This window comes from Pelophylax lessonae (assembly GCF_965119305.1).
Source record: "Pelophylax lessonae genome assembly, chromosome: 1".
Classification (NCBI taxonomy): Eukaryota; Metazoa; Chordata; class Amphibia; order Anura; family Ranidae; genus Pelophylax; species Pelophylax lessonae.
Window position 1 is genome coordinate 849,021,455 of NC_138768.1, and position 72,089 is coordinate 849,093,543.

Here is a 72,089-nt window from a genome sequence, read left to right on the forward strand (position 1 = left end):
GGTTTAAGTGGATCTTTACCCTTTTTGGAGAGTAACTTTATAATAGCCTGGTTCCCAGTGGGTAGGTATGAGCCCCCCTCCCAAATGGAATTGTACACACTGAGGAGTGTAGGGTCCAGCATTTCTCAAATTGTCTTGAAAAATTCCTGAGTGAAGCCATCTGGGCCTGGAGCCTTAACAGGTCTCAGTTGGCAGATAGAGAACGAGGTTTCTAGGGTGGCTATAGGGGTGTTTAATGCTTCAAGCTGGACAGGGTTAATGGTTTGTAGTTGGAGTTTGTCTAGAAATGTTTGGCCCGCATTCGTGTCTACAGGGTCAAGAGCGTAAAGAGATGTGTAAAAATTGAGCATGACTTTATGTCCTGTGGAGAAGTGTGGATGTTCCCTGCTGAGTCACATAGAGCAGTGATTTGTTTTGGAGTGTGATGGCCTTTGCATAATCTTGCCAGGAGCTTGGGTGCTTTATTTCCATACTTATAAAGGACCGCATCAGCAATTGAGCGCTTGGTTAGTTCCAATGCATTGGCCCAAGAGTCGAAGTCATGTTTCGCTTTGTGCCAATTTTCCCTGTTGAAGGGGGAATCGTTAGAGGATATGGTGCGTTGGGCAAGTTTTAGGTTTGTACTGGCTTCTTTGTATTTAGAGAGAGTGTCTTTCTTATAAGAGGCTGAATATGAAATGATCTGTTCCCTTAAATATGCCTTTGCTGTTTCCCAAAAGAGTTTAGGGTTGGCTATGTGTGCAGCGTTAGTGCTAGTGAAATCTGACCAAGCTTGTGTCATGTAAGACCTGAAATCAGTGTTTTGTGATAAATAAGATGGGAAGCTCCTAAAATGAGGGTGAGGGTTAGAGACACCGAGTTCAAGGGAGGTTGATATGGTCAGATATGTCTATCTCATGGATGCAACAGTTGGAGATCGTAGGGAGAATATTATCAGTACAGAAAATATAGTCTATCCTTGTGAATACCTTGTGAGGTGGAGAGTAGAAAGAAAATTCCCTGTCTATTGGGTGGGATAGTGCAAGGCTCCCATGGTGGCTGCTAGGGGGGTCTGGGCCGAGTTGTTTGATTTAGGGGTCGTGCATGTAGGAATTGTTTGTTTAGGGGTAGATCTATCCTCTTGGGAATGCATGATAGAGTTAAAATCATCCCCCCCCCCCAACTATGTGATGGAGGAGAGGCTGGTCTAAGAGTTTGGTGGTTAGTTCCCTGAATAATTTTTGCCCCGGGTTATAAGGTGCATAGACATTTGAGACCAGGAGGTCTTTACCATGCAGGCGGAGATGAACAGAGACAAAACGACCCTGGGAATCAGTATCAGTAGAAACAATTTCACAGGGAAGTCTTTTATGGATAAGGCTTAGGGTTCCTCCCTTACAGTTTACCGCCCCTGAACCTAGGTTGTTACCTACCCAGAGCTTTTTCATACGGAAAAAGTCATGTGATGACAGATGGGATTCTTGTAAGAGAGCAATATCTGCTCCTAGTCTCCTAGGATGGCGAAGGATTTTTAGTCGCTTAATAGGGGATTTACGAGCCTTTACATTCCAGGAAACGATTTTCATACTGGAGTTGGTAGGGGTGGGAGATGAATGTCTGAGGTTAAACTAGATACAAATGCCATGAGGATAATAACTACGAAGAGCAAAGACATGTAAAGATTCGCCTTATGGGAAAGTGATAGTATGTGGAGAGGGAGCCATAGGAGAGAGGATGAAAGGAATGTGAGGGAGGGGGGAAAGGAAAAATAAGTAAAAACCTATAAAAGAAAACAACAAAATGAGTGAGAACACAACGAAGAGACTTCGTTTTTTTCCGCATGGGCATACCCAGCTCCCAGGTCAGCTCCCAGTACCAACCTTCCTAATGAGCACTGTTATAGAAACCCATTTGGTCCTGAGGTGGAGTTAGTTAGTTAGGGAAAGTGTATTCAACCTAACTATACTTGACGAAGGCGTAGCTGGTAGAATACCAGACCTGCAATTGTGATGGTTGTGAGAGCGAATCCCTTGGCCAGCGGGTGATTTATAAGTGGAATTTTATAGTTAATAATACATTGCTAGCAGGGAGAGAAAAGTTTGCTTTTTAGTTTGTTGAGATCAGATAGTGCAGTGTATACCACAAAGTTATTTATATGTGTGTGTATATATATATATATATATATGTGTGTGTGTGTGTGTGTGTGTGTGTGTGTGTGTGTGTGTGAGTGTATATAGGCACTTCAGTTTATATCAGTTTATGTCAGTATTGCTGAAAAAAACGGTGTGGGGTTCCGCCTACAATCCATACCGGACCCTTATCCGAGCATACAGCCTGGCTGTCCAGGATAGGGGTGGGGGTGAGCGAGCACCCCCCTCCTGAACCACATCAGGCCACATGCCCTCAACATGGGGGGGGGGTGCTTTGGGGCAGGGGGGGGACTCTGCCCCCTCACCCCAAAGCACCTTGCCCCCATGTTGATGGGGACATGGGTCTCTCCCCCACAACCCTGGGTGGTGGTTGTGGGGGTCTGTGGGGTGAGGCTTAGCATAATCTGGAAGCCCCCTTTAACAAGAGGACCCCCAGATCCTGCCCCCCATGTGAATGGATATTGGGTACATGGTACCCCTACCTATTCACCAAAAAAGTGTACAAAAAAATAATGACAAAAGCCAGTTTTGGAAAAAAAAATATTAAAAAATAAACAAAATACTGTCCCCTGATGATCAGTCGCCCGTCCGCCCGAAAAATAGAAAAAAAAAAGAAGAAGAGGCTCCTGCTTCTCCGGACGCTTCAGTGGAATGAGCTGTTTTGGTTTTGACAGCTCTTATATAGTGACCTGACGTCACAAGCTGTCCCACAATGCACTGCTCAGGTCCAGTGAATAAATTATTGACGTCAGTAGTTTATTCACTGCACCTAAGCAATGGATTATGGGCGACGTCAGAGCCCTATAAAAGAGCTGTCAAACCCAGATAGAAGTTAGTTAGCCAGAGAGAGCCCAAGGATAATCAGCTGGCTTGGTGGCTTAGCTGGTAGAATAAAAGGCTTGCAAACGAAAGACTGTGAGTTTGAATCCCGAGGCCTGCTGGTGATTAATATTAATTATGGATTTTAATTAAAACCTATTAATTGTCCCTCCCCTTCTGAAGTGATGTCAGTAATTTATTCACTGCAACTGAGCAGTGGATTATGGAGCGCTGGTGATGTCAGAGCCCTATAAAAGAGCTGTCAAACTCAGATAGAGAATTGTTAGGCAGAGAGAGTCTTAGGTCACTCAGCTGCCTTGGTGGTGTAGCAGTTAGAATAGCAAGTGAGAAGCTGTGGGTTCTAATCCCTGGCCAGCGGGTGATTAATAGTCACTTACATTTAAGCCTTAAAATGAGGACTTGTGATTTTTCATGTTCGCTAGAACATTTCCCCTGTTTGAGATGTTTTGGGAATAAAAGCGCATTTTGCTGGATTACGCTATGTTGCTTTATTATTCTACATGCAAACTGTCCATATGTTGGTGAGGCGATTATCGTTCTGATACCGTAAGGTGCTCCAATTGAGGTGCTGACCAAATTGCGGGTGTCTGGAGGAGACTATGGTGATCCCACTGACTGTTATGTTTGGCGCATATACAGAACATATCTGGTAAGTGTTTCCACTTAAGGGTGCACACAGCGGTGTGGTGGAGGTCTTTTCTGGTTTCCTGCAAGGATTCACCATCTCCAGCATCTGGTTACATTTGGGACTTTATGCATGGATTTTCCCTAAACATTCAATATATAGGTTCATTCTATGTGGACTTTAGCGCTGCTAGTGTGCGAAGGATTTTGAGCCATTGGTTCTGTGTATCTTGTTTCATACACCTATTTTTTGATTTATCATGTATTATAGCAGCAGCTGTATTTAGTTTTAGAGTTTTATGAGCGCCGGGTGAGCAAGGTTATATTGCTAGTCTCTCTTGTTCCTCACTTTGCTCCCTTTTATATAGAAATATAACATTGGTGTTACCAAACTGAAGAGCAGCGGGGGCCTTATTTGGAATGGTTACTATTAGGTTGAGAGTTTCTTGATGAGTAGTCAGCGTGGGTTAGAGCGATTGATGGAGCATGAGAATTTCAAACATTTAGGAGAGTCTGCGCTGAGGCTGCATTGGTCCAGAGGTTATGTTGAGTGAGTGAAGGAAACTTTCCGCCTCTGAGGTGTCGCCATTGGGGGCCTTGAGCCAGAGTGTCGCGGGAAAGGCCAGCGTAAATTTTAGCTGTTTGCGATGCAGCCCTGAGCAGATGTGCTGGAACGCCTTTAGTTTTTTGGAAACTTCCATTGAATAGTCCGCAAAGATCAAGATCTCAGTGCAATCTATATGTAATGGGCCTGTCTGTCTGTATTTCTGAAGAATCATGGCCTTGAAAGCATAGTTAAGGTATTTTGCGATTATTGGGCCCGGGGTTGAGCGCTCCGTGGAGAGAGGGCCTAGGCGGTGGGCTCGTTCTACTGTGTATGGACCAGTCAGGCCTAAGGCTGCTGGGATACGATTGGCACAGAGGTCCACCACTGCCGTGGATTGCAGGGATTCAGGAACCCCTACGAAGCCGAGGTTACTGCACCTAGATCTATATTCTAGGTCTTATAGTTTCTGAAGGATATATTAATTTGTTTTTTCTTGTTTCTGTTCTGTAGCCTGAGACTGATAGAGCTCGTCTTCTATGCTGGATATCCTATTTTCTGCCTCATTTAGTCTGAAAGCATGTTCACCCAACACTTTTTTAAGTATTAAAATGCCTGCTGCCACTGCTTTTTCCACCGATGCGGTTATAGTGGGGGCAATAATTGAGGCTACTGCCTGTGCTATGTGCTAGGTATTGATGTTGAAATCTCCCTGAGGATAAGGGTTGGAGGAGGGAGAGTCACTCACCTCCATGGCAGGCGGATCCGCCATTGTTGGAGACAAGGCTGCATTCTCGGCCTCGATTTGCATCTGGGCCGGGCACGATTTTGTGCTGTTTTTTTTCTTCAGGAAGCGGTCCATGTTGTTGGCTGGATATGTCCCCAAGCGATCTGGGGCAGAATCTACCTCCTTGGCTGATTTTTTAGGCAGATTCGGGGTCGGGAGCTTCAGAGACTGGTAGCTACTCCATGTGGTGCCGAAACTGGAAGTGGGTCATGAGGTCTTGATTAGCAGTCTTACTGGATGACTGTAGTACACTGTGGTTGTAGATATCCAGTAGATGCTGTAGTAAGAAAGAAACAAAATTCCACAAAAGAAAAAGTGCAGTGAACAATTAACAGCTAAAAAGATGAGAAAGAAAACAGAATGTTAAAGCACTTAAGAATCAACAATCCTGTATCCAGGTCTTAGGAGTGCAAATAAAAAGATGAAAGGTTTTCAAACATAAGTAGCACTCTAGGGGCCCATCGGAGCCCTATGGTTGTGTAGCGGTCAGAGGAGTAGGGGATCGCAATGCAGAATTCAAGTACGGTACAGCAGACAGAGAGGCTGAAGCAGATACCGGCTTTATTAACCAACAGAGTATAATGGCCGGAGTATGATGTTAACAGTAATAACAGATTACATAGGTTTACAGAAAAGTTAACTGCAACGTGATACTTAAAATGGCGCTCCCGCCAACGCACACACAGAAATACAGGCTACTCTGTCATATGATCCTATCTGATTCCCGCTAACCAGGACACATTGCTGCAACGCTCTGTCTACAGAAACCTGCTCTATTCCCTGCCACAGGTTAGCACCGGTGTACACTCACAGTTCTGTAGGTGCAGCTGCTTTATCTCAGTCTCTGTGATGGTGGATGTAGTCAGGTCTCTGGATCTGTCCCTTGCTGTCTGTAGCTGCAGTCTCTTATGCACTGGTCTGGGTTTCTTTGCAAGTAGTTTATCTTGTTCTGTCACTTGGAGGTCACTGCAGTCTGGCCCCTTGCTCTGTAACTGGCTTGAGGTGCTCTGGGATGTTCTCTCCTCTCTTCCTCGGGTTCTCAGCTGCTGTCCGTAGTATCACAGTTCAGTTCTGTCTCCTCTGGCAAGATCCTGTTGCTCTGTCCCAGGATTATACAGTCTATATGCCCTCTCAAGGCCACAGCATGCAGTACCTTTCCTCAGCTCAGCACAGCCATAGAGAGACGAACACCACACCCTTCCTGGAACTTCCTGCTTCCTCCCTTCACCTAAAGCAACAACAGTGACATCTTGTGGCTGAAAGATGCATGACAGTCTGTGGGAATTTCTCAATAGAACTACAGTGTAATGGAGTTAGTCATTCAAGGGGCTGACCCCCTACAGTTGCAAAGTAGAAGTTGAATGCAGCTTGGACTCGTGTAGTCAGAAGGTCTTGATGGTCAGGATGATCCAGAGCTGGTAGGGGTGACGCATCAGGGGTTGATATATCGGACTCCAGAATTTGTCACTTTTTTAAAAGGTTAATGCCATCGGGAAAAGACTTAATGATGAAGGTACGATTGTCCTTGGTAATAAGGAGCTTTTCCGGATTTCTCCATTGATAAGGTATGCGATGGCCATGCAACAGTTTGGTAATGGTAGCAAGCTTCCTCCTTTGTTTCATCATGTATGCCGACAAGTCGAGGAAAATGGAAAGATCCTGAAGACACTCTAGCTGCCTACTTGAATTTCTGGCGGCTGCCACAAATTGTTCCTTGATATTAAAATAATGAATGTGGGCAATCCTGTCTCTGGGAAGATGTGCCGGATTGTGTTCTGGCTTTGGTAGCCTGTAGATGCGAGCTATAGTGAGCTGTTTTAGAGGCACGTCAGGCAAGGTTTCTCATAGGAGATTAGTTAGATATGCTTTCAACTTGAGTGGCTTGACTGATTTGGGTATGCCTCTGATATTGATATTGTTTCTTCTGGATCTATCTTCTAGATCTGCCAATTTTCGTTTGATCCAGGCCAAGTCATTTTCCCTCTCATTGTGTGAGTTTACTAGCTCGTTGAAATTTGATGCAAATTCCTCCATCTTTTCTTCAATGTGTGTGACTCTGTCCCCCACCTCTCTTAGGTCAGACTTAAATTGTCCTGCCAAAGTCAAAATGTCTGAGTTGATTGTACTAACGTCCTTTAGAGTGGTATTCAGGGTGGGTTGATCACAAGTGGGGAATTCCAATATTGAATCATTCAAATCTCTGCTGTCATTAAGGGTCATATCCTTCTCACCCACTGCAGTTGCAGGCTGAGTCGCTGGCTACGTCCTGACTTTATTTTTCACAGGGCTGGAGACTGTGGAGAAAGCTTGGGATGTTGTGCCCTTTTGGTGGTATATGGGGTTATAATCCACATGTTGGAGTTTTAGAGTCCCCTCCTGGCAAACTGTGTGGCCATGCGACGAGTGAGGAGATCCAGAGCAGCTGCCGACACCATCTTGGGAAGCCTGCCTATCAGGCTGGGTGAAGAAAACTGTCATCCTCCCCAGCAGGTATAGATCTTTTTGCTTTTAGGACATACAGCCCAGGTGTGTCTAACCCTCTGGAGCCCTGAATCGATGTTATGAGCTTCCGGGGTGCCGCGGCTGCAGAGACAATCAGGCGATAATCATCCCTCCTGGCCATGCCCCCTCCGCTGTGCTGCTTAATGCTAATTAATGTGAGTTGTATTTTTTTGTTTATCACGTATCGTATTCAATTCACAGTGAATAGATCCCACAGTCCGTACTAGAACTACATTTGTGTGTGTGTGTCAGCACACTGTTTAGCTGTGTTGTCCTTTTTTTTTTTTTGAGAGGGGGGGGGGGAGTTTATTATGTTTCATTTTTTTTATTTATTAAAAAAACAATACAAAAAAAATGTTTTTCTCCTAATTGCAAACAGCAAGCCTGACCCCAACAGTCCAGTATATACTTTAGCAAATAATCCAAGGCTGTCACACTTCCCATTTCAATCTTTATAGTCTTTATTTCATAGAAGTGTCCATCTTATATAATGATAACACTGTAAGTTTCCTTTCAAACAGGCAACCTGACCAGGCCATCTCCTTAGGGTTGCAATTGTCTGAGTGGAAGCAGAGTGAGACCTTTACAAAACAGTTCTGAACGGTGGCGTATCATCCAAGTGTGCGGTACACACGGGACCCACTCTGCCCAGACACACACAGCACACATGGCCAATAACATTTCCTTGGGCACTATGATTTTAATCTAAAACAGACCTCTCCAAAAGTTGATTAATAAACCCTCTTATCATAAGGTTTGATTAATGTCAAGTGTTTTACATGCTCCAAAATGTGTAATAACCAATTCCAGTATATTCTCTCCGTGTGACTAACCTGACATCAACTCATTATGGTGGACTTGCTCTCTCATTGTGATGTAAGAGGGAGGGCAAGTTAACATTTCAATAGAACCCTGTGTATTAATTTGTGGAAGTATTACAGCATCTAATCTGACCTAATCTACTGTACTGTATATTTAAAGCCCATTTACAAGCAACTAAAAAATAGTCCCTTGCAATGGGTCTGTGCTCATATTTGTAGAGAGGAACATCTAAAAGATTTACTTACACAATCCTCTGCTCATCCCTGCAGCTGATCCCCACAGCTTTCTCTCCCCAATAGGTCAATAGGTCTAGTGTCCTGGTGTAAAGTTTGGTGTGGAAAGTGGGGTCCCCAAAGGATCTGTCCTGGGACCAATTCTGTTTAATTTATTCATAAACGATCTAGAGGATGGGATAAACAGTGCAATCTCAGTGTTTGTGGATGATACTAAGTTAAGTAGGGCAATAACTTCTACGCAGAATGTGGAAACCTTACAAGAAGATCTGAACAAATTAATGGGGTGGGCAACTACGTGGCAAATGAGGTTTAATGTTGGGAAATGTTAGGCAATGCATTTGGGTGCCAAAAATACGAATGCAAGTTACTCCCTAGGGGGAGAATCTCTGGTGCAATCTAGGATGGAAAAGGACCTGGGGCTCCTAGTATATGACAAGCTCAGCAATGGCATACAATGCCAAGATGCTGCAAGCAAAGCCAACAGAATACTGTCATGTATTAAAAATGTGATTAATGCCATAGATAATACAATAAGTCTCCCACTCTACAAGACTCTGGTCTGGCTGTATCTTGAGTATGCTGTCCAGTTCTGGGCACCGGTCCTCAGGGAGGATGTGCTGGAACTGGAGAGAGTCCAGAGAAGGGCAACAAAGCTAATAAAGGGACTGGAGGACTTCAGCTTTTAAGAAAGACTTCATGCATTGAACTTATGATATCAAATGTTAAAATAAAAGGTCTCCAAAGCTGCATGATCAGATTCCTAAGCCTCGTATGAACCCGACTGCCTTCACTGTCCTTGTCCCTCCCTATAGACCTCTGATTTTAACATTTGTTGGACACAGTTTTGTGCACTGGAAGCACCTTAAATATGTGAACACTCAATTTATAGTATTAATAAAGGCAGTTTTAAAAATGGTATATGAACTATTTGGAGCCCTTTCATTTCATGTGTCATCACATCTGACCGAGAGATCAGCATATGTCTGAGCAGAGCATCTGTGAGATTTACATCATACTAATTGAACCCAGGGTGGTTCACAGGCGCAATCTGACCTAGCCTAATTGTGGGATCCCATCTTATGAAGTGAGCCTTCAATCATGATGGTAGAGCATGAGTGAGGGAGCAGATCACTTTTTGCTATTGGAGCACTTTTTGGAGCACCTAAATGGATTAAGGACATTGATCACGATTATTTTGAAATAATCACTGCATATGGAAATTTATGAACTATGGACTACACTATACCTATATTGCATGTTTGAAACATTTTACATTAGACCTGTACACAATATATTTTGTTTAATTTTTTTGTTATTTATGTCTACACATTAATGGGAATGAAGCGCAACACTTTTACGTTTTTGAACAGGGGTATACAATGTACTAATGACATAATTTCCTTTAAGCATTTGCCTATGCTTACTCAATATACTTACTTGAAATTCTCAATAAAAACTTAAAATGTTAAAAAAAAAAATGAGGTCAGGTTATTTTGTTAAATGAGTAGGGGTCAAGTGTATCTACAGTAAATCTAAGAGTTATCAATCATACAATTTTCGTTTACCCTCCACTGTTTTTAGTCTTTATTTTCTTGTTTCCTTAGGTCCCTTTCACACGGGCTTTCCCGATCAATTCATAAGCAAAATATATATGTATTAGTATCGCAGAGTAGCAATCCTGACTTGTTTCACCAAGACGGTTTCCTCAGGGGACAATTTCTGAGCTACTTCAATGAGGAGATCAATAGGGATTCACTTTCAATATAGTGCCATACATTAAGTTGGTTATAAAACGGATCAAAGGGTGCACACATAAGGTTAATAGGTCAACTAATTTATGCCTGAATATCCCTTGATATAATATTGCAGAAGGAATGCAGGGATAACATATCCAAAATACCAGGACAGGCGATTTGGGTAGGTATGAAGGGGTTTATTCCCCAAGTGTTAGGCACAACTTGGTACACCATATAAATAGTTAAAGCATAGGGAGCTGCAGCAGGGATGTCAGTGTACGGCGGCACCTTCTAGGATTTTCTATCGAGGGATATTCAGGCATAAATGAGTTGACCTATTAACCCTATGTGTGCACCCCTTGATCCGTTTTATACTAACTCAATGTATGGCACTATATTGAAGTGAATCCCTATTGGTCTCATTATTGAAGTAGCTCAGAAATTGTCCCCTGAGGAAACCGTCTTGGTGAAACATGTCAGGATTGCTACTCTGTGATACTAATACATATATATTTTGCTTATGAATTGAGTGTATATGCAGCTCATAAATTGATTTTAATATTGTATGTTTACTATATGTCTTTTAACATCTGTGTTTTTCTTATTTTAAATATAACAATAAAATTTGTATATTTTAAAATCTTTATTTGTTTATTGGCACCTTAAAAATCCCCAACCCAATTTTCTCTTCCTCCCAATAAGTATGGGTGGTTGAGTTTTCCTATCTGTATGTATAGGTCAGGACTGTGTCAAATATTCTATATTCTGCCCTTGGGTTTTTACGCCCCAGGTGCATTATCTTGCACTTATCCACATTAAATTTCAATTGCCAGAGTTCTGACCATTCTTCTAGTTTTCCTAAATCCTTTTCCATTTGGCGTTTCCCTCCAGGAACATCAACCCTGTTACATATCTTTGTGGCATCAGCAAAAAGACAAACCTTACCATCGAGGCCTTTTGCAATATCATTTGTGAAGATATTAAACAAAATTGGTCCCAGTACAGATCCCTGAGGTACTCCACTGGTAACATGACCTTGTTCTGAATGTTCTCCATTGACTACAACCCTTTGTTGTCTGTCACTCAGCCACTGCTTAATCCACTCAACAATATGGGAGTCCATGCTCAATGACTGCAGTTTATTGATAAGTCTTCTATGTGGGACAGTGTCAAAAGCCTTACTAAAATCTAGATATGCAATGTCTACTGCACCTCCACCGTCTATTATTTTAGTCACCCAGTCAAAAAAATCTATAAGATTTGTTTGACATGATCTCCCTAAAGTAAACCCATGTGGTTTTTCATCTTGCAATCCATGGGATTGAAGATGTTCCACAATCCTATCCTTTAATAGGGTTTCCATTAATTTGCCTACTATTGATGTCAGACTCACTGGTCTATAGTTGCTCGATTCCTCCCTACTACCCTTCTTGTGAATGGGCACGACATTTGCCAATTTCCAATCTTCCGGGACGACTCCTGTTACTAATGATTGGTTAAATAAATCTGTTAATGGTTTTGCCAGCTCACCACTAAGCTCTTTTAATAATTTTGGGTGTATATCATCAGGACCCTGTGACTTATTTGTCTTCACTCTAGACAGCAATCTTAGAACGTCTTCCTCTGTAAAGACACATGCATCAAACGATTCATTAGTCATCCTTTCAAGTGGAGGTCCTTCTCCTTCTTTTTCTTCTGTAAAAACTGAACAGAAGTATTCATTAAGGCAGTCGGCTAGACCTTTATTCTCTTCTACATACCTTCCGTCCTTTGTTTTTAATTTAGATATTCCTTGTTTTAATTCCCTTTTTTCATTTATATATCTGAAGAATGTCTTATCCCCCTTTTTCATAGACTGAGCTAGTTTTTCTTTTGCCTGCGCTTTAGAAGTTCTTATAACTTGCTTGGCCTCTTTCTGCCTAATCTTGTAGATTTCCTTATCTTCATTGCTCTGGGTTTTTTTTATAATTACAAAATGCTAGCTTTTTCTTTTTAATGATTGATGTTTTTAATGAACTACGGATGCTGACAAGGGCAAAAGGAAGCTATATGCGGTATGTGGTATACAAAGGACTGGAGACCGGTCGTGAGAGATGCTGAGTATTGAGTGAGCTAATAGGGGCAAGCATGTCTACACTGGGGACCCATGGAGACGAGGATCAGAAGATGAGCAGAGGAAGAGAGAAGGATGAGAATGGGGAGTAAAAGAAACTGAGGATGAAGATGGGAATAGGGGGTGAAATTGGAAATAGAATTGGAATAAATAAAAATGGAATAAATAAAAATTAGAAATAAGAATAAAAAATAAATAAATAATAAAGAAGAGAATGAAAAAATGAAAAATAAAAATAAGAAAAATTAAGAAAAAATATAAAAAAATAACAAGGGAAAAATAAGGAAAAAATAATAATAAAAACCAAAAAAACATGAAAATGAATAATATGAAAAATAAAAATAAAAAATAATAAATAAAATAAACAGGAAAATAAAACTAAAAATTAAAAATTAAACATAAGAATGAAAATAAAACTAACCAAACGGAGAGTAAAAAACATGAGCTTGAATATGAATGAGAGATGTGGATGAATACATCCATAGGGCAATATGTGGGTGCTTAGAGGGGGAGGGGGAAGAGAAAAGAGGGGGGTGAGGTATGGGATGGCAGGAGGGCTACTAGACACATCAACACCCAGTGTGGAGGATGGGTGGTGTGGCTGGGAGGTGATAGGGACAGAAGCATCTTGCTAACGTGGGGGGGGGGGGGCAGTAAAATAATCTATGCAGATAAGATATAAGACATACTACAATCTGAATTTATTAAAAACTATATAAGGTACTTACTTGTGGAGTCTTGTAAAGGAAGATATGGAGGAGGATGAGGGGGACCAGATGGTTCCTGCAAGATAATGTGATGCACCTAGGCAGAGAATAGTCAGGATGATTAAAACAGTAAGGCACAATACTATGCTATTAACAAGGATGATGGGCTACAACAGCACATTAACTTCTATTTCCTCGTTCAGGTCTCCGGGCATGAGTGTATCAAGGGAGTAGATCCAGTATGTCTCTCTCTGCCAGAGCCGCTTGAAACGGTCCATTCTGGGCAATGTGTCCGGAATGGACTCTATCACCCAGACCCTGAGGCCCAAAGATGACTTGTGGGATTCAGCAAAGTGTCTAGGGACACTGTGTTTATCGTTACCGCTCTCCACTAGGCGGCCGTTTTCCCCAAAGCGCTTTCTGAGAGTCCTGATGGTGCGACCCACATAGAACAAGCCGCAGGGGCATGTGAGACAGTAGATGACATACTCAGATGAGCAATTGTAAAATTGCTTGAACGGATAGGTTTTGCCTTTGATGGTGAATTCCTTTTGTCCATGTTGAATGTGAGAGCAGATGAGACATAGTGTTTTCCGGCATTGGCACATCCCTATGAGAGGGATAAGACATGGAGTTTTGGTTAGAGTGGTAGGGATGGTTTTGAATTTGCTGGGAGTGACCAGTAACCTCAGACATGAAATACGAGCAAAGCACATCCCTCTATAGTGTGTATGCGTCTCATTAGGAACACTAACTGTCCCTTTTGTCTGCTGCTTCCTTCCTCTGCTATCAGCCTGACTCAGTTCTGACACGTTTTTCCTGACACCAAGAGAAAAATGGTGACAGTGAAGGGAGCTCCAGCTGATTGACGACCTCAGCTCTGTTCCAGTGTGCTGTGTCCTTTCCCTTCAATCAGCTCTCAGAGCCCCCCTCACTGAGCTCTGCTCTCTGTGTGTAACTTCAGCTATCTGCCCCCCCCCTTTTTTTTTTTTTAACTCTCAGACAAGCTTTACAATTTTGCACTGTGAATGGAAAGAAAAGAGGACTGCAGGCATACAGGTACTTCACTGGATATATGGAAGGGCTTAAAACCACTTTAACAGCCATCTGTGGTCTGCTCTCCCCCAGCCCCATTCTTATACTTACCTAAATCCAATCTTAAACCAGCAATCTGCATGAGAGCAGCGTCCCTCTTCACTCTCTTTCTCCTCATTGGCAGCGAGACAGCAGTGGGATCCATTGGCTTCTGCTATTGTCAATCACTGCTAGTGAGGCGAGAGCTGCGGTGGGCCAAGCCGCGCTATGTGTGTCAATGGACACACAGAGCAGGGCTCGTGAGTGCCCCATAGCAAGTGGCTTGCTATGGGGCACTCAGCAGGGGGCAGGAGCCGGGATCGCTAGTAGGAGAACTGAGAAGAGAAGGGTCAGGGACGCCATGTGCAAAACCATTGTGCAGAGAAAGTAGTATAACACGTTTGTTATTTAAAAAAAATAAAAATCCTAAGCTTACAATCACTTTAATTCCACAGCCCAAAAATGTACTACCAAATCATGCTGTCCCTGAAACTGTCCATAAAAACTGTGCTGGTTTTGTATCGCCATGTACAGCTTTAAGCCATTCCCCAAACCTGTAATTTAAAGAATTTGTGTGTATTTCATGTTGCTCTTGAAGCTGTATTTAAATATCCCTCGCTTGACTGTACTTTTCTCTAAAAAGCCCCCTCCCCGCCGTTATAATTTTGTAGGGAGGCCCCTCCTACTGTCCTTTCCATACTACTATCATGACCACATTGTGATCTTTGGTGGACCTCAAACCTTGGACTTTACTTTTCTGTGGCTCCAGACCTGCAATACAGAGCTGCATTAGCCACTTAACGGAGTCTAACGGGGGACTGCTTTAGGAGTTATTTTTAATTAAAGGTAGTCATACTAGCATATTTTTGGAGTGCAGGAGGCAACCAGAGTAACTGGAGGAATCCCACCTATACACAAGAGAATATGCAAACTGCAACATGCAAAGTGTCCTGGCTGAGATTCAAACCAAGGACCTCAATGCTGATGGGAGGTTGCAAGGCATAAGTGCTAACCAAAAATCTGTTGTGCTTTCCTTTTTTTACATAAAAAATACGTCTCCATTCACTGTTCTCTATTTTTTTTTTTTTTTTAGTACATTTTTGGTAGCACATTTTTTGGCTGTGGAAATTTTTTTTCCCACAGAGGTGCCTAGCTTCCTGCTATTCTTGTTTGGCAATAATTTACCCAGCAGCCAACCATGGGGGCCATACTAATCCTTAAAAATGTGCCTTCCTATTGATTTTAATCAATGTGCCTCAAGATTCACCTTCAGCTAAAATGTTTGGATTGATTTGCCAAACTCTGGGCAAATCAAATGTTCTTTGACTTTCATGATCTGCAATTTTTTTTTTTTTTTTAAATCATTTTTATTGAAGTTTATATAACATGACAAAATCTTGTACGAATACACTGATGAAAAGAATATTACAAAAATGAAGAGAGGAGCATATCAACAGATACACATTGCATGAATTGTAAACAAACCGCAATGGACAGCTACAATAGACAATAGTAGTATACATAGACACGAGAGCAAATGAGTTGGAACAAAGATGTTTCTTCCTTTGACTTTCAAGAGTCAATTGACACGGGCAGGAAGGGACCCGCGGAGAGGCAGGAGGCACACCAGGGACTCATGTATATTTAATATAGGAAATGAAGACCCCGAGGAGTCCATGTAGGGAGGACCCGGACCCCAAACACCCCAATGGGAACTGCCTGTGTCCAGAGCCCTGGCCCTCCTGTGCATACCTGTAAATTGGGCCTGTGGGGGTAAAGAGAAAGTACTTGAAAGTTCTTCTAAGGATAAGGGGGTATTATTGGAAAGGATGTCTTCCATGTGTTTAATACCAATCTTAGCAAGATTCTTGGAGAGATTGGGGGTTAGAGATTGGAAGATCTTGATTTTTAGGGGAACCGGCGAAGGAGGGAGAGAGATAGGGTCCAATACTTTAAAATGTTGCCATGCCAGCAGGGAGGTTTTCGTGGTGGGGGGAAGGTCATTTCAGTTGAGGTTTTTCCACAGGTTGGCAAATAGGAGTAGTTTTAAGTCATCTGTAGAGTTAATGGCTGCTTCTAATTCTGCCCACTTAGGAGTTTCACCGCTCGAGAACCAGGGCTTAATATGATCCATCTGGGCAGCCCAAAAGTAAACCCCTCTGTCCAGGAAAACTAGCGCTTCCAATGCAGGTATGTTGTATAAGAGTGAAGTGGGGACACCTAGCCTTTTTACCTTGCCATATGAAAGTTTTAAGGACACTCGACAATGTATCAAGATAATATTTTGCCGTTGGAAGTGGTAGGGATCTAAAGACATACAGAATTTGGGGGATGACGAACATCTTTAGCGCTGCAATTCTGCCAAACCAGGATATCTCATGTTTTGAGATTCTATCAAGGTCTTTTAGTATTTTGGAGAGAAGGGGTTTATATGGAGAATGGATGGTATAGAGGGCGTAAGGGTAATGCCCAAGTATGGGACCCCTTCATCCTGTCATGTGAATGGGAGGATTTTCTGGAGGGCTTGTTTGGTGGCTCTATTTACTCCCAGATCCAAGATCAAGGACTTAGAGGCCTTAACCTTATAGAATGAAATGTCCCCAAAAGTGACGAATGTTTGGTATGCCGCCGAAAGAGATGTGTGGGTGTTAGTGAGAAATAAAATAATATCGTCCAAAATAAATTAATTTTGTGGCAGGAGTTCTTTAAGTGGAAACTCTGAATGTCCGGATTTGATCTAATCGCTTCTGCTAGGGGCTCAATCATTAGATTGAAGATAGTGGGGGATAAGGGGCAGCCCTGCCGGGTGACATTTGATATTGTAAACTGCCTGGACAAGATGACTGATATATTGACCTGGGCTGAAGGGTTTCAGTATAAGGCCATAATGGCCATCAGCAGTGGACCTTGTATGCCAAATTTCTGTAAGGCTAACTCCATGTAGAGCCAGTTCACCCTATTGTACGCCTTCTCTGCGTCTACAGCGAACAGCAGGGACGTTTGAGTGCTCCAGGCATAGTGTATTATGTTCAACACTCTCCTGGTTGCATCCGATGATTGTCTACCAGAAATAAATCCCGTTTGATCAGTCTTGATCAAACTGGGGAGAACCTTCATCAGTCGCAGAGCCAGAACTTTTGCATACATTTTTTTATCCTAGTTAAGCAGGGAAATCGGGCGAAAGTTCGCCAGGGCCACAGGGTATCTCCCTGGCTTCGGTAGAGTGACCACCAGGGCTCTCAACATCTCGGGAGGGAATGATGCTTCTTCCATTGCTTTGTTAATGGTATTCATGAGGGATTCGGAAAGAATGGACTCATGTTTTTTATAGTATTCATTAGGTAGGCCGTCCAGGCCAGGTGCCTTGCCATTTGGTAACGATTTAATCGCTCTGGTTACCTCTAAAGTCGATATAGGGGCATTAAGGTGCTCTAACTGCGAGGGAGACAGTGAGGGGAGATTTAGAGTTGCCAAAAAGTCCTGTATGTTTGCCCTAATGGGTTGGGGTGTGCATGGGTCGTCTCTTAGATTATACAGAGCCTTGTAATAGCTAGAAAATTAATCTGCCATATCCTTTGGGTTAGTGATGCAGTGTTTAAGTGAGGGGTGAATGAGGTGGTGAACTCTGGCTTTCGCCTGGGTGACTTTAAGTTGATTGGCCAGGTATTTCCCCACTCTATTGGTCCCAATCGAATGCAATTTTTTAAGGCGTCTGATGTGCAGGTCATACTTCTCTAAGAGGTGCAATCTAAGCTCTTCCCTCAATTTCGTCAGAGTTGTAGAAACAGCTGACAAAGAGTTTGTTTTGGGAAACAAGTGTGTGTATATTGGACAACAAGCTGTTTAGTTTGTGGTTATAGGCTTTCTGCAACCTAGCCCTCTGTTGGATACAGATACCCCTGATAAAAGCCTTATGGACATTCCAAAGTGAATAAACATTTTGCACTGAACCTTTGTTTGTGGTGAAGAATTGAACCAGACGCTGAGCGATAACCTTGGAGGACCCTCTGTCCTGTAGAAACCGCAAATTGCATCTCCACAGGGCAGATCTAGCTGCTTTTTCCCCAACATCCAGAGTGATAGTAATCTTAGCATGGTCAGACCATGTGATATTTTAAATGGAGGATGAGCAAACATTTTGCAATAGCCACCTGTCCACCACAAACATGTCAATGCAAGAGTATGTTCGATGTCTGGTGGAAAGGAAAGTATAGTCTCTCTCTGAGGTATGTTGACACCTCCAGACATTGAACATATCCTCCTCATGCAGAATAGTCCTCAGAGAACTGGGCCTCTGTCTGGACTGCGATTGGACATCTAAAGCGGGGTCCACCGTGAGGTTGAAATCCCCACACATCAAAAGACCGCCATACTTGACCTGGTTTATGGTCTTGAACAGTCTCCTCAGGAAACGTTCTTGGTGGGAGTTTGGTGCATATAACATAACCAGCATGAAAGGGGACTCGTTCAGATCGCCTGTGACGATGATGTACCGTCCATCCGCATCCAGATATGTGTCCTTTTTCCAGAAATTGACGTTATGGCGAATGGCTAATAAAACTCCTCTTTTCTTCTCTGGGGCGCTGGCTAGGAAAACATGGGGATAGTCTTTATGTAGGAATTTCGGTATAGCCCTTAGGCTGAAGTGGGTTTCTTGGGCACAGACAATATCTGCCTGTAAGTTGCTTGCTCACTTCCGAAGCGAAAAGCATTTTGCAGGATGCTTAAGGCCTTTCACATTAAGTGATAAACATGTTATAGTCATTCTTACATATTAGAGATGTGATGACAAAAGAGTGGCAGGATTATGGCAGTCAAGAGGTCGTCAGAGTTCCTGGGATTTTTGCATGCATCTGTGTCTAAGTCACAAGATAAACCAAAGTTTAGTTGAAACGAGCTGAAAAAAGCATGAACCAAACGTAACCAGCAAAAGAAGTAAAAAAAATCTCTCTGGGTAGAGAGGTGCACAGCAAAGCAGTGAGATTTGCATCCTGAGGGGACAATAATAGAGAGCATCAGGTCGGGGGCCCTGGGATTATGTGGGTAAGTGTGGGATATGACCCGAGCATCCTGGAGGTTGCATGTGTTTCTTGGAGGATTTAATATTTATATATATTTTCTTGCACATTTGCACTTTATTTAGCATTTTTTGTACTTTAGACCCACCACTATTTATATCATCACTTGTGGAATCAGCACTGTTTGAATTTTTACCAATTTATTCATTGTCATATATTTATTATATTTTATTTCGGTCGTAGTCTGTATTTTACATTACGCCCTCTGATGGTTATATTTTATACCTCAAATTTTATAAGAAGGTTTTATACTCCTTATAACAATATATTTTCTAACTGTGCATATATATATTTTTCACTTGATCATATATATTTTTTACTTGGGCATTGATATTTAATCTCACCCATTCCTCAATCATACCTATGCTATATATCTAATATTTAATAATTTTATATCTACTTGCACCTTATAAGAAGCAGCGCCATCACCCTTTATTTTACACATTTTAATTATATAGTCTTTTGGCTATAGTTTAAGGGAGGCTGCAGCTCCTTTGTGCACACACCTCATTTTTCCTTTGATATCCTTAGCGCGGATTCATTCAGATATCCTTTCTTGGAGGATAGTTTCCTTAAGATGACCTGTCATTCTTGTTCCATTTGTGTGGGTGTCTGGTTAGTCAAGGGAGGTGGGTTTGCATCCAGTAATATACCCAATTTACGCAGTAGTAATATGCTTTCCTTCATTGTTTGGATGAAAACTGTGAATCCATTGTGAGTGATGGACAGGGTGGCAGGGTGTCGCCATTTATGCGCAATGTTATGGTTGCACATCGCTTTTGTCAGGGAGCAACTGCAAACTGCATACTGTTCTGGTAGGTGCATCGCCTAATGGAAGAGCGACATTACTTTCTCTTTGGTTTGGTGAAACGCACCCTTAACAGAACATCCCTAGGCGCATCTGAGGAGATAAAGGATGGTTTTGGTAGCCTGTGTATTCTGTCAACAGACAAATCTAGTAGAGACAGATCCGGTGCGATTGCTAAGAAGAGGTCTTGCACATAGCGGGCCAGTTGTGACGGCATGACAGCTTCTGGTATGCCCCTTATTTTAACATTATTTCTTCTGGATCTATCTTCCAGGTCGGCTACTTTATCTTTCAACCAGCTTATATCATCCTTTTGAGCTGTGTGGGCATCCACCATTAAATTGAAGGCGGTTGTGTAGTTGCCCATAGAGTTTTCTATCCTGTCCACCCTGTCACCTATTTGTAGTATATCAATTTTGCATTGATGGACACATGCCAGAATATCGTTCTGCAGAGATGAACGTAAAGAGAGCAGCATTTCTTTAAGAGTGGTGTCAGAAACTCGCTGTTCCTGTGTGGGGAAATTCAGGAAGGGGTCTGAGCTACGTAACCCTGTTGCGGCCTGTGTCTGTTCTGCAGCACTCACCTCCATGTTGGAAAGCTGGGCAGGCCTTGCAGGGGATGCTGTGCGGGGTTTAATCTTCACCAGACTCCTGGAGGAAGATGTGGAGTCTCCTGAAGATCCCTGGCTGCTTGCTTGGGAGCTGTGTTAAGCAGGATGGGATCTCCAGGCCCACTTTAGCACATCTGGAGGGTCCCCACTCACAGGCCACGGATCGCGGCTGCCACCTTTTGGTGGAGCCCACATCCTAGTTGTTTGAAAAAGCTGTCCAGTTTTTTAGGCGCTGGCTGCTCAATTTTGCCCCTTGGCATCTCTGGGGGTTGCCCGGGTATTATGTGTGATAGGATGGAGGGTCCTCTGTGCGCTGTGTGCTCGGATGGCAGCGGATTCTCTCAGGGCTTGCCGGTGCTCCTCAGAACGTAGCCATGCATGATCGCGTTTGCCACGCCCCCCCAACCTGACCTCATTTTTGAGGCCCCAGATGCTGCAAAATCTTGTAAAAAAATATGTTGATTGAATAATATATTCGCTAATAGTTGTCACACAAATCAATTCTTGATTAAAAAACCATTTACTAAAATCACAAGAATTTATTATTTATGTTTAATTAAAGAATTACCAAAGAAAATAATCTGAACACTTTTGGTTGGACACAGCTGGTCACTGCAGAAATAGTGTGACTATACTAGGTTATCTAAGAAATCTCTCGCTCTAAACTGTATAAAAGAATCATAAGGCAATGAAAGACTGTTGAATTTAACAACCAAACCATGTAGTGCATACTATGTGATACTCTGCGTTGTCTTGGGATACACTGTTTTTCATAGTGGCAATGCCTAAAGCTACAAATGCTCGCTGTTTTTTTGCAAACCTTGTTCTGTGTTATCATCCTGTGTGTGACAACTTGCAGATCTTTCATCAACTCATCATCTGCCTGTAAGCTGAAGATGAAGACTGCATTTGAAAGTTATAAGTATTTTAAAAATGGTGACATTGTTATTGGTGGAATAATCACGGTGAACTGCCAAGTGTTGGAGCTGCCGCTCAAAAATTATTTGTCTCACCAAAGCTACAAATCACAAACAGTGTGTTATGAGTAAGTAAAGCAAAGATTACTTTGCAACTTAATTTAAAAAAATAAGAGATTAGCCGAAGGCTTATTTATATTTTGATCTAGTAGTTATAATGTAAAATTTTGGAAAGCAACTGCCTTCATTAGAGGGTAACTCTACTTTCCTGCAAAAAAAGAAAATAAATAAAAAAAATAATAATAATGTAACAGAACCGCCAAACCCCACTGTGTTTGTGGTCTTCCATCAGTATACTGCTTCCTTGCAGTCCTGAACAGAGATATCAAATCCTAGCTGCCCCATACAAAGCTAGCCAACAACTTAGCTTGTACTGGAATCACACTTTATTGAACAGTCACACAGAATTTATATACAGCATGGACACATCCCCCTCCTGATCAAATTACCACATACAGGGTTTGCTTGATTACATTATCATATGAAGATGAAATTGTATACAGAAACAGAATTAACCTGAACTAATTATCCAGCCATCTGGACGGAACAATGTGAGGTCATTAACATTTAATGGGACAGGCAGACTTAACACAATCCGTAATCCACCTCAATAGATAGACAATAGGACAAGACTGCCAATGGCAGTCTGTCCGTCTCCTACATTGAAGTACATGGAATACACATCTACGTATTGCTATGATTATTTAGGTGTCACAGACTTCATGGCAACAGGCGATAGGTCTCACAGTGTAAAGTGGGATTAAATCTTCATATTCCTTGAGAGGTATTGCTGACAAATATTACTGTCCCACTTGAAGCAATCCAACCCATTGAGTACCATCACAAATAATAAAGTGTTTATTTTTCTTTTTCAATCTGCAGCTCTCATTTTCTGTAAAATGCAATGCAATATGGCAGCCTGGAGGCATTCTGTATACAGATGGTGTACAAAAGGCCCCCCTAGAAATGTAATTTCCTACTTGTATGATTGGCTCACTGATTTTACCCAGAAGTCTGCAGCAAAATTTAAGTCAGATTTTGAGCATCTTCTGCAACAAAAATGTCCCCCAAAGTGTAATCACATATAAAGTAATGCAAGCCTTGCCACTCTCCTCATTGGAGCCCTGCAGATGCAGCAGCTGATTGATAATTAGAGTTGAACATGTTTTTAATATGGCAACATTCAAAACATATAATTAAAACACAATAGTAATTAAGTAAAACAGCAAGCCAGGTCAATGGCTATCGCCAATAGCATGACATATGCAAACCAAAAGTAAATCATAGAAACTGTAAAAGTTGTCACATTAGTGAAACTAGGTCGAGCAAAAACATTTGGATACAGTCCATTGTGCAAATGACAAAAAATCTAAATGTGAAAAGCATATAAACCAAAGATATAGTATGGAGCGTTATCTAAACCAGCAGAGTGGTCAATCCACAATCAACCTGGTGGGATATTAATAACCCTAATACATTTTATTGTCATGTTGTACCAAAAGTAAAAAAAAAAAAGAAGGAAACAAAACAAAGAGAGAGAAACCAAAAGGGAGGATAGGAAGAAGGAAGGGGAGAGAAAGAGGGGAAGGGGGAAAGCAGGAAAGGGAGGGGAGCTAGGATGAGATTCTGGGAATGCTGGGACTAGTAGGCTTTTTGAGATCAAAAGAGGTGCCACAATAATAATTACTTAACATAAAAAGAGGAAAACTAATAGTAGTGATATCGGGAAGAACAATGTCTCAAATCCACACCACAGAAAACCCAGAATGAAAGTATAACTAAAGGCAAAACTTTTTTTAATTTCTGTCTGTGCCCCCGTTAGGGAGATTCACCCTCTCTATTTGTCTTGTTAACCATTATCATTAAAAGTAAAGTAAAAGAAAATCTCAGATTTTGGGTTGTCCCCAGAAGAAAAATAGAAGGGAAATGTTCCAATGGGGACACGAGTTCTAATGACCTGGTGGTCCCCAATAAATTCCTTTAATTTGCAGGGATTTCCTCTCACTTCCTATTTGGCTAGGGAGTAAATAGAAATCTCCCCAATGGGACACAGATGGAGAAAAACCCTCCATTACTCTATCCAAAATAAAAAAGAAAGTTTTGCCTATAGTTCTAATTTAACCACTTCTGGACCGGAAGGCTTTGCCCCCTTAAGGACCAGGCCGTTTTTTGCAAATAGGCACTGCATTATTTAAACGAAAAATTGCGCAGCCGTGCGACACTGTACCAAAATAAAATTGATGTCCTTTTTTTCCCCACAAATAGAGCTTTCTTTTGGTGCTATTAACAAAAAAGCAAAAATTCTGAAAAAAAAAAAAAAAAATCACATTCTGCTATATAACATTCCTCCAAAAAAAAATTTAAATCAACTTTTTTCATCCTTTTAAGACAATTTTTTTTGCAATAACCGTATTTTTCACAAAAGTTATCATGTCTACAAACTAGGGAAAAGATTCATGTAATTTCTATTTATTTTTATTAGTAATGGCGGCGATCTTCGATTTTTAGCAGGACTGCAACATTGCGGCGGACAGATCGAACCCCTAACTGACATTTTTGACACTTTTGGGGGGACCAGTGACATTACTACAGTAATCAGTGCTAAAAATATGCACTGTTACTGTAATAATGACACTGGCAGGGAAGGGGTTAACAATGTGGGTGATCAAGGGGTTCAATGTGAGCCTAGGGGAGTAATTCTAACTGTATGGGGGAGGGACTTGTGAAATGACCAAATAGACCTGTGATCCTATATAGAAGGATCACAGGCACTCTGTGATCATTCCAGAGAGAAGAACGGTCAGCTGTCTAGTGGGGGTGGTAGCGCGGCGCCGCCAGTGCACGCTCGCCCCCCAGCACCACGTGCGTGACCGACGTAGTACTACGTTGGTTCACATAGCTGAGCCAGCCTGCCACAGTAAAACTGAGTTGGGCGGTCGGCAAGTGGTTAAGGGAGGGCTGGGGGGGGGTCACTGATTGATAATTATAAAAACACTCCCATACAGGTTAACTCATGGACACAGACAAGCAAATAACAATAAGAAGAATAAAAAAAAGGTAGAAATCTGCAACAAAGTTTGTCAAAATCCCTGCAATGTACATAATGTAGATCACCCAGAGGGAATTTCTTTTTTTTCTCAATGTAAGTAGTGTTACTCTTTGAACACTGCACACAGCCTTCCAGTAGGCTGTATTCAAATGTATTACCAGAATGTCCATTATATGCACCTTGTATTCCTGTATGCACAGTATAGGATGGGGGTTTGGTCCCACCATATGGCCATATCGTGCTCAAGCCCACTACTGCGTCAAAGTACCCCATTATCAGTGGGTCCTACACTATCCATGAAAAAGAGATGAATCCAGCCTTTCTAACCCTTGGAGATAATACTCCTTGCTGGGAAGGATGTGAAAATGCACTACAGGGGACTCCTCCTATATCCACTTGATGGTGGATACTGATTGAGTACAGGTGTGTGTGGGGGGGTAGGGAGGGTTGCTCAACCCCGATAGTCTGGTCAGACCGAATACATAATAAACAGGCAAAACATTTGGGGGAGCATACCCATGTATTTCTAAAGCTGCTGCAGCTATGAACCAAAAGACATGTATATTAAAAAAGAATAGCGCGCAAATGCAAAAGAAATAACTACCAAATCTGAAGACAATCCATAAATAAAAATGGGGGTTTGGTCCCACCATATGGCCATATTGTGCTCAAGCCCACTACTGCGTCAAAGTACCCCATTATCAGTGGGTCCTACACTATCCATGAAAAAGAGATGAATCCAGCCTTTCTAACCCTTGGAGATAATACTCCTTGCTGGGAAGGATGTGCAAATGCACTACAGGGGACTCCTCCTATATCCACTTGATGGTGTCTGGTGACCAGACTATCGAGGTTGAGCAACCCTCCCCACCCCCCCACATACACCTGTACTCAATCAGTGTCCACCATCAAGTGGATATAGGAGGAGTCCCCTGTAGTGCATTTGCACATCCTTCCCAGCAAGGAGTATTATCTCCAAGGGTTAGAAAGGCTGGATTCATCTCTTTTTCATGGATAGTGTAGGACCCACTGATAATGGGGTACTTTGACGCAGTAGTGGGCTTGAGCACGATATGGCCATATGGTGGGACCAAACCCCCATTTTTATTTATGGATTGTCTTCAGATTTGGTAGTTATTTCTTTTGCATTTGCGCGCTATTCTTTTTTAATATACATGTCTTTTGGTTCATAGCTGCAGCAGCTTTAGAAATACATGGGTATGCTCCCCCAAATGTTTTGCCTGTTTACAGTATAGGATGGGACAGCTGTGATTTACAGAATTCTAAGAAAACATGGAATGTGTTTTCAATGAGAACATATTTTGAGTTTTATATTGTAATAAATATGTCATTTAAAGTATTAGAAAAAAATGTATTGAGGCATATGATGACTTTCATGGTACCATACAAAGGCTTAAAAAATAAATTATGTAAAATAAAATTTGATTCAAAAACATGTTAAAACATACATATCTAAAATATATAGACACAGGGCACTGTGTCTTCTACAATTTGCTCTATAAAAACAAATCACAGATGGGATGACCTTGGTAATATGACCACTGTCATTTATAGCAGATACCGTCTGGATGTTGGGCGCTCGACATGTTTCGCGGAGAAACCCCTGCTTCTTCAGGAGCTTGTAGCACAATAATATAGAGCAGTAATCACATCTAATGCTGTAATAATATAGAATAATGACAATAATTAGTTCAAATCATGAACAAAAAATACAAACAAGAGTGTGATGACAACCCATGCATACTCTTACCCAAGTTGAGGCCAGGCCACAAATAGGGAGTAGTGATGGACGAACAACGGACGGGTCGGTTCGCGAACGCCAGACGCAAATTTTCTCAAAAGTCCGCGGACCGCGAGTTCGCGGCAGGCCCCTTTGACTTTAATGGGAGGCGAACTTTAAAAACATTTAGGTCATATTTGCAGCCACAAAAGATGTACTAGCTGTGCACAAATAGTCCCAGCACATGGACAATGTCATAACAGAAGTATTGCAATTGAAAAAGTTGCCCTAAATTTTTTTTTTTTACAGCAAAAAATATATATATTTTTTTTCATAAATCAGCCAGAACTGACAGCAGCCGGTAAATACATTGTCTAATACATATAGGGTCCATTCACACATCTGTAAAATGGGTCCGCATCCATTCCACAATTTGGCAGAACCTTTACAGACCCATTGCTTTTCATTTCCAGTCTGAAAAATTAGGCATTCACAGGATAAAAAGTAAGTGTCGGCCATTCCAGGCCCCAAACATTAGTCCACATGGGTTTACCTGACAGCTAAGTACATAGTATTCTGTGGCTGAAGGTACATTAGGCATTCACACAGTATACAGAAGTAAGTGTCGGCCAGTATAGGCTGCAAAAATTAGCTCACATGGTTTGAACTGACAGCAAAAAACATAGTTTTTTATGGCTAGAGGTATGGCAGGCATCCACAGTACACAGAACCGTAAGTGTCGGCCTGTATAGGCTCCAAAAATTAGCTCACATGGTTTGAACTGACAGCAAAGAACTTAGTATTTGGTGGCTGGAGGTACATTAGGCATTCACAGAAAAAAATAATTGTCGGCCCTGAAAGGCCCCAAAAATTTGCCATTCAATGGACATGAAATGCCTTTTATGCCGCTGTATGTAGGGAAGCCAAGGACCAGGAATTGTTGTGGTTGGAGGAATTTCAATGAAACCTGGTCTACTGGTCACATGTGTTGAATTCCTCAGAGATCCATGCCTCATTCATTTTTATAAATGTGAGGTAGTCTACAGTCATGAGCTAGGCGAGTGCGCTTATCGGTCACGATCCCCCCCTGCTGCGCTGAACGTCCTTTCGGACAGGACACTGAATGGGGGGCAAGCCAACATTTCCATTGCAAATTGTGCAAGCTCTGTCCAGAGGTCAAGCCTGCCCACCCAGTAGTCCAGGGATTCATCACTCCTCAGAGCGTCCACATCGGCCGTTAACCCAATATAGTCGGAGACCTGTCGGTCTAGGCGTTCCCTCATGCTAGATCTGGAGTACAGCTGTCGATGGTTCGGCTGAAAGAAGGATCTTATATCTGAAGTGACCAAGACATCTTACAACTGCCCTCTTCTTGCAGGCGCTGTTGGATTGGTAGGGACGGATTGCACCTAAATGGGGTGGGTGCAGCCGTACTGGGTGCGAGGATGGCCAAAAAGTTAGAGGGGCTTTTAAACTAGGGAATGGGGGGGAGGGTACAGATGTAGAATTAGCCAGTGGAAAGCAAGTTTCAGAGGGCAGAAATGGGGGCATTAGTGGTAGAGTGTTCGGAGCTCCTATACCCAGGGTGGGTACGGGGAAAAATCAAGAGAGCAGCCTAAAAACATCAAAATTACGAGGCTTATATACCAATGCCAGAAGCCTGGCCAACAAGATGGGAGAGCTGGAGCTGCTGATGTTTGAGGAGGACTTAGATTTTGTGGGGATAACTGAGACTTGGTTTGACAGCTCTCATGACTGGATGGCGACCATTCAGGGGTATTCCCTTTATCGCAGAGATAGAGAGGGTAAAAAAGGGGGAGGGGTATGTTTGTATATTAAGAACAGTATACAGGTAAATATGAGGGATGATATTAATAATGGAGCTATGGACGAAGCAGAATCCCTATGGGTAGAGCTTCAAAGGGAAGGCACGGTGGGGAAGGTAATATTGGGCGTATGCTATAGGCCCCCAAACCAGAGGGAGGAGGGTGAGGTGGACCTCATGTTACAGATAGGATTGGCAGCAAGGATGGGAAATGTCATTATAATGGGGGACTTTAATTATCCTGATATAGACTGGGCAGAAGGAACCGCGCATTCAGCCAAGGCTCGACAGTTCCTAAATGTTTTGCAGGACAATTTCATGGGTCAGATGGTGAATGCACCGACAAGAAACAATGCGGTACTTGAACTACTGATTACCAACAATACAGACCTGCTCACGGATATAGAAATACGGGACAACTTAGGGAACAGTGACCATAGGTCAATTGGTTTCAGTATTAATTACAGGAATAGGAAACACAAGGGTAATATAAGGACACTCAATTTCAAAAGAGCAAATTTCCCTAAACTGCGCTCGCTGCTAGAAAATATCAAATGGGATAGAACCCTGGGAACAAAGAACACGGAGGAAAAATGGGAGTGCTTCAAGAGCATACTTAACAAGGGGGTGGGCCAGTGCATTCCACAGGGAAATAAATTTAAAAGAGCAAAACTAAACCCTGGGTGGCTAAACTCCAACATAAAAATGTATATTAGTGCTAAAGAAAAGGCCTTCAAAAAATACAAGACTGAGGGGTCATTGGCAGCATTTAAGCATTACAAAGAGTGTAATAAGAAATGTAAAGATGAAATCAGGGCGGCTAAAATAGAACACGAGAGACATATAGCGGAGGAGAGTAAAAAGAACCCCAAGAAGTTCTTTAAGTATATAAACAGTAAGAAAGTGAGGCCAGAACACATTGGCCCCATAAAAGATGATAAAGGAAAAATGACCACTGAGGACAGAGAAAAGGCGGAAGTGTTAAATAATTTCTTTTCTTCAGTCTTCACAAAGGAATCGGGGGGCTACACTAACCCAGCTTGTAAGGCCGAACTAAATAATACACCTCAGGAAGTGCCGCCATGGCTAACAGAGGATAGACTTAGAGCTAAACTAGAGAAACTTAACATAAATAAATCCCCGGGACCGGATGGCTTGCACCCAAGGGTTCTTAATGAGCTCAGCCAGGTGATTGCCAGACCATTATTCTTGATCTTTAAGGATAGTTTACAGACAGGTATGGTGCCAGCTGATTGGAAAAAAGCCAACGTGGTACCAATATTTAAAAAGGGGCCGAGATATATCCCGGGTAACTATAGGCCGGTCAGCCTAACATCAGTAGTCTGCAAAATTTTGGAGGGGATGATAAGGGACCACATACAAGACTTTAGTAATGAAAACGGTATTATAAGTAGTAATCAGCATGGATTCATGAAAAATCCTTCATGCCAAACCAATCTATTAACCTTCTACAATGAAGTGAGCTGCCACTTAGATAAAGGTAAGCCTGTGGATGTGGTGTATCTGGACTTTGCAAAGGCCTTTGACACCGTTCTCCACAAACGCTTACTGTACAAACTAAGGAAGGTAGGTATGGATCATAAGGTGAGTACCTGGATAGAGAACTGGCTCCAGGGGAGAGTCCAGAGGGTGGTGATTAATGGGGAGTACTCGGATTGGGCGGGTGTGGAAAGTGGGGTCCCCCAGGGTTCTGTCCTGGGACCAATCCTGTTTAATTTATTCATAAATGATCTAGAGGAGGGGATATCTAGTACAATCTCAGTATTTGCAGATGATACTAAATTAGGCATGCCAATATCTTCTATGCAGGATGTGGAAATCTTGCAAGCAGACCTGAACAAAATAACGGGGTGGGCAACTACATGGCAGATGAGATTTAATGTAGAAAAATGTAAAGTAATGCACTTGGGGGCCAGTAACCAGAAAGCAAGCTACTCACTAGGGGGGGAACCTCTGGGTGAGTCTAGGATGGAAAGGGACCTGGGGGTACTGGTAGACAACAGGCTTGGAAGTGGCATGCAATGCCAAGCCGCTGCAAGCAAAGCCAACAGAATACTGGGATGTATAAAAAAGGGGATTCACTCCAGAAATAAAGAGATTATTCTTCCACTCTACAAAACTCTGGTCCGGCCACATCTGGAGTATGCTGTCCAGTTCTGGGCACCGGTCCTCAGGAAGGATGTGCTGGAACTGGAGAAAGTCCAGAGAAGGGCAACAAAAATAATTAGGGGAATGGAGGACATCAGCTATGAGGAAAGACTACAAGCACTGAACTTATTCTCTCTGGAGAAGAGACGATTGAGGGGGGATATGATATCAATGTACAAATACTGTACTGGCGACCCTAGCATAAGGAACAAACTATTCAGAGTAAGGGAATACAATAAGACACGTGGCCACTCACTAAAACTTGAGGAAAGGCGGTTTAACCTTAAAGTGCGTAAGGGGTTCTTCACTGTAAGAGCGGTAAGGATGTGGAATTCTCTTCCACAAGCAGTCGTATCAGCGGGGAGCCTTGATAGTTTCAAAAAACTATTGGATGGACACCTTAAAGACCACAACATACAGGGGTATACAATGTACGGTTAAAAGCAAACACACACACACATCATAGGTTGAACTGGATGGACTTGTGTCTTTTTTCAGCCTCACTAACTATGTAACTATGTAACTATGTAACTCTGTGACTGGAAATTCCTCTGCCAGCGCACGGAAAAGCAGAATGCAGCATTTCCCGCAGCAAGGCCTGGAAGTGCTGCATTCTGACCGCCCTGCCTGATTGTGGTAACATTTCTGCCATTTTGTGTTTGTACCAGGGGTCTAAGTACATTGCCACCAAGTACTGGTCCTTGGCCTTAATGCGTTTTATACGGGGGTCCCCCTTAAAACACTGCAGCATGTAGGCCCCCATTCCCACCAAACTGGAAGCGGTATAGTGTCCTGCTTCCAGCTCATCATCCAGGATAATGTCGTCCTCGTTCTCCTCCCCCCATCCACAGATAACACCAGGGATCCCAGAAAGGTTTAAAGCATGCTCTTCTTGCTCCTCCTCATCCCCCACAGCACCATCCTCCTCCTCTGACTCCTCTTCAGACTCCTGCTGTTGATTTGTCTCAGATGGAGTAGCACCCCCTGGCAATTCATCCAACATTGTGACTTCCTGATCTTCCTGCTTCTCAACAGCTTGATTAATGACACGACGCAATGCACGCTCCAGAAAGAAGGCTTAAGTTATGATGTCACTTATGGCACCCTGGCCGTGACTGACCAGTTTGGTGATCTCATCGAATGGCCGCGGAAGTCTGCATGCGTCCCGCATGAGCAGCCACCGGCGAGGTGAAAAAAACCCAAACTCCCCAGAACCTGTCCTGCCGCCGAGGTCGAACAGGTAGTCATTAACTGCACATTTCTGCTGGAGCAGCCTATCGAGCAAATGCAACGTTGAGTTCCATTGGGTCGGGCAGTCACAAATAAGACACCTGAGGGGCAGGTTGTGTCGCCGCTGAATCTCAGCAAGGCGAGCCATGGCTGTGTACGATCTTCGGAAATGGCCCGAGATTTTCCTGGCCTGCCGCAAGACGTCCTGGACCCCAGGGTATTTGGCAACGAATCGCTGCACCACCAAGTTCAGAACGTGTGGCATGCATGGCACGTGTGTTATTTTGCCCTGTTTCAGCACGCTCAGCAGATTGGCACCGTTGTCGCACACCACTTTACCAACTGTCAAATTCAGCGGTGTCTGCCACTGATCTGCCTGTGAACGCAAAGCTGAAAGGAGTGCAGGACCAGTGTGGCTCTTGGCTTCCAGGCACAACAGACACAGCAGAGCATGGCAAGCAACGTCTCACCTGGCATGTAGAATAGGTTCTGGGGATCTTGGGTGGCACAGGAGAAGAGACGGTAGCAGCGGAAGAGGAGGAGTCAGCCGAGGAGGAGAGGGAGGATGGAGGAGGAGGAGAAGAAGAGGCAGGCCTGCTTGCAATCCATGGCGGTACAACTAAATCTACACGGGTGCCACGGGTTGCATGCTTAGCGGCCATCAGAAGGTTCACCCAGTGGGCAGTAAAAGTGATATACCTTCCCTGCCCGTGTTTGCTAGACCATGTGTCTGTGTAGCTAACAGCCCGCTTCAATCTGTGGGATTGGGGGGCCACAGGTTTATCACACCAGTTCTACAAATAATTGGCCAGTATCTGTTGTCAATGTGTGTAGCACAGTTAACACAGCAAAAGAGGCCAAATTTTTGCAGGACTAAAATACAATCTTAGAAAAGTATACCGTTAAATAACACCCCGCTTCAATCTGTGGTATTGGGGGGCCACAGGTTTATCACACCAGTTGTTCAAAAAATTGGCCAGTGAGTTTGGCATTGGCACTGTGTGTGGCAGACTTCACTCAGCAAAAGAGGCAATATTGTTGCAGGACACAAATACACTTGTAAAAGTATACACAGATAGGCTCCAAAAATTAGCTCATATGGAATGAACTGACAGCAAAGAACGTAGTATATGATGGCTAGAGGTACAGTAGGCGTTCACAGTATACACAAGTTGGTGGCGGGCTGTATAGGCCGCAAAAATGAGCTCACATGGGTTGAACTGACAGCAAAGAACGTAGTATATGATGGCTAGAGGTACAGTAGGTGTTCATAGTATACACAAGTAGGTGGCGGGCTGTTTAGGCCACAAAAATTAGCTCACATGAGTTGAACTGACAGTAAAGAACGTAGTATATGATGGCTAGAGGTACAGTAGGCGTTCACAGTATACACAAGTTGGTGGCGGGCTGTTTAGGCCGCAAACATGAGCTCACATGGGCTGAACAGACACCTTTTTTTACGCTCCAACATTTGAGCCACAGAAGCCTGCCTTTTTCCAGAAAAACATGACAACGGCATCATGGAAGTGTTGGACAACTGTGAGGAGACAGGAGAAGGAGAAGGGGGAGGAGAAGAGGCTGGACGGTGAGAGCATGGAGTGTGGCTTTGTAGGTTCTGACAGTTTGCTCCCACTGAGCTTGGTGATGGGATTTCAGGTGCCTTCTTAAGGCGGTTGTCCCTCGGTGAGTGTTGGGCTTACCGCGACTTATGCGTTGACTGCAAAGGCTGCAGATGGCAATGCTGGTGTCAGCAACGGACACATTAATAAAAGCCCACACTGTGGAGCCATGTACTGGCGTCTTGGGAGCGCCAGATGTGACTGTACATGGTTGATGGCTCGCTCCTGATACATTTGCAGTCTGCTTTCTACCTCTTCTGCAATGCAAGTTCTGCCTGCATCTCCTCCCTATCTGCCGGGCCGTCAGTCCGCCAGTTCTACAAATATTTTCTATACTATATCTCTACAAATAATTGGCCAGTAACTGTTGTCACTGTGTGTAGCAGAGTTAACACAGCAAAAGAGGCCAAATGTTTGCAGGACTAAAATACAATCTTAGAAAAGTATACTGTTAAATAACACCTCAATTCAATATGTGGCATTGGGGGGGGGGGGGGCACAGGTTTATTATACCAGTTCTACAAATAATTGGCCAGTAACTGTAGTCACTGTGTGTAGCACTGTTTACACAGCGAGAGGCAACATTTTTGATGGATTAAAATACACTCTTAGAAATTTATACTGTTAAATAACACCCCACTTCAATATGTGGCATTGGGGGGGGGGGGCATTGGTGTAGCACACCAGTTCAAAAAATTGGCCAGTGAGTTAAGCACTGTGTGTACCAGACTTCATTCAGCAAACTAGGCAATATTGTTGTATGACACAAATACACTTGAAAAAGCTTACCCAGATAGCACCCCACTTCAATATGTGGCATTGGGGGGGGGGCACAGGTTTATTACACCAGTTCTACAAATAATTGGCCAGTAACTGTTTTCACTGTGTGTAGCACTGTTTACACAGCAAGAGGCCAAATTTTAGCAGGACTAAAAAGCAACCACAGCATACCTGGCCCTATAGTAAAGAAACTGTAATAGACCCTAAAACGACATTGGAGCATTTTAAATGACTTTTGTGGACATTGACAAAGTGATTTCTGTGTGACTGCAGCCGATCTCTAACTGCCCCTAAAGCAACCACAGGATACCTGGCCCTATAGTAAAGAGACTGTAATAGACCCTAAAGCGACATTTAAGCATTTTAAATGACTTTGGTGGACATTGACAAAGCGATTTGTGTGTCACTGCAGCTGATCTCTAACTGCCCCTAAAGCAACCACAGGATACCTCTCCCTAAGCTCAGAAGATACTAGACCTATACCGCAATACCAGCCCTGAAAAGGACTTTTGTGGACATTGATAGAGCGATTTGTGACTCAAGCCAATCTCTAACTGCCCCTAAAGCAACCACTGGATACCTCTCCCTAAGCTCAAAAGATACTAATTGACCTATACCGAAAAATACCAGCTCTGGAAAGGACTTTTGTGGATCTTCACAACGCTATATGTGTCTAGCAAACTCTCCCTGACGAGCACAGCAGACCTCACCCTGCACTGGCAGAAAAACGGAATGTGAAATGGCCGCCAGATTGGTTCTATTTATAGGGCAGGGGGACTGTCCATGTGCTGGAATGTTTCAATTGGCTGTCCCGTTCCACCTGACGGCTGTGTCTCGGGTCAAAGTTCTCCCCAATGTAAACAAATATGGCCGCTGGGAACGACGCCATGTGTTTGCAAATTTGGCGGGTAGCGAACAAGCAAAATTCGCCGCGAACCGACCGCTGGGTGAACTGCAAGGCAATCTCTAATAGGGAGCCCCGAAGCAAAGGTCCATCCCATTGAATGCGGGAATCCCACCCTGCAGGGAGGGTATACAGGGTCCCTTATCTATTAAAAAAGTAATAGAGGTGATATATTGGAGCCAAAAAGGATTTTTTTGGTATCCATATAGAAATAATTAATATAAGGCACCGTGATAGCTAGTGCTGGATAGCTGGGCCACTTCCTCCCAAAGTTGGAAATAGATGGTGCCATGAGATTTTTTCACTTTAATAATAGTATACTGCCAAAACAATATGAAAAGCAACCATGACTATATTGCTAAATACTGACTGTCAGTGATGTGTTCAAGACCTTCCAGATATATAGCCACTTCTGGACCGGAAGGATTTGCCCCCTTATTGACCGGGCCATTTTTTGCAATTCGGCACTGCGTTATTTTAACAAACAATTGCACGGTCGTGCGATGCTGTACCCAAAAAAAAAAAAAAATGGATGTCCTTTTTTTCCCCACAAATAAAGCTTTCTATTGGGGGTATTTGATCACCTGTGTGATTTTTTTTTTTTTTTTTTTTTGCGCTATAAACAAAAAAATAGCGACAATTCTGAAAAAAAAAAAAACAATAATTTTCACTTTCTATGTAACATTCCCCCCCCCCCCAAAAAAAAATTAAAAATCAAACTTTAACCTAGGCCAATTTGTTTTCTGCTACATATTTTTGGTAAAAAAAAAAAAAACGCAATAAGCGTATATTGATTGGTTTGCGCAAAAGTTATCGCATCTACTAATTATGGGAAAGATTTATATTTATTGTTTTTTTTCTTTTTTACCAGTAATGGCGGCGATCTGCGATTTTTTGCGGGACTGCGAAATTGAGACAGATCGGATCCCTGAATGACATTTTTTACACTTTTACGGGGACCAGTGACATTACTACAGTAATCAGTGCTAAAAATATGCACTGTTACTGTAATAATGACACTGGCAGAGAAGGGGTTAAATGTGAGCCTAGGGGAGTAATTCTAACTGTATGGGGCGGGGCTTGTGAAATGATCATAGAGACCTGTGTTCCTATATAGAAGTATCACATGAGCTCTGTGATCATTCAAGAGAGAAGGGTCAGCTGTGTTTACAACAGCTGACCGTTCTCTCTCAGAGGGGAATGATCGCGAGTGTCAGATGGCAATCGGAGCCACCTGCCCCATGCATCGCATTCCCCGCTGATGAGTTGGGGCGGGAGCGCGCCGGCGGCGTCGCGCGCTCGCCCCCTAGCAGGCACGCGACCGACGTAGACCTAAGTCGGTTCACGCAGGAAGGGCTGCCTGCCGCAATAAAACTGCAGTGGGTGGCCCATGAGTGGTTAAAATGTAACTTACAGTATTTAATAGATATGGATATAAGGAAGGCGACAGACAGGGGAGTTTTAGAATGGTGCCAAAATCCTGCAAAGATCCTTAAGCCAGGGCCGGGCCTACCATGGGTCCCACTGGGACCATTGGACCCAGGAAGCACTTGGAGAGGGGCAGCAAATTGACTCCCAAGATTTTTTTTTTACAGCAGTTTTGTGTATCTTCAGTTTGGGAGGCATTCTCCCATCTCATACTGCCGCCCGTAGTGCAAACGGATGAGTATCAGGAGGCGGAGCGTCTCCTCCGGGGAACTTCCCTCACATGATCTTGGTGTGCGTAATGACCTCAGACATCAGCGCACTCCATCTCATGCAGGGCAGACTGGATCTTCCAGGACGGTGGACACTGCAGACACAGTGGCTCACAGCGGTGGTGGTTTGCGGTGACTTAGGGGCCTTTCACACGGGCGGTCCATATGTCCGTTTTTCATCCCATCCGTTTGCGGATGAAAAACGGATATAATGCATGTCAATGGGATTGTGGATGTCAGCGGATGACATCCGATTTGCGTCCTTTCAGATCAGTTCCATTTTTTGGAACGGAAGAGAACCCTATTTTTCTTCCATTTAACCACTTTACCTCTAGCCACTGTGCTGCTACTGCGGCACAGTGGCTCGTTATCATCCAGCGACGTAGACCTACATCGCTGGACTCCTCCCCCTGTAGGCGGCGCTCACGCGCCGCCGGAGGCGTGCTCCCGCTGTTTTCATTCACAGCGGGAGTCGGGCCAGGGGAGGAGCGGCGGCGATCTCCGCTGCTCTGCCCCGATCATCGGGGAATCCAGTTTGGAGATCCGCCCGCCTGTGTAAACAGAGCGGGCGGATCTCCTAAGTGACAGGCAGTGACAAATTTCAGGATTCAGCATAGCTGAACATCCAATCTGTCCCTGGCTCACTCAGTCACCTCCCCCCCACAAGTTAGTAAGCACCAGGCATACATTAACCCCTCCCTCTCAAATAAAATTAACCCCTTCCCTGCCAGTGTAATTTTTACAGTAACAGTGCATATTTTTAGCACTGATTACTGCAGTAATGTCACTGGTACCCCCAAAAGTGTCAAAAATGTCAGTCAAGGGTCCGATCTGTTCGCCGCAATGTCGCAGTCCCGCAAAAAAAAAAATCGCAGATCGCCGCCATTACTCATTAAAAAAAAACCACCAAAAATGACAGAAATCTTTCCCTTAGTTAGTAAACACAATAACTTTTGCGCAAACCAATCAAAATACGCTTATTGCGATTTTTTTTACCAAACATAGGTAGCAGAAAACAAATTGGCCAAAAATTTAAAAAAAAATTGGTTTTTACATCTTTTTTGGGGGGAATTTCATATAAAAAAATGTTAAAAATATTGTCATTTTTTCAAAATAAATGCTCTTTTTTTGTTTATAGCGCAAAAAGTAAAAATCGCACAGGTGATCAAATACCACCAAAAGAAAGCTCTGTTTGTGGGAAAAAAGGACGTAAATTTCGTTTGGGTACGGCGTCGCATGACCGCGTAATTGTCAGTTAAAGTCGCACAGCGCCGAATCGCAAAAAGTGGCCCAGACGTAAGACAGCAAAATGCTCTAGTGGTAAAGTGGTTAAAAAAACGGAACGGACGCAAAAACGGATGTCAGCGGTGTCATCCACTGACCTCTGCAATCCCATTGACATGCATTATCTCCGTTTATCATCTGCAAACGGATGGGATGATAAATGGACTTATGGAACGGACACTCCGAAGTGTCATCCGTGTCCGTTTAAAAAAAAAAAAAGTGCCTGAGCGGAGGAAAATACGGACCGCCCAGTGTGAAAGGACCCTAATGTTATCTTTTATTCACGGGACTCATATCTACTTTTGGACGCACTGAATCAACAATAATGCTATTAATTTTATTTTTAGACTGTGCACTGATCACGATTGATGTTTGGACTTATATATTTTTTTGGAATATGGTATAGTACTCCTAATTTAAGAGTACCCTCTTCACACTTTATTAATTAATTAATCACTAATTGATCATTTATTCACCATTGTTTTATTTTTGCGCTGCTGGTGTTTTCCACTCAATTAGGTGTGAGTTTCACTATGTTTTTATAAGTATTTCATAATGATGCATACTAGCTCATTATGCCTTTATTTATTTATTTTTGCCGGGGGGATTACAACCTCTTTAAGAGATAATCACTTTGTAGCATGTGTGTGTGATTATTATAAAGTTGCATTTTTGTAGCTGTGTATTGCTTTTTTAAATACGTGTCATGCACTTGGAATTTACGAAATGTATGTCATTGCCTTCACAGACCTTATCCAGGAGGTTACAAAGATCTTGTTCATTTTCTTTTTGCTTTAGAACAAATAAATAATAATCCGGAAATTCTTCCTAATATCACACTGGGCTATCACTTGTATGATTCTTGTGGGGAAACAAAAAAAGCTATAAAGAACACAATAGAATTGTTATCTGGTCCAACAATGACAGTGCCAAACTACTCTTGCTGTGGACAAGGAAAAATTGCTGGGTTGATTGGAGATTTTGTCTCTGGAACATCCATTTCTATAGCCCAGCTACTAAGTATTTATGGATACTCACAGGTAATATCCATCATATACCTCTATGAGCAATTTAATTGTTCATGTTACCTCATCTATTAGCTATAAAATAGGATGACATACATAAGAACTTTTTTTACCAAGCACATTTTCTAGGGCCGGGACAAGGGGTGGGCAGGAGGGGTGGCTGCGCTGGGTGCAATGGTTTATTGCAAGGATGTGGGCACCCTGGCCTTAACTCTTAGGGAAGGGGGGGGGGTGCAGTTTGCCATCTTTGCCCTGGGCACTGGATGGCTTTGTCCCAGCATCACTAACCTGATTGTCCCAGTCTTTTAGGTGGATCTTAAGGTGGGCAGGGAGGTGTTGGCAGGGCTAAGACAAGGGGTGGGCAAGAGGGCCAGCTGCTCTGGGCGCAATGGTTTATTGCATGGATAGGGATGCCCTGTTATTAGGGATAACCTAATGTAAGGGAAGGGGGGGCAAAATTTGGCGTCTTTGCCCTGGACCCTTGATAACTTTGTCCCGGCCCTGTTCTAGATAGATAGATAGACAGACAGACAGACAGACAGACAGATGGGAAATTGTGTATATATTTTATGCAAAGGGCACACAGCTACAAAGCTGATCCATGGTGTTACATTTACAATTATGCAACTTCACCAAATGCATTTTTGGCACTAGGAAAGCGATGTGGTGTGTCAAATCATTTTACATTTACAGTCAGGCATGTCCAAACCATGGCCCATGGGCCGCATGCAGCCCAGAACCACAGGCAATGCGGGCCGGAACCGCAGGCAATGTAGTGATATGTAGCAGTAACCGCCAGCACTACCCACCAGCAGTAACCACCAGCAGTAACCGCCAGCAGTAACTGCCAGCACTACCCGCCAGCACTACCTGCCAGCAGTACCCACCCACAGTACCCGCCAGCATTAACCACCAGCAGTAACTGCACCAGAAGTACCGCCAGAAGTAACCACACCAGCAGTACCCACCAGCAGTAACCGCCAGCTGTAACTGCACCAGCAGTACCTGCCAGCAGTAACCGCCAGCAGTACCAGCCAGCATTACCCACCAACACTACCTGCCAGCAGTACCCACCAGTAGTAACCACCAGCAGTAACTGCCAGCAGTACCCAGCAGCAGTAACCGCCAGCAGTAACCGCACTAGCAGTACCCTCCAGCAGTCTGCAAAATAAGTAGAAAAGGTATGTGCATGAGCGTGTGGAAGTTGTTGCAATATGGTTTTAATAACTAGTTGTGTTTTTTCATAATATTTCATGTCCTTGCTCATACATGTATGAATAAGGACATGACATTTTCTGGCTGCCTAAGTCATATGTGCTAGGGGTGCAACTATCCCCCAGCACATAACTGTAAATATCCCAGCATGTGCAGTGTTTCTGACTCTTACCACCATCACCACTTCAAATCATTGAAGTGATCATGGTGGTTAGATTGTTCCTTTAATATCTCTCATCAGAAGTAAACCTCTGTATACTGATTCCAATTCATTTGATCATCCTCTAGTTGTGTTATATTAAAGTATGGGGAGGGGGGGTGAGGGGTAGCGCAGCGGCATTTTTTTTACTTATATACCTTAACTATAGTATATATTTTATATGCGGCCCGAGAAAATTTCTCTATACTCAATGTGGCCCAGAGAAGCCAAAAGGTTGGACACCCATGGATTAAAAGGATTATAATAATAGTTTTTGCAGATGCCTGCCTAGCCCCCAGCCATATAATCTCCTTCTTCTCTTTATGCTGCCTGCCCATTTACCTGTGCTGGAGAAGGGTTAGTGGCTTTTTTTATTTTTGCTACAACACTCCTTTTTCTCAATGCCAGAACCATATCTCTCTTCCTCACTGTCAGAACCCCATTCATCTTAATCTTATTGTGGGATAAGAAGAAGGAATAGGAAGAATAGGAAGGAAAGGGTGCATTAGCAGTCTATCTAAAAAAAATGCTGCTATGTGCCTTTGAAGAGTAGCACGGGGATAAAAAAGGTGCATTAGCAGCATTCCTAAAGACAGTGGTTGCTTGCTTCCTTTAAGGAGCATGGATGCGCTAAATTAACAGCAAGAAAATGACTGCTATGTGCCATTGTGGATCCCAGAGGGCATGCCATCTGCTTCAAACTTGTCTCATTGAGATGCTGTCCCTCCCTGAGCTCTGTGGTGCAGTGAAGTGTAGTAGAGTTAAGTTTTTCCTATTTTCTATTTGCAGCCTATTCAAGTGATTGTGTACTGTCTGGATGCTAGCCAATTTCTACCAAACAAATAGCTGAATAATATATTTTTCATATTCGGGAAATAATTGGGGATATGCAGTGTGAGGACATTTGGTAACTAAGAGGTTGAAGTTTTGAAGTGTTTTTTTTTTTTTTTTTGTGCACTCTGTTTTATTAAACTTTTGAGACAATGAAGTATAATACTGTCAAAAAAGAAGCTTACTTGTTGTCTTTAAGCCAAGTTAATGTAAAAGTTAAAAAATGAATTACACATCAAAAATATTTGGTGCCAGAATATGAAGTAGCTGACAGTGTCCATGAGAATTATACTGTTCCATAACACCACATGATGTATAGCCTAGAGACACCTACCAACATGTAACTGAAAGGATTTAATAAAAAGGAAGACCCTCTCCTAGCTATGTTTTTGTTTTTAAAGATTTAAGGGGATTCAGATTTAAGTTCAAAACTTTTGAACTATAGAATGGGTTCAACTAATGGCCCTCAACTGAACCCAAGCATGTTCCCTCATCCCTATATAGTGTGTTATAGAAAGCAGTCCTAACTTGTAATTAGGTAGCTGTTTTTTTTTAAATGATTATATATACTGTATATACACACACAAACACACACAAATACACATACACACACACACACACAAAGTGTATATATATATATGCTGCTCTGAGCACCTTTACCCTTTCACATTCTCTATCACTGCCCTTGGTGGTTTGGACACTTTTGCACCCTATTCCTTAATTTTCACTCCCATGGCTTTCCTATTTCTTTTGATTGTTACCTAGCACTGAGGCACCTCCCCCCCTTTTTCCCCCCCCCTCATTTTTCACCTTTATTCACCCTTTCACTTTTGCTTTCACAATTCGCACCTCACTTTCTTCAGTCACCATTATTCACTCAATATCATTGCTGGGTGTGGCCTTTTACGTATATTCTCCAGCATACATATATACACTCTCTCATATTTTTATATATTTTTACCAATTAGTTTTCTCCTTTTTCAGCATTCCTGAATTTTCTCAGATGATCCAGCTTATCTCCCTCGATTAATTGAATTTAATTCATCTAGGTATTTATACTTACCTCTAGATTTACCCTTTATATCAACTTTATTACTCCCTACCTGTCACTGTAGTCACAGTGAAAAATTTTCTTTATATTAATCGAACATCCTTACCCATAGATATCCTTGGAGATCAACATCTTGATATCATCTCCCAAACACTTTTGTCACCTTCATGACATCGTAGAATGCCTGTGTGGTGTGCCTTTGTCCCCAGTCTGGGCTCCTACAGCTCCCGGAACAGACTTCTCTGACCCCTTGGGAGCACCCATCTACAACATCTTGTATGAAATGACCTTCCCTTGAAATTATGATTTGGGGTGCACTTGGCTCCTGACGAGTGGAATGTATCCACGAAACGCGTTGAGTCTAACATGGATGCACTCCTTACCAATATTAACATGTTACCTGTTTTAATGTTTTTATCAATGATCTATTTTTCTCATTGTGTATTTCTTGAGTTATGATTTGGCATTTACGATGCCTTTTATTACATTGGGATTGTGCCATTTCACACATGTATTGTTGATGTCACCTGTATCAATGTATTTATGCCATATATGCTATTTCCTCATGACATACATTAAAACCTTTATCTTTATAAAATTGCATTCTTTATTGTGACCACCGACTCCGCACCCCTCATTTAAAGTCTCGCTTTGGTCCCCCCCTTTCCCGTTTTACCTCATTAATACCTATATAGGGCATCGGCTTTTCTATAAACTATTTTACATTGATGCTATGTCATGTACTTTTATTTTATATATAATTCATACCACATTATATATATTCTACCAACATGCCGATCCCCTGCAATATCCCCTTTTTATCCCCCATTTTATCCTTCATATTCCCCTTCCCCCCTTATACAATGAACAGGGATGGAGGCGGCTAGCCCTGGGCAGGCACCGCCTCATTTAAAGTCCCAACTGTCTTTGTCTCTCTGTCTGTTTTGTCTTTGTCTGTCCTGTGTTTTGTTATATATTTTTTGAATATGCATAGGGATGGAGGTGTGCGGTTGGTTCACGGTTGGTCCATATGCAGGCCCCCTTCCCCCCTTTGTTTTGGGCTTGCTACTATCTTGGCAATATCTATTTATACATATTTATTTCGAGTATGTCCCTTTTGTCATGGATAGTAACTTATTCGTATTCTATAGATTGCTATCACTAGGTTGTATATATCCCATGGTCTGTCGTTTACTTCCGGGAGCTGCGAGGCGCTTCGGCGGCCTCCCTTCTCCCCCCTTCCGCCCATCCTTTGATTGGGCGCGGGGGTATGGGTGGCTCCCTGTCGCGCCTCGGCGCCACGTCATCCATGCTGTGCGTGTGACGTCTATTGATAGCGTCCTCGCGCCGCCATGTGATCCCACTCTCACGCTCATACATAGGGAGGTGGCGTTTATCTGGATCCGGGACGGCGCTTTGATCCTGGACATGACAGCGCCTCCTCCACTTTTGAGCGCGGACGTGACGCTAGGAGCCCCATCGCTGCGGACGTTAGGTATTCCTCCTGGCATTCCCCGTTGTCACCTCATTTCCCCCCTGATGCTGCTCTGAGCACCTTTACCCTTTCACATTCTCTATCACTGCCCTTGGTGGTTTGGACACTTTTGCACCCTATTCCTTAATTTTCACTCCCATGGCTTTCCTATTTCTTTTGATTGTTACCTAGCACTGAGGCACCTCCCCCCCTTTTTCCCCCCCCCTCATTTTTCACCTTTATTCACCCTTTCACTTTTGCTTTCACAATTCGCACCTCACTTTCTTCAGTCACCATTATTCACTCAATATCATTGCTGGGTGTGGCCTTTTACGTATATTCTCCAGCATACATATATACACTCTCTCATATTTTTATATATTTTTACCAATTAGTTTTCTCCTTTTTCAGCATTCCTGAATTTTCTCAGATGATCCAGCTTATCTCCCTCGATTAATTGAATTTAATTCATCTAGGTATTTATACTTACCTCTAGATTTACCCTTTATATCAACTTTATTACTCCCTACCTGTCACTGTAGTCACAGTGAAAAATTTTCTTTATATTAATCGAACATCCTTACCCATAGATATCCTTGGAGATCAACATCTTGATATCATCTCCCAAACACTTTTGTCACCTTCATGACATCGTAGAATGCCTGTGTGGTGTGCCTTTGTCCCCAGTCTGGGCTCCTACAGCTCCCGGAACAGACTTCTCTGACCCCTTGGGAGCACCCATCTACAACATCTTGTATGAAATGACCTTCCCTTGAAATTATGATTTGGGGTGCACTTGGCTCCTGACGAGTGGAATGTATCCACGAAACGCGTTGAGTCTAACATGGATGCACTCCTTACCAATATTAACATGTTACCTGTTTTAATGTTTTTATCAATGATCTATTTTTCTCATTGTGTATTTCTTGAGTTATGATTTGGCATTTACGATGCCTTTTATTACATTGGGATTGTGCCATTTCACACATGTATTGTTGATGTCACCTGTATCAATGTATTTATGCCATATATGCTATTTCCTCATGACATACATTAAAACCTTTATCTTTATAAAATTGCATTCTTTATTGTGACCACCGACTCCGCACCCCTCATTTAAAGTCTCGCTTTGGTCCCCCCCTTTCCCGTTTTACCTCATTAATACCTATATAGGGCATCGGCTTTTCTATAAACTATTTTACATTGATGCTATGTCATGTACTTTTATTTTATATATAATTCATACCACATTATATATATTCTACCAACATGCCGATCCCCTGCAATATCCCCTTTTTATCCCCCATTTTATCCTTCATATTCCCCTTCCCCCCTTATACAATGAACAGGGATGGAGGCGGCTAGCCCTGGGCAGGCACCGCCTCATTTAAAGTCCCAACTGTCTTTGTCTCTCTGTCTGTTTTGTCTTTGTCTGTCCTGTGTTTTGTTATATATTTTTTGAATATGCATAGGGATGGAGGTGTGCGGTTGGTTCACGGTTGGTCCATATGCAGGCCCCCTTCCCCCCTTTGTTTTGGGCTTGCTACTATCTTGGCAATATCTATTTATACATATTTATTTCGAGTATGTCCCTTTTGTCATGGATAGTAACTTATTCGTATTCTATAGATTGCTATCACTAGGTTGTATATATCCCATGGTCTGTCGTTTACTTCCGGGAGCTGCGAGGCGCTTCGGCGGCCTCCCTTCTCCCCCCTTCCGCCCATCCTTTGATTGGGCGCGGGGGTATGGGTGGCTCCCTGTCGCGCCTCGGCGCCACGTCATCCATGCTGTGCGTGTGACGTCTATTGATAGCGTCCTCGCGCCGCCATGTGATCCCACTCTCACGCTCATACATAGGGAGGTGGCGTTTATCTGGATCCGGGACGGCGCTTTGATCCTGGACATGACAGCGCCTCCTCCACTTTTGAGCGCGGACGTGACGCTAGGAGCCCCATCGCTGCGGACGTTAGGTATTCCTCCTGGCATTCCCCGTTGTCACCTCATTTGCCCCCTGATGCTGCTCTGAGCACCTTTACCCTTTCACATTCTCTATCACTGCCCTTGGTGGTTTGGACACTTTTGCACCCTATTCCTTAATTTTCACTCCCATGGCTTTCCTATTTCTTTTGATTGTTACCTAGCACTGAGGCACCTCCCCCCCTTTTTCCCCCCCCCTCATTTTTCACCTTTATTCACCCTTTCACTTTTGCTTTCACAATTCGCACCTCACTTTCTTCAGTCACCATTATTCACTCAATATCATTGCTGGGTGTGGCCTTTTACGTATATTCTCCAGCATACATATATACACTCTCTCATATTTTTATATATTTTTACCAATTAGTTTTCTCCTTTTTCAGCATTCCTGAATTTTCTCAGATGATCCAGCTTATCTCCCTCGATTAATTGAATTTAATTCATCTAGGTATTTATACTTACCTCTAGATTTACCCTTTATATCAACTTTATTACTCCCTACCTGTCACTGTAGTCACAGTGAAAAATTTTCTTTATATTAATCGAACATCCTTACCCATAGATATCCTTGGAGATCAACATCTTGATATCATCTCCCAAACACTTTTGTCACCTTCATGACATCGTAGAATGCCTGTGTGGTGTGCCTTTGTCCCCAGTCTGGGCTCCTACAGCTCCCGGAACAGACTTCTCTGACCCCTTGGGAGCACCCATCTACAACATCTTGTATGAAATGACCTTCCCTTGAAATTATGATTTGGGGTGCACTTGGCTCCTGACGAGTGGAATGTATCCACGAAACGCGTTGAGTCTAACATGGATGCACTCCTTACCAATATTAACATGTTACCTGTTTTAATGTTTTTATCAATGATCTATTTTTCTCATTGTGTATTTCTTGAGTTATGATTTGGCATTTACGATGCCTTTTATTACATTGGGATTGTGCCATTTCACACATGTATTGTTGATGTCACCTGTATCAATGTATTTATGCCATATATGCTATTTCCTCATGACATACATTAAAACCTTTATCTTTATAAAATTGCATTCTTTATTGTGACCACCGACTCCGCACCCCTCATTTAAAGTCTCGCTTTGGTCCCCCCCTTTCCCGTTTTACCTCATTAATACCTATATAGGGCATCGGCTTTTCTATAAACTATTTTACATTGATGCTATGTCATGTACTTTTATTTTATATATAATTCATACCACATTATATATATTCTACCAACATGCCGATCCCCTGCAATATCCCCTTTTTATCCCCCATTTTATCCTTCATATTCCCCTTCCCCCCTTATACAATGAACAGGGATGGAGGCGGCTAGCCCTGGGCAGGCACCGCCTCATTTAAAGTCCCAACTGTCTTTGTCTCTCTGTCTGTTTTGTCTTTGTCTGTCCTGTGTTTTGTTATATATTTTTTGAATATGCATAGGGATGGAGGTGTGCGGTTGGTTCACGGTTGGTCCATATGCAGGCCCCCTTCCCCCCTTTGTTTTGGGCTTGCTACTATCTTGGCAATATCTATTTATACATATTTATTTCGAGTATGTCCCTTTTGTCATGGATAGTAACTTATTCGTATTCTATAGATTGCTATCACTAGGTTGTATATATCCCATGGTCTGTCGTTTACTTCCGGGAGCTGCGAGGCGCTTCGGCGGCCTCCCTTCTCCCCCCTTCCGCCCATCCTTTGATTGGGCGCGGGGGTATGGGTGGCTCCCTGTCGCGCCTCGGCGCCACGTCATCCATGCTGTGCGTGTGACGTCTATTGATAGCGTCCTCGCGCCGCCATGTGATCCCACTCTCACGCTCATACATAGGGAGGTGGCGTTTATCTGGATCCGGGACGGCGCTTTGATCCTGGACATGACAGCGCCTCCTCCACTTTTGAGCGCGGACGTGACGCTAGGAGCCCCATCGCTGCGGACGTTAGGTATTCCTCCTGGCATTCCCCGTTGTCACCTCATTTGCCCCCTGATGCTGCTCTGAGCACCTTTACCCTTTCACATTCTCTATCACTGCCCTTGGTGGTTTGGACACTTTTGCACCCTATTCCTTAATTTTCACTCCCATGGCTTTCCTATTTCTTTTGATTGTTACCTAGCACTGAGGCACCTCCCCCCCTTTTTCCCCCCCCCTCATTTTTCACCTTTATTCACCCTTTCACTTTTGCTTTCACAATTCGCACCTCACTTTCTTCAGTCACCATTATTCACTCAATATCATTGCTGGGTGTGGCCTTTTACGTATATTCTCCAGCATACATATATACACTCTCTCATATTTTTATATATTTTTACCAATTAGTTTTCTCCTTTTTCAGCATTCCTGAATTTTCTCAGATGATCCAGCTTATCTCCCTCGATTAATTGAATTTAATTCATCTAGGTATTTATACTTACCTCTAGATTTACCCTTTATATCAACTTTATTACTCCCTACCTGTCACTGTAGTCACAGTGAAAAATTTTCTTTATATTAATCGAACATCCTTACCCATAGATATCCTTGGAGATCAACATCTTGATATCATCTCCCAAACACTTTTGTCACCTTCATGACATCGTAGAATGCCTGTGTGGTGTGCCTTTGTCCCCAGTCTGGGCTCCTACAGCTCCCGGAACAGACTTCTCTGACCCCTTGGGAGCACCCATCTACAACATCTTGTATGAAATGACCTTCCCTTGAAATTATGATTTGGGGTGCACTTGGCTCCTGACGAGTGGAATGTATCCACGAAACGCGTTGAGTCTAACATGGATGCACTCCTTACCAATATTAACATGTTACCTGTTTTAATGTTTTTATCAATGATCTATTTTTCTCATTGTGTATTTCTTGAGTTATGATTTGGCATTTACGATGCCTTTTATTACATTGGGATTGTGCCATTTCACACATGTATTGTTGATGTCACCTGTATCAATGTATTTATGCCATATATGCTATTTCCTCATGACATACATTAAAACCTTTATCTTTATAAAATTGCATTCTTTATTGTGACCACCGACTCCGCACCCCTCATTTAAAGTCTCGCTTTGGTCCCCCCCTTTCCCGTTTTACCTCATTAATACCTATATAGGGCATCGGCTTTTCTATAAACTATTTTACATTGATGCTATGTCATGTACTTTTATTTTATATATAATTCATACCACATTATATATATTCTACCAACATGCCGATCCCCTGCAATATCCCCTTTTTATCCCCCATTTTATCCTTCATATTCCCCTTCCCCCCTTATACAATGAACAGGGATGGAGGCGGCTAGCCCTGGGCAGGCACCGCCTCATTTAAAGTCCCAACTGTCTTTGTCTCTCTGTCTGTTTTGTCTTTGTCTGTCCTGTGTTTTGTTATATATTTTTTGAATATGCATAGGGATGGAGGTGTGCGGTTGGTTCACGGTTGGTCCATATGCAGGCCCCCTTCCCCCCTTTGTTTTGGGCTTGCTACTATCTTGGCAATATCTATTTATACATATTTATTTCGAGTATGTCCCTTTTGTCATGGATAGTAACTTATTCGTATTCTATAGATTGCTATCACTAGGTTGTATATATCCCATGGTCTGTCGTTTACTTCCGGGAGCTGCGAGGCGCTTCGGCGGCCTCCCTTCTCCCCCCTTCCGCCCATCCTTTGATTGGGCGCGGGGGTATGGGTGGCTCCCTGTCGCGCCTCGGCGCCACGTCATCCATGCTGTGCGTGTGACGTCTATTGATAGCGTCCTCGCGCCGCCATGTGATCCCACTCTCACGCTCATACATAGGGAGGTGGCGTTTATCTGGATCCGGGACGGCGCTTTGATCCTGGACATGACAGCGCCTCCTCCACTTTTGAGCGCGGACGTGACGCTAGGAGCCCCATCGCTGCGGACGTTAGGTATTCCTCCTGGCATTCCCCGTTGTCACCTCATTTGCCCCCTGATGCTGCTCTGAGCACCTTTACCCTTTCACATTCTCTATCACTGCCCTTGGTGGTTTGGACACTTTTGCACCCTATTCCTTAATTTTCACTCCCATGGCTTTCCTATTTCTTTTGATTGTTACCTAGCACTGAGGCACCTCCCCCCCTTTTTCCCCCCCCCTCATTTTTCACCTTTATTCACCCTTTCACTTTTGCTTTCACAATTCGCACCTCACTTTCTTCAGTCACCATTATTCACTCAATATCATTGCTGGGTGTGGCCTTTTACGTATATTCTCCAGCATACATATATACACTCTCTCATATTTTTATATATTTTTACCAATTAGTTTTCTCCTTTTTCAGCATTCCTGAATTTTCTCAGATGATCCAGCTTATCTCCCTCGATTAATTGAATTTAATTCATCTAGGTATTTATACTTACCTCTAGATTTACCCTTTATATCAACTTTATTACTCCCTACCTGTCACTGTAGTCACAGTGAAAAATTTTCTTTATATTAATCGAACATCCTTACCCATAGATATCCTTGGAGATCAACATCTTGATATCATCTCCCAAACACTTTTGTCACCTTCATGACATCGTAGAATGCCTGTGTGGTGTGCCTTTGTCCCCAGTCTGGGCTCCTACAGCTCCCGGAACAGACTTCTCTGACCCCTTGGGAGCACCCATCTACAACATCTTGTATGAAATGACCTTCCCTTGAAATTATGATTTGGGGTGCACTTGGCTCCTGACGAGTGGAATGTATCCACGAAACGCGTTGAGTCTAACATGGATGCACTCCTTACCAATATTAACATGTTACCTGTTTTAATGTTTTTATCAATGATCTATTTTTCTCATTGTGTATTTCTTGAGTTATGATTTGGCATTTACGATGCCTTTTATTACATTGGGATTGTGCCATTTCACACATGTATTGTTGATGTCACCTGTATCAATGTATTTATGCCATATATGCTATTTCCTCATGACATACATTAAAACCTTTATCTTTATAAAATTGCATTCTTTATTGTGACCACCGACTCCGCACCCCTCATTTAAAGTCTCGCTTTGGTCCCCCCCTTTCCCGTTTTACCTCATTAATACCTATATAGGGCATCGGCTTTTCTATAAACTATTTTACATTGATGCTATGTCATGTACTTTTATTTTATATATAATTCATACCACATTATATATATTCTACCAACATGCCGATCCCCTGCAATATCCCCTTTTTATCCCCCATTTTATCCTTCATATTCCCCTTCCCCCCTTATACATATATATATATATATATATATATATATATATATATATATATATATAATATATATATATATATAATATATATATAATATATATATATATATATATATACATATATGTATATACATATATATGTATATATGTATGTATGTATATATATATATATATATATATATATATATATGAATTAAATTATCTGGCTACACATATTTGTCAGCTAGATGATTAAATGCATTATGATGGAGAATTAAGTTTGTGATACTTTGAGACCATCCCCCTCACTGACTTTCTTTATATATATATATCTAAATTTCATTTAGAGTTGACCAAGTGCCAATTCCTATGCCTGCTGTTGGATAAGCCCGCGCTTATAGGCTGGTCCAGTCTGCACACCTGTGGCCGACCACTGGGGAGATGTCATGGCCCCTAGGATATACGGCTAAGGCCATGATCCGTTCATTTTGTTGAACTGATCCACTGGAGTCTGTCTAAGCCATTGATATTTCTGAAGTATGATAAGCTGTTAAAATTAAAGGAAACAGTGTATTGTGCATGTAGAAAGCACAACAATGTTACTATTTTAGACATTGTGGAGTACTTTTTAATTTATTGGTGTTCTTTTTCTTTTCACATTATAAGCCTCCGTTCACATTAGGTCGCTCCAACTTGGGGGGCGACCTGTGAAGTCGTGTGCAGCGCGACTTCGGCGCGACTTGCAGGGACTTCACATAATGGAAGTCAATGCAAGTCGCCTCCAGGTCTCCCCGAAGTAGTACAGGACCCTTTTTCTAAGTCGGAGCGACTTGTGTCGCTCCTATTAGAACGGCTCCTGTACTACACAATGGGAGCGCGAGGACCGCGACTTGTCAGGCTGACAAGTCGCGGTCCAAGTCGTACCAGTGTGAATGCGGTCTTAAAGTGTTGGAGGATGAGTATATTGCCCTCATTCCTGACGAAGCAATGTCTGTTTAATCAGTTCGCGAAACGGGTTGAATGAAAGGGCGTCTGCTCAACATATATTCATCCACCTCTATATGTATTGTATTTTTTGTTATTACACATGTACTGTCTTGATGAATTTTAATATGAATTTTCTGTAATAAAAATTGTGTATTTTATCACATGTGCTTACCTCTTTTACTATGGGTATCCAATCCTAGAAAGTCCCATATCCCTATATGACAACGACTGAGCACTGTTACCAGTCGGTTAGTCTTCAAATTCAATTTCTATATATACATATATATATATATATATATATATATATATACACACAAAGTATATATATATACATATATATATATATATATATATATATTTTTTTTTTTTTTTTAAACAAGCTAATACTCCATTGGTGATTTATATATATATACTTTGATTAATTTCTATTATTTATTTCTTCTTTATGTTTTGTAGATAAGCTATTGTGCAACTGATTATAGATTATGTGACAAACGTAACTACCCATTCTTTTTTCGTACAGTCTACAATTTTCACACCTATCTTAGAATAGTTGAAATTTTATTAAAACATTTTTCCTGGAACTGGGTTGAAATTATGACCAGCAAAGATGAGAATGGAGTCAGAGAACATCAACTTCTTACTGCAAATCTTAAAAGTTTGGGCATCTGTGTTAAGCACACATACTGGATAGTCATTTTTTCAGATGAAGTTGATGCGGAAACAGCTGCAGCTCAACCAATCAAACCAAGAAATCAAAACAAGAAATTATCTTCACAAATTGTTTTATTTTGTGGAACAATAACGTATGCCTATATTCTTTCTATACAATTACTACAATCACATTTCAGAGGGAAGACCTTTATATTTCCTCCATATTTAATGGCAAGCGCGAACCTATTTCATAATTTATGTGAAACAGTTAACTGTAGTTTGGGACTATTGCCAATATTATTTGATGACAATGTAAGCCACACTTCTCGTTACTTAAGTGATATTAGTGGACAACAACTAAACCATTTCCTCTTGAGAATCCATCCTTCCACATACCCAGAAGACAAGTTACTTGAAGATCTCTGGATGCTCTACCACCATTGTTTATCACCACGCCCACTAAAAAACAATCTGGTGGAAACATTATCTGGCATTAAGCTACATAACTGCACTGGGAAGGAGAGTATAAAAGATATCCCGCATGTTTTGTCAAGTGTTGGGTTTAATGATATCTACTATGCTGTAAATGCCATGATCACGGCTATATCAGACATGCATTCATATTTAGAAGCAAAATCTCTTGAACATAGTCTAAAAGTAAAAGAATATAGACACAAGGTAATTGTATATATGCGTATACAGTATATATCTATATATATATTGGTTCTGGGAGGACATACCGAGAGGACATCTAGTGATTGGAGAGAGCAGATCACAGACAAAAAGTACAGAGCCAGTGAAATGCCAGCGACCAATCACAGCATCGCAAAATGTAAACAAAGATTGCTCTTGTCTCTCTCACTGGCCATTGCAGTAACAGTGCCAACACTAAAGCCAAAGAAATGGCGCTCTAGGTGAGTGACTGACTCTCACATGTTGTGAACAGGAACCCAGGGTGCTGCACAGCTCATCTGTGAGATTCAGGGACATGCAAAAATCCGGAATTGTATTTGGGTACAGCGTCACACGACCGTGCAAATGTCCATTAAAGTAACGCAGTGCCGAATCGCAAAATATGGCCTGGTCATTAAGGGGGCAAATCCTTCCGGTCCAGAAGTGGTTAATTGATCTATTGGTTAATTGTTCAATTGCTTAATTGCAATACCATGCTTACTTGTTGTATCATACATATATATATATTTCATGCAATGTATGTGTACATGAGGTTTGAGTAAGCGCTGACTTTAGCGTGGAATGCGTTACCTTTTATGTTCCTGTGAAGTGATTTTAACAAATAAAGTTACTAAGGAGTGCAGCAATATTACAGATTTTTGCATGTCTCTGAACAGTGCCAACAATATTAAAGTGGAACTTTAGACTATATATTTAAAATTGGTAGACAGGCTGGATTGATTTTTAATGCAGAAGAGACATGCTTTGATTCTTCTGCATTAAAGCTAATTACCTGCTTATCCACCTTTGTAGAGTAAGCTGCACATGTGCAACTCACTGTACAAATTCAGCAATGCAAAATTTGACTGAACTCCAGCGCATGCATGGTAGTGTTGGCATTCTTGCCCAGCCAATGAAAGCGGTCGGCTATCGAGACTCGAAAGCTGGCCACCCAGAGATTTCATCAGGTGGGGAGCTTGGGGATCCCACATCGCTGAAACTGAGAACAGTACTGCTTCATTAAAGTTCCAGTATTGCTCCATTTAAGTTCCAGTATTGCTCCATTTAAGTTCCAAGCGATGCTTGGGGAACCCACACCGCTGAAACTGAGAAGAGTATTGCTCCATTTAAGTTCCAGCATTGCTCCATTTACTGTAAGTTTCAAGCAATGCTTGGGGACCCCACATCGCTGAAACTGAGAAGAGTATTGCTCCATTTAAGTATACTGTCGTTTACTCCCTTTACAGTATACAGGGCAGCCATCAGAAATTTTGGGGCCCCTTACACAGCTTTAAGCCTGGGCCCCTTCGGGCCTGACCACCAACGTTCCACAGGACCCGCCCTCTGGCCGTCCCACCAAATCCATCCACTGGCCATCCCATTAATACATAAAAATGAATCTAATCCAGCAAAGAGACATCCCCATATATTCAGCAAAAAACATCCCAATCAAGTAAAGAGACGGTCTCATATTCCACAAAGAGACATCCCAATCCAACAAAGAAATGGCATCATATATTCAGGATATAGACAACGCAATCCAGTAAAAAGACATCCCTTCAGCTGCATTGGCTTACTCTGCAGCTGCCCTGCTTTAGAAATTGCTAGCTACTACAACAGCAACAACTCAATCTCGTTGGTTGGGGCCTAGGCGGCTGGGCCCCTCGGAATGCCCGGGCCCCCTACATGTGTATGGGCTGTCCCCCCCTGATGGCTGCCCTGACAGTATATGTCAGCCCTATCCTGTCTCTGATCTCACCAATGTTGCAACCCTTCACCTTATTTATCCAGCACATCTGACCCTAAACTACTTCATCTCCATTCTCCAATTTTATGTGACCTGTACATTAACACCTTCTTCTTTTTTTTCCTAAACATTTAAGTTATCTAGTGCAGTGTTTCTCAACTCCGGTCCTCAGGACACACTAACAGGCCAGGTTTGCAAGAAAACTGAAATACATCACAGGTGATATCATTTGCTGCTCAGTGATTGCAGTACTCTAGTCTGCATCTCCTCAAGGTAATACTAAATCTGGCCTGTTAGTGTGCCCCCTAGGACCAGAGTTGAGAAACACTGATCTAGTGCACAATTACCACGGTCTGTGTTTTTTTTTTTTTTTTTAAATCTTTATTTATGAGTATACAGAAAATACAACAAGATACAACAAAACTTGAAGAGCAACATACTCAAATATAAAAACAAAGGCCAAAAGCTAACTCTGATGAGAGATCACTCTCACAGTTTACAAAAAACACAAAAATGGTACAGAATATTGCATCACTAGTAGCTGCAGTAAGTGCATTGTAGGGGTTATCAAGAAAGGAAAAAGAGTATAGGATAATGGAAACCCGAATAAAAGGATTCAATGCCTGGGCCTCCCAGTTCTATTAAAAACCTAGGGGTATGGAGCCAGGGCAGGAAAAGGAGCTAAAGAAAAAGGAGAAAAAAAAAGACAAAATAAATACAAATCCTACACTACCTTGGGCGGTAGGAAAAATAACACATAACATATAAAGCATTGAAAACAGTGCAATCTGTCCCATGTGAAGTATGATGAAATTTGTGATAAGGTAAAGAAGGTAAAGAAGTAGTGAACTCAATCCACAATGCCCAAGTCTCATAACACTAGGCATACTTATCAATGCATTGATACTGCCACTCCTCTGCTGATTGGATTACCTGTACTCTAAGGAGCCACTCTATCGCTGTGGGTACTCCCGAGGATTTCCAATGTAGTGGTATCAAACTCTTACCAGCATTAAGGAGGTGGGGTATCGCTGACATTTTACATTTCCCAACTGGCAATTGCATGGATTAATATCGGAAGAGGGTCATCATCTAACTGATGTTGTATGGTCCCAGGTATAATGTTTTGGACTTCTACCCAAAATGGTTTAATGCTACCATTTTGTCCACATTCCCTTAATAGCTTCTGGACTGCCCGCTGCAGTTTTACTGCCGCAGGCAGCCCCTCCTGCGTGAACTGACGTAGCTCTACGTTGGTCGTGCGCCTGCAGGTAGGGGGCGAGCGCGCACCACCGGCGGCATGCTCCTGCCCCCACTCAACAGTGGGGACTCTGATGCATGGGGCCTGCCACCCGCGATCGCTCCCTGCTGAGAGAGAAGAACGGTCAGCTGTTGTAAATTTTTTAATTTTTACATTTTTTTTTTGGGAATGTTATATAGCAGAATGTGAAAATTATTGTTTTATTTGTTAGAATTGTCGCTTTTTTTTGTTTATAGCGCAAAAAAATAAAAATACCACCAAAAGAAAGCTCTATTTGTGGGAAAAAAGGGCATCTATTTTATTTGGGTACAGCATCGCAGGACCGCACAATTGTCTGTTAAATTAACACAGTGCCGAATCGCAAAAAATGGCCTGGTCATTAAGGGGGCAAATCCTTCCGGTCCAGAGGTGGTTTAGCAGTGTGTAGACACTGAAAGAAAGATGCGAGACAGCTTGTAAGGGAACCTTTACTACCTCATAAAATTAAAAGAAAGATTCCTGCACCCTAGAGTAGACAGAGGATGTGTGAGTCAGATTAGTGATTTTAGCATATTGGTTCTCCGAGAGGCTATGACCAAGCTCATGTTCCCAGTCTCTAATATAAAATGGGACAGTTTTGGGTGAAAAAAAGTAATAGCTGGTAAAGCTGAGATAGCAGTCTAGTTGGTTTCTCCATCGACATACAAAAAGCCTCAATGAGGGTTAGGTAATCCTTAGACCTTATTATGTATTTTGGGCCCCAAAAAAAAAAAAAAAAAAACACGCAGCTGCAGGTGCCTCCAAGAGTCTGGTGGGCTAGTGTCCCATTCTTCCCTCAGCACTGCTAATGGTTTTAGCTCAGTACAAGCCAAAAACTGGATGCACCTAACCTCCACTGAACCCCCCCAGGGTGAACCAGGGATAGCCCCCCAGTGGTGAAAGAGGAGAAGGGAATGTGGCTAGTTTGTGTGTCTTCTTTATCCTGTCCCAGATGGTCAAAGTAGAGTGAGATAATGGAGACAAGGAGTCTGCCAGTCTTATATTTCAATCCACTTCCAGACGAAGCTACGCCACCGCCAGCGAAACTAGTTGATGTCATCAGCCCGGCTGTACACACACTACACTCCTTTAGTGGATGGCGGATGCGAGGGAAAGGAGTGCACGGTTCTCACAGACTGAGACAGCTGAGTCAGGAGGACGCCGACCGTAAGAAAGGGAAGGAGAGCGGCAGACAGCAGCAGCAGCTCAGCAAGCAGACAAGCACAGGACATCCGACAGGACAGGTACTTTTTGCGGGGCAAAGACACAGCCAGAACTTACAGGTACATACACTGAGTATAAGCTATACTGTCAGCAGGACCATTGTACCTTACAAAGTCCCCCAGAAACCCTGACACCATACCAGTGCAATTGCATACACACCAGCCACTCAGCTGCTCACTGTCGCCACGATGCATGCATACACCCTCTAGGCATTCCCCACATACCAGGACACCCAACCGCTATACAGCCCAGCCCTGGAAGGCAATGCAGAGGAATATGCAAAAGGATTAACTATCCCACCAGCATATTCTCCACCCGGATCGAACTCCTCTCCTATTAACCCCCGTCTTACCTGATCAGCCCCTCTGCACCATACATTGAGTGATATCACTCCTCCCGTCGCACCCGAGCTTCCACAAGGAACTTATCAGGCCATACACAATTATGTGAGAGGAACAAGCTCAAGATTGAGACACTCCATGTGAACTTCCCACATCCCCTATTTTTCACCCTGATAAATAATTTTTTGTACCGGCCGGTTTTTGCATTCTTGTTACATGTTATCCGTCTTGTTTTCTGTTTATCGTTGAAACATCATGACTTGTACTGCACAGTGTGCATTCCACACAATATTATCATAATAAATCGACCTATTATCACATAATTTATGTGTTACCTTGTGCATCATTCACCCTCCATATAACCAACTTTTTTCTGCGACCTATGCAGAACACTTTTCCCAGATTGATGGAAAGGCAACAGTAACTTGAATAACCATTCCTTAGAAGCAAGTTATGCAGAATATCAGAATATAATGCACAACACATTGATCCTGAGGCAGATGGGCTTCAGCAGCAGAAGACCACACCAGGTGCCACTCCTACAAAAGCTAAAAAAAAAAAAGAATCTTTACAGATTCTCAAATCTGTGGGGTGAGGATATTGGGCAATGCATTTCATCATTTATTCCCGTGGACAATGTAGTGGAAGGAGCAGGATTGGAGGATGTAGTCGATGAGCAAGAAAAATATACAGAGGGAGAAATGGATGATGACTGTTGGGAATTATGCATGTAAGTTGAAGATTGGAATGGATGCGTGGACGTAGATGATTGAGAGGGATGCGTGGAAGTTGATGAATGTGTGGAAGTAAGTGGAATGCATGGCAGAGTGTTGGAATGAATGTATGGGACTTGAAAGTTGGGAAATATCCTGGAAACCTGAGGGAAGTGTATTGGTGAACTAATGGTTATGTTGGTATGAGGATGGAGGAGGGGGATACGAGCTAGGTGGGTAATGTGGGAAATTTGTGTAGGGAGCAAGTGGTGGTGTGAATATGTATGATGATGATGGAGTATGGTGATGAGGTTTAGGATAAAGAGGACTAGTACTGTAACAACTTGTTGATGGGACAAGTAGGGGCTGGGAGGAGGTGGTTTTGGGAATGCATAATAAAACAGTGCTCAGCATTGCTCTACGCATTTCTACCTGGCTAGATTGGGGGACTTGCATTACAAACTCGTTCAAGCTTTTTAGAAAAAAAATGCTTGGGCTTTCCTCAATTCTTTTGGAGAAAACCATACAATTTCCCTGCAGATCGCACACCCACACTGCAATTTTACATGCATGGAGTTGCCATGCATTCTAAATGGCACCCCCCCATGCATGTAAAATCACAGTGCAGGACCCATGCACAGGGTCACTAATTTTGGAGTGCTGTAGTGCATTTATCTCCCCCCACATGTCCCACTACATGGCTACATTGCTGACACATGTCTGCAAAAAGTTCAGCTTCACAACAGTTCAATACAGGCAGCAGAACAACAAGTAATACATGACATGTGAGCAGACAGCAAAGGCAAAACATGGCTGCAGAACGCATAGCAAACTTATCTTTATCATACTTCTGGGTTTTCGTCAAATTGGACAACCCGACAACCATTTTGGATGAGATTTCCTCCCACGCTCTCGTCCCTAAGTTGAGTTTTTTATAATGTGGATGCTTTGTGTCACAAACACAGGGATGTCCCTGCACCAAAGGTAAAAGACAAAGACAAGACAAACAAGAGGGTTTACCCTGCCATACGAAGCCTGAAAATGCACAACGTGCCAAGCGGAAGTAAGACTTGGGTATCCTTACTGGCAACGTCTGGAAAAAATATAAAACTTTTGAAAGAATCATCATCTTCAATATATTTATCCAGCCCAGCTAAGTGAATTGAGTCTTATCCCAGGTTTGAAGTTCTTCCTGTACTGCCCCGAAATAGCAGAGGGAAATTGGCAGAGTAAAGGTCCCCAGAGTTAGCTGTCAGTTTAATGCCCAAATAGATAAGCTTAGTCGATTGCCACTGGAAAGATAAATTAGCCTCTGTAGTAAATAATCAATCAGGAGGTACCATCATCCACATGAGATTGCAAAAAATTGGGAATGAAGGCTGTTTCCCCAAAACAGTCTCCAGGAAAGAGAGAAACGGGATCACAAAGAATTTGGACTTTCTTTGTACCTTGAGTTCAAAAGACATTTTTAAGAAGGTTAAAAAAGAGGTTTTATAAAATACAAAAGATTTTTTTTAAAGCAAATGATCAACAGTTTGTTCCCAAGACAAATCAGATAAAAATATGTAGCTGAGTCTAACATAATCCAACTAATACTTAGTGCGCTCAAAAGGGGATGTAGTGAATCCACACTGGGCACAAGCTCCTCTACATGTTTTGCGGTTGTAATCCGCTTCTTCAGGAGGATTACTGTGGAAATGCTCTGAAATGCAATAATAGAATATAGAAAGTATATACAGAGCAAAATATGCAATATTGAGATCAATATAAAAATAACAGTACAAAAAAGAAAAAAGGGGGGAGGGGGAGAAAGTGGGGAAATTGATGTCTACCATGCAAGACGCATATACTGCCCAAGTCGGACAATGGCTCTGCCAAAAAACTCCCTCAAGCTGGACACGGGGGACTGTGATAGGTGGTTATTTAGATATTTGACAATAAGCTGTAAATATGTAAAAATATATATACAAGCCATTTAGTATACTGTATATAGAGAGGTATGGGAAAGAAACAGGGGGGAAGGAGGAAAAAAGGGGGAGTGGGGAGGGGGGAGAGAGGGGGAAAAGAGGAAAAGGGGAAGGGAAAGAGAAGGGGAAGGGAGAAGAAGAGGGATGGAGGAAGAAAGGGGGGGGAGGAAAGGGGAAGGGGGGAGTTAAGTAGTACTCCGTATTGTCCTAAAAGGGTTGAGACAAGTAGATATCCCTCACAACCCAGTGAAAAATCATCTGGCTATATGCAAAAAGTTGCCAGAATACACAAGTCACAGGTAAAAGGGAGCAGGGTGTCACAGGCTGTAACATACCTGGAGCTGTGTTTTACAAGAGTCTTACCCCTGGCTGAATATCCACTGCACAAGCAGGCAGGTAATGTGCCTGCTTATGTAGTCCCCAACCCTGGTGAATATTCACCACGTTGACTGCCATCAGCGTGACCAGAGTGCGCATGCGTGGGCAGGCACATGCACAGAACAGCGGATCAGACACGGTGACACCACACATTGACGGCGGTCGACGTGGTGAACATTCACCAGGGTTGGGGACATTACCTGCCTGCTTGTGCAGTGGATATTCATCCAGAGGGAGACTCTTGTAAAACACAGCTCTGGGTTAGTTACAGCCTGTGACTCCCTGCTCCCTTTCACCTGTCACTTTTGTATTCTGGCCACTCTTTGCATGTGGCCAGATAATTTTTCACTGTGATGTAATGGAGATCTATCTGTCTCAACTCCTTCTTTAGGACAACACGGAGTACTACTTAACTGAGGATTATTAACTGGTCAAAGACCATCACCTATCCTTGGAATCAATCCATGGGAGCAGGTGTAATTGCCCTCTTTTACTCCCAGCAAACATCTATACTTTCTGTCTATTTCTTCCCCCTGGCTGTTGTTGATTTTCTTCCATTTACATTACCAGGTCAGTCCTTGACTAGTTAGATATAAAGTAAACCCTGAACCTTCCCTCCCCCACTCCCTCCCTTTTTTCCCCTTACCCCCCTCCCTTCTTCCCCTTCCCACCCTCTTTCCCTTCCCTCTCCCTCCCCCGCCTTCTTCCTCTTCCCACCCTCTTTCTCTTCCTACTCCCTCTTCCCCCTCTTTCCTCTTTTCCTCCCCCCTCCCCCTTTTTTCCTTTTTTCCTCTTTTCCTCCTCCACCTGTTTCTTTCCCATATCTCTCTCTCTATATACTAAATGGCTTGTATATATATGTATACGTGTCCACCGTGGGCGAGTTTTTGGAGTGAGCCATTGTCCGACTTGTGCGGTATATGCATCTTGTATGGTAAGAATCAATTTCTCCATTTCCCCCCCCCCCCCCTTTTTTTTTTTTTGTACTGTAATTTTTCTATTGATCTCTATATTGCATATTTTGCTCTGTAGATACTTTCTATATTCTATTATTGCATTTCAGGGCGTTTTCACAGCAATCCTTCTGAAGAAGTGAATTACAAACATGTAAAGGAGCTTGCGCCCAGTGTGGATTCACTACATCCCCTTTTGAGCGCACTAAGTATTAGTTGGATTTTGTTAGATTCAGCAACCTATTTCTATATGATTTGTCTTGTGACCAAACTGTTGATCATTTGAGTTAAAAAATATTTTGTATTCAATAAAACCTATCAATTTTTTAAACTTTTGTAAATGTCTTTTGAACTCCAGGTACCGAGAAAGTCCAAATTCTTTGTGATCCCTTTTTCCTCTTTCCTGGAGACTGTTTTTGGGGAAACAGCCTTCATTCCCCATTTTTTGCCACTGGAAAGGGAACGCCCTCTTCAAAGGTTTGCAGTCCGCATGAGCGAAATTGAGAGGCAGTATAACGGATTTGTTCAAACTTATTTTGAAATTAGTGAGTTCTCCTAACCTCTCTAATTCTTGCAGGAGGTTGGACAGGGTTACAGGAGGAATGGTGCTAAAGAAAAGGGCATCATACACAAATGTGGAGAGTTTGTGTTGCACATTACAATCCGTAATCCTGTGACATTGGGATCAGCATGTACTTTATGTAGGAAAGCCTTCATCACCAAAAAAAAAAAAACAACAAGGGTGACAGTGAGCTACCCTGCCTTGTCCCGTTAGAGATACCAAACCTCAACGAGAGGACTTGATTCACCTTCACTCTTGCTGGGGGACAGAGTTGTATAAAGTACTCAAAACCCATACTTGAGTAAAAGTACAAGTGCTCGATCAAAAAGTGACTTGAGTAGAAGTGGAAGTGCTCGATCAAAAAGTGACTTGAGTAGAAGTACTAAAGTATTCAACATTTTTTGTACTTAAGTATTGCAAGTAGTTTTTTTTTTAATTTTGCTACTCAAGTACTGAAAGTAAAAGTACAAGTACTGTGTTATGTAGTTATTAAAGAAAGAAGTCAAAAGTTTGAACATCATATTGTTTTTTATTATTTCAAATGCAGCTTTAATTTATACATACAGTAGCATTTATTTTCGTATGCGCTGATAATACACGTTTTAAGCTTCATGAAACCTGCCATCTAATGTTCTGGCAGTGGTAATTTTTATAATAGTAACGAGTAACTATGCAGCACAAAAAAAAAAATATCGGAGTAGAAGTATTGAAATCATCGAAAAAACGTAGTGAAGTAAACGTGGAAGTAGGAGAAAAAAATTCTACTCTAGGAAAGTACAGATACCGCCTTTCGTTACTTAAGTACAGTAGTGAAGTAGTTCTACTTAGTTACTATACATCTCTGCTGGGGGATTGTTGTGTAGTGCAGAGATCCAGGTCCTCATCTTGTCGTCAGGCCAAGCCTTTGCAGCACCATTTATTTGAAAAGCCAATCTATCCTGTTAAAGGCCTTCTCTGCATCAAGTTACAGGACAAGGGAAGGAGTCCAAGAAATGAAAATCCAATACATAAGGGAGATCGGCCATTGGGAGTTATTCCTACCTTATCTGCCAGGAATCAAGCCATCTTGGTCTTTATGTATAATCTCCTGCATATGATCCTGGAGGTGATTAGCCATGATTTTAGCTAAGATCTTAATGTCCACATTTAATAAAAATAAAATAAGAAATGGGGCAATAATTCTGGCAAAGGGAGGGACCCTAGCCTTCCTTGGGTAGTACAGACATATGTGACAAAAATGCTTCCATCAAAATCTTCCCCCTTTAGCCAAGGAGTTGAAGTAGGACATCATATGCAGTGTCAGCATATCACACAATTTCATGAAATATGTTCTAGTAAAACCGCCTGAGCCCAGACTCTTACCAGAGGGCATAGATTTAAGCACCCACAGAGTTTCTGCATCTGAGATATCCTATTCCAAGTCAAACAATGTCTTGGGGGGATAACTGTGGGTATTGGATCTCTTCAAGATATAAGACAAGTTGTTTACCTCTTGCACACCTATCCAGGTCAGATTCCACAGCTTGCAGATTGTACAGAGACTGATAGAACTCTTAAAAGAATTTGGCCATCTGGGAAGGGTAATATAGTTTATCTCCCATACTGAACATGACATAGGGAATATGCATGCCACCATATTTATGCTTGAGGGCAAAAACCCTCTCCGTGTCATGTGTCTGGTTATCCAGCAACTGTTATAACTGCCGTCTTAAATCCTCGAGTTGCATTAGCACCCAGGTATCATGCTGGATTTATATCATTGTGAAAAGCCCACAAGAGTCAAGAGAGAGGTCAAGTCAGATTGTAGCTGTTTTTTTTTGCTTGGGCTATAAAGGTGCCCTTAACATTTGTCTTATGGGCTTCCCACAACACCGCCTCAGGCACATCTCCTGTAACGTTAGCTACAAAACAATTGTGAAGCAATGTATGGACTGCATCCACCACCGCAAGATCGTCCGGTAGATTCTCATTTAGATGCCATGTTCATGACTCAAGAGCTTTGCAGGAGGGTACAATTGTACACACTACTGGAGCATGGTCTGAAAGGATGATGTGGTGAATATTGACTGTTTTTAATCTATTCAAATAACCTTGGTCAACCCAGAATGCATCAATGTTGGAGTAAGTCTGGTGCACAGGGGATTAAATGGGTATAGTCTTTATCATTCGCATGAGTTACCCACCACCCATCTACCAGTTTAAGTGCAGTAAAAGATTTGGAGAGGCACTTCCTAGCAGCTGCGGACAAGGAGCTCTTACCAGATGACAAGTCCAGACTAAGGTCTATACAGACATTAGAATCCCCACCCACAATCAGGTAGCTGGAGGTAAAGTCTTTTACTTTCTGCAACACATCTTCCAAGAAGGCAACCTGGCCAGAGTTGGGTGCAAAAATGCTAACCAGAGTGATAAAAATTGCCAAATTAACCATTACAAAACAGCTGTTGGGGTCTGTTAACTGGTCTTCTACAATAAGAGGACAACTTTTGTGAAGGGCTATGGAAACACTTTTCACTTTCTTAATAGGGGGAGTACTCTGGAACCAGCTGTCATATACTGTAGGTAAGTGGGCAGTATTGGGATTGTCTCTTTGGAAAAATTTGTTTCCTAAAGTATCAAGACTTGGGGCTTATAAGAACGCATCTCCCGCCATACACGGCTGCGTTTAAAAGGAGATCCTAATCCTCTGACATTGTAAGTCACGATTTTAAGACTGGACACATGGGTGTAGCAAGCAGGGAACAAATTGCTTCAAATGCACTTCAACTAGGGGGACATAACACATAACACAAGTATGAAAGTAAGACAAAAATTGCAAATCATCAAGAACTAAATGTGGCCTCCGCAGTGGCAGCCCCCCAGAAGCATACCACGGAACCCCCTCTCCAAAGCCACAGCCCCTAAGGGTAGACGCCCTTGAATATTACTACCAGGGGCAGGCCTATGTGGGGGGTAGCAGATGTGCCGTGAAGGGCTAGCAAGATACATTCAGTGCCGTAGCCACCCATCGTATTTTAATGAGCATAAAAAGTATTAAACAATTTCAGCCTAGCTAAATATATACAAATCACCTATTAAGTAAGCCTTGTATAGAATCACATGTATAAATTCAAATAATTGCATGGAGTCCTATGTCCAGTTATCTGTAAGGCTCAGAATCTGTGTTGGCATTGTAGTAATACTTTAAATGGACCCATGGAAAGGCTCGCAAACAAAACCTCTGCAGAAAATGGTTTTCTGGAAAAAGCATGGAAACAGTACCAATATCATCAATCATTCCTTCCTAGTACTCGCAGAGTTCCAGGCTGGTGAAGAACTTGTTTCCACTTGCTGTGTGGTTCTTGCCAGTCCGAGTGAGTACTAAGGTGTGGAAAGTCTCCAGAGCCTCTCCAATCCGGAAAGTCCATGTCTGACAAGTTAAGCGCTTGGAGGAATTTAGGCAGATCATCTTTATCTCTTAACCACTTTACCACCGGAGGATTTTCCTGATTAACGTCCAGGCCACTTTTTGCAACTTGGCACTGCCCGAATTTAACTGACAATTGTGCAGTCATGCAACCCTGAACTCAAACGAAATTTACGTCCTTTTTTTCCCATAAACAGATCTTTCATTTGGTAGTATTAGATCCCCTCTGCGCTTTTCATTTTTTTGCGATATTAATAAAAAAAGAGCGAAAATTTTGCGAAAAAATTTACATTTTCTACTTTTAAGAAATTTACAGTTAAAAATATCCAATACATTCAATTTTTGTCATATATTTAGGCCAAAATTTATTTAGCTACATGTCTTTGACAAAAAAAATCCTCAATGAGCGTATTTTTAACCGCTTTAAGACCGGAAGATTTTAACCCATTCCTGACCAGGCTATATTTTGCGATTCAGCACTGCGTTACTTTAACGGATAGTTGCGCGGTCGTGCGATGCTGTACCCAAATTAAAGTTATGTCCTTTTTTTCCCCACGAATAGATCTTTCTTTTGGTGGTATTTTATTACCTGTGCGATCTTTAATTTTTGGAAAAAAGAGTGACAATTTTGAAAAAAAAAAAAAAAAAAAACAATATTTTTTACATTCTGATATATAACATTCCCCAAAAAAAAATGTATAAATCAAAATATTTTAACATTTTAGGCCAATTTGTTTTCTGCTACATATTTTTGGTAAAAAAAAATCACAACGAGCATATTTTTATTGGTTTGCGCAAAAGTTATTGCGTTTACTAACTACGGGAAAGATTTGTTATTTTTATTGTTTATTTTTTTTTACTAGTAATGGTGGTGATCTGTGATTTTTTTTGCGGGACTGCGACATTGCAGCGGACAGATCGGACCCCTGACTAACATTTTTGACACTTTTGGGGGTACCAGTGACATTAATAAAGTAATCAGTGCTATAAATATGCACTGTTACTGTAATAATGACACTGGCAGAGAAGGGGTTAACACTGTTGGTGATCAAGGGGTTAAATGTATGCCTCATGCTTACTGACATGTGTGGGGGGAGGGGATTGTGTGACACAGACACAGATCGCAGGTTCAGCTATGCTGAATCCTGTAATCTGTCACTGTCTGTCACAGAGAAGATCCGTCTGCTTTGTTTACACAACCGGGCGGATTTCCTCACTCGATCACCGCCTCTCCTCCCCTGGCCCGACTGTGTCTGAATACAGCGGTAGCGCGCCGCCGAGAGAGGGGAGAGTCTGGTGACGTAGGTCTACATCGCCAGACGTTAACTAGCCACTTTGCCGCAGTAGCAGCACAGTGAGCAGTGGGCAAGTGGTTAAAGAGACTGTAACTTCTTCTCTGGTGGCTGTGAGCCTAAAAAGCAAGCCCCATCGATAAGTGGCACTTGCACATTGAAGAGTTTCTAGGAGGAGTCGTGCAGCCTTATGAAGAGAGATTAGGGAATAAAAAATGTTTTAACTCCTCAAAATGTATATGCGACCTCCTTCTCATACCCCTCTTAATGGCTTCCTTATCCTGATAAAGCAGCAATTTGCAGATCACATCTTTTGGTTTAGGCACGTCAGGATTCAGAGGTACCAGAGCTCATTGAGCGCATTCAATCTCTATGAGATGTGGAAGGGGTCTGTCTAGAGCTTTGTTAACCCCTTCATGCCTAAGGGTAAAACAAATCGAATGCCTAAGCCCAATTTTGTCATATTGACATGTGTTAGTAAAACCGTACATATCATCACTACTTTGTGCATCCAGGTGGATTATACCTTGCTTTTTTAGGACAAATTGGGGTTTCATTTGGTGGTAAATGGTAATAGATATATCATGCTTTTTTTTTATCATCAAAAGAAAACTGTCCCGAAATAGTAAAACAATGTTTTATTTTTTAAATGTAACTGTATATTTATACCAATACCAGAATCAATAGTGCGCATTTTGCTTTTTTAAAATCCTACCTAAAAAAATTGACACTGACACGAACCGACACTGATACTAAATTAAAAAAAAAAAAATCTTGTCTAAAAAAATACTGATCCTGACCTTTGACCCTGACCCAAACTCTAACCCTGGCATTTACCTAGAACAATTGAAAAAATAAGGGGAGTGATTGAATTGGCAGACAAGGGTCTGACAAACACAACCCCAGATACCTACTAAGGGCACTCCAGACAAATTGTTTGAAAAAAGTAGACAAATTTTATTTAGGCACGTATGCCTTAGCAACACATGTGAACAGATAGAAAAGTCAGTGTGGCAAACCAAACACTACAAAACAACATTAACATTCATAAAATAATCATACATGCACATAGAATTGCAGTAGACCCATCTCACAATTTGCACAGGACCAGACAGGCATCAGCATACAATGTAGGCTGTATGACCTGAGTAATGCTGTGCGAGGACCTCGTAATAATTGGCGGAGAGCTCTCATGGACCCTGGGGCTGGTGAGACTGTAAAAATTAAAGGCACGGTATGCTGCACGTGTATGTGTATAGATTTGGTGAGGCAAACAATATAAGGGACCAAGCCTGTGGATTGAAGGCCGGGGGGATAGTCAATGGGTGACCCTCAGGTGGTCCGTGTTTGGTAGGTCCCCTCAGTGTCCGTGACCAGGGGGTAGGGATGTGCGTCAATACCGAAAGGGCACTGCAGCAATAGGACAATGGTCGCGGTGGAGGGTTAAGCAGACCACGTGGGTACCAACTTGCCGAGCCGTTTGTATGACCCCAAATGTTATTCTGCCAGTCAAAAGGCTGTATGTGACTCCAAAATGGGGGAGGCAAACAACTAAATTGGTGGATGTCTGGTCGGTCTTTTACCTGCTGGTAGCTGGCTGGATGGAAGTATGTGAGTCACGCCAGAGAAGGAGGCTGTGAGATGGTGTGAAGCAGCGGTGATATCGTTGGACCAGATGGTCAGGTCCCGCACTACCGTCCTCCGGGCGTTCTACCCATATGTGAGGCTGCACCGGTTCCTGGAGGATTGACTTCCGGATCGGAGGTAACCGCCGGACGTCACTTCCGGTTTTAGCTATCTGCCGGGCGCCTGTTGGGGAACAGCCTGGAAAGTTGTGGACGGGGGGTCCCGTGTAGAGGGTCAATCACCGATATATCGTGCATGAAGGCAGGATGCTGGACGCTGACGCGTTTCACCGACTGCAACGTCGGTTTCCTCAGAGCTAATGAATGAATGGGAGGTGCATCATTTTATACCATCCATAATTGGGGATGATTGATTTATTGATTGCTGGTGTGTACGAGCGGGTCCATCATTTGGGGCTGCAGTATTGCAATTCCTCCACAAGATGTCCTCATATCGCTACATCCAGACTATATATTCATGATGCAATCCACCATTCAGCAAGCATAATGGCCAGCATCATCCCCCTGGTAAAAATACCTTGAGAGGATGGCTGATCATCAACAGAAAACAATAAGCAAAATGTAAAACTACATATAAAAATGTACTGCACAGATAAGCTACCACTTGTACATAATGTAGTTTGGGTAGGTCTTAGGTTATACTAAGCATCAAACCCCAAAAGCTGTTTCCAATAACGTTATGGGCCGTGGACAACCAAGGGATCCTCATTGACCTAGAGCCCTATTGGCAATGTATACCGTAAATCACACAGTGTACCCAGAGGGAGAAGGAAAAGGGGAGGGGGATTTTTTAAAATAATAATTACAAGAGACTTCTTTCCTTATTATCCAAAGACCTCCCCAAAAATTTAAGGGTGACGGAATGGCTTACAAGGGAGATGGTGAGGGGATGTGATCAGGAGTCAATCATCCTGTATCTCCATTCTCTCAGATCGAGGGATTATGCATTCTCACATGGATTAACCCATGGCTGGTTCAGGACCCAATCGTCCGGGAGTGAATCGGACACGGGCGATAAGTCCGTGTCTTTTTTAGTTCCGGGTATAGACCCCCAAACCGAGGACACCTATTCCCAGCAATTAGAACCTCCGAGGGGACCGCAAAGGGAAAAAGCGAACCCAAAGATCAAAGCCGGAGAGGGCCAATACAAAGTGGGCCCACAAAGGGCCACGAGGTCCAACAGCCTCAAAAAACATTGATAAATCCATCCACAGGTGACCTTAAAGTGGTTAACCTCTCCGACTTCGATCTACAGGAGAGACACATCAGTCTCCTAAGCAAAGGCCTATCCTTTGCACCTACGTCCTCGATGAATTTGAGGTCTTCAAGGACGTGGCTCTGTTCCTTAGAAAGGTCATCTTCAGAATGTGGCATGGGGGGGGAAGGAGCAAACCCAGATGGGGAAATTCCCTTGACTGAGGAAGACACAGAGCTAATAAACATACTTACATCCTTACTCCAGGAAGGTCAAGATTCGGAGGAAGACACTGAAACCAATGACGTAGTCAGATGAGATGCAAAACTATCCATAAAATCGACAAAAATGCCTTCCCTTTCTAAACATCGTAATATTAAAGTCTTTCTAGACCTGGTCCGAGAGGACCTGGGTAAGATTAACTGGCAAAGGGGCGGAACTGACAACATGACAAGGGAGGAGAGGAAGGCATTAAGGGAGTTGACAGAGGCACCTAATGTGGTGATAAAGGGCAGTGACAAGGGAGGCAACGTGGTACTATTTAGCGAAGAATTTTATATCAAAGAAGTTCAGAGACAACTGAGCGACACTACCACTTATATAAAGCTCCGGGATAGTCCCTTTCCCTCCCTTGTCTCTGCCCTCAACTACAAAATCTCTCTGGCCAAGGAAGCGGGCTTAATCTCTAAAAAAGAGGCTGAACATCTTACAGTAAAAACGTACAATATTCCTACTTTTTACATTATTCTTAAATTGCACAAGTCCCTCAGCAATCCCCCAGGGAGACCTATTGTCTCGGCAATAGGTGGCCCACTTGAAAAGACAGGGAAATTCATTGATGCCCTAATCAAGGAACTGGTGACCGCACTCCCATCATTTGTGCAGGACACCAGGGACGTACTAAGAAGACTATCCATGACCACTACCATGTCAAACATACTACTGGTTGGCATAGACGTCGAAAGCTTATATAAGTCGATTTCCCACGAGTGGGGTCTAAGGGCGGTCACTCACTTCCTTGAATGCAAATTCCCAGACCTTGGTGCTCATAATGAGTTTGTGGTCGAACTCTTAGAATTCCTTCTTCACCATAACTATTTTCAATTTTTGAATCTTTACTAGCAACAGGTCAGAGGTACGTCGATGGGGGTACCGTGGGCTCCGGCCTACGCGTGTCTCCATCTCGGACTCTGGGAGGAGCAGGTTGTTTATCCATCCTCAATGTACCTCAGCCACTCCCACATGTGGCTGAGGTACATTGACGATGTCCTGCTCCTCTGGGGAGGCACATCCACTGAACTAGATCAATTTATGAAGGAATTGAATGAAAACGACCGTAACATCAGACTCACCTATACGGCAACTTCGAATCATTTACCTTTCCTTGATCTACTAATTTCCCTCGATGGTGGAAGGCTTAAAACCAAGACTTACCGCTAATACCTTCCTAGTAGCAGATAGTCACCACCCGAAACACCTAATTGACAGCATACCAGTTGGACAGTTTCTGCGTCTCAAGAGAAACTGTTCAGAACCGTCAGACTACCAAACGGAGGCCAGGCAGTTACACAAGCGATTTAAAGAGAGAGGATACTCTCATAAAACTATCAAAAAGGCACTCAAAAAGGTAGCCCTTAGACCCAGGTCCACCCTATTAGGAGGACAGGAAGATACGGTTTCACATCCAGCTCCGACTGAGGGTACATACCCACGTATCATAACCCCATATGGCACACAGTGGGAATAAGTCAGGACAGTTTTATCGAAGCACTGGCAGGTACTCACAGTGTCTCCTCTCATCGAGCAAATAGTGGGCCCTCGGCCCCTACTTAAGTCAAAACGGGCAAATAATTTAAAGGATACTCTCTGCCACTCGGAGTTCGTTCGCTCGAGGGATGGAGAGAACTGGCTAACATCTCTGCCACGCCTAAAGGGTATGTTCCCTTGTGGACACTGCTCGATATGTAAACTAGTAATCAAATCCAAAACTTTCAATAGTTGCAATGGACAAAAGGAGTTTACTATCAACAACTTTATATACTGTCAGACTGAGAGAGTAATTTATGAGATAGTTTGTCCCTGTAAAAAATCCTATATAGGCAAGACCAAGCGCCAACTAAAAACCCGCATTTTAGAACACGTGGCAGACATAAAAAAGAAAGTGGACAACAAAACGGTGCCTCTGCATTTCCACACCATGATGCCAACCCCGAGGGCCTTAGGGTCAGGGGAAT